The sequence below is a fragment of the Lactuca virosa genome, chromosome 9 (genome assembly GCF_052849685.1).
Source record: "Lactuca virosa cultivar CGN04683 chromosome 9, Lactuca_virosa_CGN04683_v6, whole genome shotgun sequence".
NCBI lineage: Eukaryota > Viridiplantae > Streptophyta > Magnoliopsida > Asterales > Asteraceae > Lactuca > Lactuca virosa.
The window spans coordinates 129782464-129854552 of record NC_136434.1 but is presented as its reverse complement, the minus strand read 5'-3'; the positions used below and the strand labels follow the sequence as shown (position 1 = coordinate 129854552).

The 72089-nt window shown below is 38.1% G+C and overlaps 3 protein-coding genes across 3 annotated transcripts; all 3 read left to right on the top strand.

The window, feature by feature from the left end:
• The first annotated feature begins 26991 nt into the window (after window positions 1-26991).
• LOC145136442 (large ribosomal subunit protein uL10x-like) lies at window positions 26992-28831 on the top strand. The gene is made up of 4 exons (XM_079070556.1): window positions 26992-27444; window positions 27762-27929; window positions 28023-28415; window positions 28514-28831. Exons 1-4 carry the CDS (start codon window positions 27190-27192, stop codon window positions 28661-28663), a joined length of 966 nt encoding a protein of 321 aa, XP_078926682.1. The 5' UTR covers window positions 26992-27189; the 3' UTR covers window positions 28664-28831.
• A 6500-nt stretch (window positions 28832-35331) lies between these two features.
• LOC145139790 (small ribosomal subunit protein eS27y-like) lies at window positions 35332-36782 on the top strand. The gene is made up of 4 exons (XM_079073492.1): window positions 35332-35349; window positions 36215-36316; window positions 36481-36509; window positions 36623-36782. The coding sequence occupies exons 1-4, from the start codon at window positions 35332-35334 to the stop codon at window positions 36780-36782; spliced, it is 309 nt and encodes a 102-aa protein (XP_078929618.1).
• Window positions 36783-37453: 671 nt separating this feature from the next.
• Window positions 37454-38943, top strand: LOC145137389 (aquaporin PIP1-2-like). The gene is made up of 4 exons (XM_079071517.1): window positions 37454-37798; window positions 37893-38191; window positions 38283-38423; window positions 38608-38943. Exons 1-4 carry the CDS (start codon window positions 37468-37470, stop codon window positions 38713-38715), a joined length of 879 nt encoding a protein of 292 aa, XP_078927643.1. The 5' UTR covers window positions 37454-37467; the 3' UTR covers window positions 38716-38943.
• The last annotated feature ends 33146 nt before the right edge of the window (window positions 38944-72089 follow it).

Sequence of the window (72089 nt, the reverse complement as noted above, 5' to 3'; positions counted from 1 at the left end):
TAGTATCTTTTGATCACAAAATTAATTCCAAATTAATTATTGATCAATACTAATTAAATAATATGATTTCATATTAATATATTAGAACTTATAATATATTAATATAAATCATAAATAACCTTTTCTCACTTGTCTATCCAATTGTTCTGATACCATGCAACCCAAATGGACCATGCTACTCTCGGGTCGAGTACATACCAATAATAGTTATGGGCTTAGACATTTAATCCAACAATATCATCATCAACAGGTATACTCCAGTGTGAACCCATATTGACTACAACACGCATTGAATCCAAATACCCCAGAGAAAGGTCATCGTCTGGCTTGCGTGTCAATGTCCTAGTCAATCGTGGTGTAATAAGACCATATGATCTTGCCAGGCGAGTAATAAAATGGCCCCCATTAATAGGGCTACCAGCTCGGGAAATGTCTGGCTTGCTACCCAAGTAGCTAGCCAAATGATACAGGATGTTGCAAAAGACTTCCGGTGTAACTATGCTCCACAAGAAAAATAAGTTCAAACTTGTAACCTTATTCCCATGTCTCTTGTGGTTGATGGAAAAAGTAATCAACCGGTGAAGAAGTCGATGGATCGGGGAGCGAATATGACTTTCTTGCGAAACACCCGAATGAAACGCCCCGTTAGCAATTGTCCCCCAAAAATCATACCAGTGACACCCAGCAAGTATTCTCGAACAACGGATCTCAAGAAAAGTTCAAGGGCTGGCGAGCGTGTCTCATTTTCCTCATATATCCCCATTCTCCATGAAAATTATGTGAGGCTGCACTCCCTAAATTCGCCACCGAGGCGAAAAACCAAAGCCCATGAATACAAAGGATCAATAATGACATCTTTAAATTAAACTGAGGCGAAAAACTCCATACACAATTTTTGGAAAACCGGCTCGCTAATGGCAAATAAAATTTTCCACCGTTACAGGTGAAAGCAAAACCATCCATAGAAAAAGTCTTCGCTAAATACGAAGCCATTCTTTCCATTAGCCCAACTTCTCCCAAATGCACCCAATCAATTCTTGGGGATATGGCAAACTCTCTATTATGAAGCCATCCCAACTTGTTTGTGAAGTTGGTAACCATATTCTCGGGCATGTCAACGAGAATTTGATACAATGGGTGGTGGGTAGAAACATGTCCTTGAAACTGCTCGTTTGACCTTCTTGAAGCAATTTCCTGTAAAAACCAATATACAAGAAACTACCAACAAGATACACAAAACATTAGACATATTATTAAAACAGAAACTCAAAATACCCAGGACTCACGTCGTGAGCCTGAAGCTCACGTCGTGAGTTCGTAACTGTCAGTTCAATCGGCCATGGAAGGAAGTGAAATTGGACTCAATACATGGTTGGGGTTTAGTAACAACTCGATTCTAAGTATATTTAGGTAACATGCAGTAAGGAAATCACATTATTAGGGCATTAATTTCGATATTTGGACATAGCATAAACCCTAACTCTAAAATTGAAGAAACTATCAAGAATTAAAGGAAGAAAACTTACCAATCATGAAGAATGAACACAAACAAGCGACAAGAGAGGAAAATCTCGGAAAAAATCAAAGCGGGGGCTTGTCTTACTTCTGTTTGTGTGCGAAAATGTTAGTAGTAAGTGGTCCGGGAATGAGGTCACAAAACGGGTCCCTCCCGTATTAACTTAAAGCTCACGTCGTGAGCTATGGGGATCACGTTGTGAGTGCGTTACTGGGCCAAAAATACGGGCTAAATTAAAAGTACCACGAGGTGGGCTTTTGACCCACGACGTGTTGTTGAGGTTTTTATATAAAAAGTCCATTTTACTAAAAAAAACGTTGATTAATTTTACCACTCAATATTAGGAACCCCACACTTGATTTTTACCATTTTCTGAAATAATTAAATGACTTGATGATTAATTATCCTAAAAATCAACTAAAAATTCAAAAATTAAAAATGCAATACTCTTAAGGATCATCATAACACCCTAACAATTCTCTCGGTAGTACGTGCCCATACAACCTTCCACACCTACCCATATTTGTCTCAAGGATCATCATAACACCCTAACAATACTCTCAAGCATAGATATACACTCAATCCTCACTCCCTAGAGGAAGACTAATCATCTCACAACTGGCCGGCTGACCCCACATAACTCATCCTACCACCAACTGCCACACGACCCTCCATTGGTGCTAGATAGCTATTGCAAGAATGCTATTACATACCACATGACTTAAATAACCTTAGGCTAAGGATCCAATCCCGCAACGGTTGGACTCAAACAAGAGTTGCGCAGCAGGACCAAATCCTCTATCCTAAGACCCTTTAACCCATGTAGTATGTGACTTAACGCATTCATACAATAACTAGTTCACACACGAAAGAGTCACACAACAATCAATAAGATACTCTACACAAGAAAAGGCATCAAATATCAGGCAATTCTATCATACGATTTCTGAGGATCCATATCCTATCACTAGCATGTTGTTCTAACATATCCCAATATCAAATAACAGTATGGTATTTTGGGGTCTACTTACTGGCTTCGACTGATCATACACATCGCATCCTCCTTGTTTATTTTGAAAACTGTTTTAAAAAAAATTATTTAAAAATCTTTTCCTTAGTTTGAGACTGGATTCACACGAGTGTTCCTCCAATTCACTCAAACCAAGGCTCGGATACCAACTTTGTAACGACCATAAAATTTCACAAAATTTTTAAACTTTTTAAACATACTTAAAACCACCATTGTTTACAAATTGTTTTCAAAATAAGTTTAACATCAAAGATATCCCAAAATCGTGAAATAAGCACACGAGGAAGCGCACGATCACGCATTCGCCTTCCCGCGATCCTTTGAAGTACCTGAAACAAAATCCAAAATCGTAAGACCAAAGCTTAGTAAGTTTCCCCCAAAATACCAGTACACATACAAAACCAAAACAATACAAAACAACATGCATATAGAGCCTTCAGGCTGACTGGAACGCCCCACTGGCCTTCAGTCTAGCTGGTACGCTCTTCGGGCCTTTAGTCTGGCTGGTATGCCACCTTCGGCCTTCAGTCTATCCGGGACGCCCTGGGTCTGTTGGCCTTTAGCACAGAGCAGGACCGCCTCAACCCAACCACACATAACATAACAACATATATCATATCAAATACTAGCTAGCATGCACAGACAATCAAGCAGATCTAACAGATCACTAAGCATATCACTACTCAGTAAATCAGAATACATATCTAAGAGATCCCTACACATAGCATCAGACAATAACAATGTAACAATCCAAATAGGCCGGCCTTGGTGCCTTTGACCCAACAAGTATAGTGAGGAAAACTCACCTCACAAGCAGCACTGACTGATAAAATTCAACTCTCAAATCTCAGCTCCTGACTCAAATGCCTACAACCACCATGTGACCATTTCCATCAAAACTCTGAAATACCCAAAATGCTCTCAAAAGTCAAACTTGGTCAACCATGGTCAAAGTCAAAGTCAACAGTCAAGGTCAACAGTCCACGTTGACCCGACTCGTCGAATACCTCTACCAACTCGTCGAGTTCTTACGGTATTCAGAGAATCAGGAAAACCCTAGCAAACTCGCCGAGTTGGCTGGAAAACTCATCGAGTTTTACCCTCTTAACACAACCAGTCCTTTTTCATCAAGTCCAACGCTTTAAGATGTAGATCTAGTACCCAAGAGCTGGAAAGTCGCGTAAAGTTGCCAACTTTACGTTCATGCATGCCCCAAAGAGGCTCTAACTCTTAAGCAAAGCTTAATAAGGGATCTTAAGCATGAAAGAGTCCTAAAACTCAATGAAGTTTGCAACTTTAAGCCAAAAGTGGCCATCAAACGTCCAGATCTATAGTGATAACTCCATGAAATGTTCAACCCCATGAACAATCCAAAAATGAGTCAAATATGACAATAAACTTCCAATGAAGAGATCTAAGCAATATATGAACAAGTTTTCGACTTTTTACCTCAAAAGAGTAGCAAAACTTAAGGAGATTCTGGATCTATAGCTTTCCCTTCAAGCTAGGCACCACCAACTTCAAGCTCTTTCAAAATGAGACCAAAAGAAGCAACTTTTAAGCTCACACACTCAAATTGGGGTAAGATGCACAAATTCTAGGGTTTCAGGACAGAGGAGGCGATTAGGGAGGCCATCAATGGGACTTAAGGCCTTTAAATAGGGTGCAACACCCAAAATATTAGGGTTTCATATTCAGCCACCAACTCGTCGAGTTTTCCTATCCAACTCGTCGAGTCGGTCCAGAAAGATTTGCGGCCCAAAACTTTCAACACGTCGAGTTGAGGCCATCAACTCAACGAGTTCCAAGAAAAAATTGCTTTTTTAATAAAAATTCTCATACCTGGGAATCGGGATGTTACAATGCTGTTGAATTTTGGACTTTGTCAAAGTTGTTGATTGTTACCCAAATATTTTTAATGCATATAATATTTTGTTAACCATTTTTGTCACTGTTGCATCTACAAAGAGAAGTTTTTTAAAGTTGAAGTTTTGAAGAATTATCTAAGATCGTCGATGTCGCAATAAAGGTTAAACGGTTTGACAATATAATGTATAGAGAAAGATATGTTATATAAAATTGATCTTGATAGTATTATTAATGATCTTGCATCTAAAAATTGTAACGACCCAAAAATCATGACAAATTTTTTTTTTCATGTTTTTAGGTTAATAAATCGTTAATACATATCTTTCATGTAAAACCAAGGTAAATAAGTTCTAACAAAACATCATTAGACCAGAGTAATTCACAGAATGCGGAAACATGTGGTGTGTGCACTGCAATCATCCGGAGCCCTTCCATTTGAAAAACGAAGTACCTGAAACATAAACTGAAAACCATAACCAAAAAGCTTAGTGAGTTCCCCAAAATACCATACAACATACAACCACAGATTATCATACAACATACATATAGTTGCCATTGGCGCCCCCATGGTCTTTATCTGGAATGCCATCCCCCCCCCCACCCATGGTCTTTACCTGGAATGTCATGGGCTCCCCCCATGGTCCAACATTCGAGTGCCCTGCAACCCCCGGGGTCTTCCATGCAAATATAACAGAGACAACTAGCATATCACATAACACGTAATGGGCCGACATTGGTGCCTTCGACCCATGGATATAGTGAGAAAACTCACCTCAACCGCTACACGAATAATTCTACACTGTTGCTGATGCTGCGAACCGGCTCCTGAGCTGAGCCAAACAATCCAACACCATAATGAATAACTAAACAAGGCTAAACCCTAACACAAGGCCCAAAGATGGCCCAACTAACCAGGCCCACTAATGGCCTAAACCCATTGGGCCCACCAAGGCGCAAAACCAAAAGATCCACAAAGGCCCACTAATGGCCTTGTTTTCCAAATTTGGCCCAACCCCCATATGGGCCTTATCCTAAAGCCCAATAATTTCCTTAGTCCCAAAAAGTTGATCTCAGATGGCCCAAAAGGCCCAAAGCAACAAGGTGTCCCAAAGATATGAAGCCCAAAGCACCACAAGCCTAAGCCCAACTGAACGTCGTACGCTGGGCGTACATGGTGAAAACAGATCGCGACCAAAACAAGGTACGTTGGGCGTACCATTAGTTACGCGGGACGTAACCAAGATTTTTCCAAAACTCAAACCACGACTTAATCCTCTAAGTCCTTGCACCCAAACCGCAGAATACCTCCAATCTAAGCTCTTAATGCACAAATTCGACACCTTTATGCATTTGCATGACTTAATGGGACATAACTATCATCTTAATCCATTAAGACCCATTCTAATCCAACTAGAACATGCATGGACCATTATTAAACATCAAGCAAGCATTTTTATGAACTAACAACATCAAAAGAGGCAGGATCTATCACTCCAAGCTCTTGGAGTGTCTCAAACTCACAAAAGAAACTTAATACACCATAAAAACCCTTAATCTTTCCCTAAACTCAAACTAGCATAAAAAGAAGTCAAGATAATAACTTTTTACCTCCTGGAGCTTCCCAAGAGTGTGAAGATTTTGGATCTATAACCCCAAGGCTACACTAAGCTTGATCACCAAGATCCACTTCCTTGAAATAACACTAAGGACCTTCAAAATCACCTCCAAGCTCAAGAATGTACCACCAAGGGGATTAAGGTTCGAAATGAGGCTAAAAAACAATGGAGGCTGAGAAATGAAAGAGCCTTGAGCTCATAAAGATGTTTAAATAGTGCCCAAACCCTAAAAATTAGGGTTCGGCACTCTGCTCATTACGCTGGGCATACCCCAGAATACGTTGGGCGTACACACCCAGGCATGTGCCCTCCTACCATGCATGCATGGGACTGTTTTTCCACTCTTTCCCATTAAGGGCCATTATTGCCAATAATCCAAATTGTCATAACTTCCTCATCTTAGGTTCGTTTCCAACAAACCCTATATCCAGGGAAAGGTGGCGAGAAGCCCTACGCTTCTAACGACACACCATAGCCTTAAAACTCCCCAAACAAAACCCAAAATCCATAAAATACCGAGTCATCAAATTACAATTATACCCTTGACCTCCGAAGGCACCATTGAACACTTGGATCACTTACACCATAACACCCACATCCGAAAAAGGGCCAAATTATTTCTTCCTCAAGGTCCTAAGCCGCATGAAAACTAATGATTGGGCCACAGTCCCGAATAAGGAAGCAAATCCGGAATCGAGTGTTACAACTCTCCCCCACTTAAATTAGATTTTGTCCTCGAAATCGCTCCTTACTATCATTCAGATCATACCAACAACCCGAGGAACGCAACCGAAAAATTATGCGCATGAAACGACCTTCCCAAGACAACCGAACCCAAACAAAATCTCCCAACCCGAAGAAGAATAGACCCTTAGCCCCTGCAGAAAACAACTTTTACCTTTCTGAAACCTGAAATCTATATCGGTTTGACTCCCCGACAGACCGCTCACGCTGATTCATTACCATGCCAATTTCTCATCGAATAACAGACTAAACAAAACACTTCCAACCCTGATTATCTTGATTCGACCAAAGGAAACAAATTCACTAACCATAAACAGCTACAGAACACTTATACTTAACAAAAGGCTCAGATAATCCTTCGAGCAGAAGATTCATCCCTGCAACGGTTAGACTCATACGAGAGCTGCGCAACAAGGTCAAATCACTTACTCTGTGATTATTTAATCCAAAATGCAAGTGACTTTGCATTTCCCGAACAACAAGGTATGCTACACACACGAATTCCCAAATCACTAATACTGCCCGAAACATCACGCTACCTCCTAGCTGTTTTCCAAAAGCAACGGAGACGTCCATGGCCCCAACTTGTCTACCAACTATCTGAAATACCAGATTCCTGCCCGGAGACTGGGTCAAAAGACACCCACACAGTCGCCCTATGCGAATTTTGAACGAAATCCTCAACTAGTAATAAATACCCGAACCATATCACCAACAAATCCACTACTAAAAGAGTGATTCATGACCAATGGTAGTATCATATCATACCCGGTCTCCAACGACCTACCATTTCCTGATTCCAAACATGCTGCGGCTCTCCCACATATAGAACCATCCCAAGACACAACACACTGGCTTGCTCTATCATCAAAACCAAATCCATTCATTACCCTTGAACCATGAGATCGATGGCCCTTGCATATAGATACCCCAATACTTATTACACTGAAACGAAAATCCTTCACACAACATTCACGATACTCGACTCGAGATCTTACCCAAAAACCAACTCGATACACAACTCATAACCCGAGATCCATAATCTGCACTTGCATTTCACACCAAAACCTTCTGATTCCCTATGACCCTTCACTTGACCAATATAAATTGTCCCAAACCAACTCTGAGACTACCAGTCTCGCACCTGCTCCAACCACCAGGTTCCCGAGATTCCAAACAACAAGGAGACCCAGCCAATAAACCCTTGTGTGCCACACACTGACCACCCACTTGATCCTGCAACTCAAGATCCAAGACCTTGACCCAACGGTCTCTACCAGATCCAACCTTGTGTTTCCATAAACACACGGGGACTCACCCATGCCCCCACCCATCTAGGGCTACTCAGGCCCGAATCCGCCTCGGGCCCCAATGACCCTCAATCTTAAACATAAAATACTCCTCGACAATTTTGGCCGGCGTGCCCAAGGCACGAACTGATTTCCCTTTTTGCACTCATGACCACCTCCAACGATAATCTGACACACCCCCAAACCAGAATGGTGGAAACGTCTAGGGGCAGATGACTTCATGTACAGTATCATAACAATTGAATAATAGCAATCACATCATCACAACCATTGTATTGAATAATTAATAAGTTTACATTGTATTGAAGAATAATGTTTACATGATATCAAATGCATATGATAAAATAAATAACGTGATGCGACGACGTCCCATTCACCAAAAACTCTTGTGGTTACATGTTTACTGTTTCCCTGAGAATACAACCGATTTTGAAAAGTGTCAACAATTAAGTTTGTGAGTTCATAAGCGTTTTGTATGAGAAAGATTTGTAACTGTTTTGTGTAAAAATGATAGTGTATACTACCAGAAAATCCAATATTTTTTTTACAATGAATTGTAAGTCTAAAGACAAATATGTAAGTAATGTTGTACTGGAAAGTAGTATTAGTAAGTTCTATCTTTATATAAAACTACTTGAATGTATGTTAAGCGCATTGTAAGTCTTAACCCAAGACTAAAATGTAAGTAATACGGTACTGGAAAAATATATTTAGAAAGATTTATCATTTTATGAATCTATTTGAGTGTACGCTAGCCCATAAACCCAATGTTTTGTCAATACTCTAATGTGGGTTATTATAACCATACTAATGCGACTAGTTGCCTAAACGACGTTCTTCAGGCGTCGGAACTGTTTACGATATTTGTCACCCCAGACCATCCGGTCTAACTGTAGCTAATAGTTTACATGCGGGGTTGTCAATCCCATATAGATATATACACAAGTGTCACGCTCTCCTTCCAATAGACTCTGGTTATAATGCAGGTCTTAGTTGTGTACTCTGGTAGGTACGGTGAAGCCAAAAGTCTCACAAGTCTGTATCAACTAGTTTACGTCTATTGTACTGAAAATTCGTTTTCTTGTAAACAAAAGTATTATTCTTCCATAATGGATACATAGTATGAAAATAGTTATACCTTTAAACAATTATATGTTTCTTCTTAAATGATAGTGTAGTTTTGTGACTCCCCAACTATACCAATTATAGTTTATCATGTTTGTTTGTCAAGAACATTTATATAATCATATATATATATATATATATATATATATATATATATATATATATATATATATATATATATATATATATATATATAGTAATTATCTTGTCTAGTTTCAAAAAATAAGGTCAAACATTATATTTTTGGGTTGTAACCCACAAAATAATGAGATAACTAGTATGTACTTCTTTTTATTAGAAAAACTATATTTTTGGTAAAAAGCTTCAAAAAACCTTATAGTTTTGCAAATCATAATTTTTCTCATGATTTTTATAACATCGATTATATTTGTTTTGTTAGTTGGATGTCAGACCATGTGGGGGAGCCCATGACATGATGGTATAAGACCTTGGGGGAGCCCACAACATCCTTATATGTTTATGTATGTGTTATATAGTATGATAGATACTTCTATGATATATGATATGATAATTGATTATGTATGTTATTGCATGGAAGACCCCGGGAGGAGCCCGTGGCAGTTGGATGTCAGACCATGTGGGGGAGCCCATGGCATTTCGTAGGTAAAGACCATGGGGGGAGCCCATGGCATAAAGGTATAAGACCCTGGGGGGAGCCCACGACATCCTTATATGTTAGTATGCATGAATTATGTGGTATATGTGGCTTTTATAGATAATATGATATGTGTTATGTGGATTGTGTGTGGGGTATGCTCTGGGGACTTACTAAGCATTAGCTTACAGTTTGTGGATTTGTTTCAGGTACATCTGAGCCCAAGGGCAAGGGCAAGGCTTGATGGCATAGCGTGCACTCTCACTCGGGCATTTTTTGGGACACCCTGATATTTTGGAAATAAAGTTGTATTTGACATGGTTTTGAAAACAATTGTAACTAGTTTTTGTGGATGATGACAATGTGTTTTGGATAATTAAAAATGAAAAAATTCTTTTGAAAATTGGGTCGTTACAAGTTGGTATCAGAGCCTTGGTTTGAGGGATTCGGGCACACTCTCGGGTGTGTCAGGACTCAAACTAAGGAAATGGAAAAATTGTTTTCAAAAAATAAAAGTTAAAAACTTTTAAGGAATGGAAAAGAGGAGAGTGCAACGCGCGTGATCAGCCGAGCCAAGTAAGTAGTTCCCCAATATGTTAGCCATGTTATACTGATATTTGAGCTGTGATAATCGTATGGAACTTGCTATGTGTATGCTTTTAAAATTGTATATAGTTAGGAGCTTATAGCCTTAGAATGATTGATTTAGCCTTATTTCCTGTTCCTTATCTGGTTGTGGTCCTAGGGTAGAATCTCTTATTCAAAAGTCTATTTGATTCTTTTCTGTGTATAATTTGCATGCATAAAGGCAACCTGTTATGAATGGTCTGATTGATATGGGTAGAGCAAATCTTAGGACAGCCTAGGATTTGGGTTATGCGATGGTTTGTAGTATATGATTTATTTTGGGACGAATTGGAGTTATCAGGTAGAGCTTTGGGGAAAGGTACAGGTAGGTGTGGAAGGTAGTATTGGGCTCGTACTACTGAAAGCACAGGACCTGTACCCGAACTAATGCTAGATCTGACAGCTCTAAGGAGGACCGGTGTGGGAAGATCCCCTTTATAGATGTCTTGATTATTATGGTTTATGACATTTCAGTTCAACATGGTGGTGACACGATTTGGGACAGGGGGTCAGGATCAGGATCAGGATCAGGATCAGGATCCGGATCGGGCAACGGTACACAGCCCATTGATGAGAGGCTGCACGAGATCATTGCAGCCGAGGTGACGAGGGGCATCCTTGATGCTACCCCAGTGATCTTTGGGATGGTCAAGGAGGGGATGATGGAGATCATGGAGGAAGGCTCAGGTCATTCAGGGCCGAGATTGTTGCGGGCCAGATCGGGGCCCGAACTCCCTCGTTTCGAGAGTTCAAGGCATGTGGAGCGCCAAAGTTTTTCGGGGTCAGGGACCCCATTGTTAGCCGACGCTGGGTGGCGGACATTGAGAACGCCCAGCGCACGAGTTCTTGCCTTGATGCGGCGAAGGTGGGTTTTGCTTCCTTTATGTTGAGGGACAGAGCCCGGGATTGGTGGGGAGAGGTGACCAGCCAGGTGGGAGCAGCCGGTGTGGCTGAGATGACATGGGTTGAGTTTGTTCGGCGATTTGACTTGGAGTTTTCACCGACTATTGAGGTGCAACGGATGGTGAGGGAGTTCCAGGAGCTCCAGCAGGCCACCGAGATTATGCCGGAGATCACCGCCAAGTTTCGAGAGCGAGCATTCTTGATCCCACAGTATGCTACCGATGAGGACATGCGGAGGACGTGATATCATTCCATGCTGAGGGATGATATTCGGGAGTTTGTGAGCTTTATAGGGTGCAAAACCCTGAATGAGATGGTAGAGAAGGCACGAGAGAGGGAGATTGAGTTGGACTTCCGCACCAAGCGGAAGCCGGAGCAGGCACAGGCAGCGGTGGGTCAGGCTAAAAAGCCTAAGACCTCAGACACTTCCAGCAGAGGCCAGCAGGGCCGGGGTTGGTGTGCCAAGTGCGGTAAATCGCACGGTGGGGCTTTTCGTACAACAATCTCAAGGTGTTACGTGTGTGGCCAACAGGGCCACTTGAGCAGGGATTACCCCAAGAAGGGCTTGATATGTTTCCACTGCAACCAGAATGGCCATAAAAAGGCCGATTGCCCGAGGTTGCAGGGAGGGGGGAGCAGTGGCAGCGCCTGCGCCCGCCACGATGAGGATTATGGATGGCCGCCCTGTTAAGGCGGATGCTCCAGCGGTGAAGAGGCACACATTTCAGCTGACTACCGAGGAGGCTCGGGCAACGCCAGACGTTGTGGCTGGTACGTGTTTATTCTTCTCCACTCTCTGTTTATTTGTATTGCTTATATGTACATTGTGCTTATGTATAGGGACCTTTTTGGTCAATGGTATGTCGACTCATGTTTTGTTCGATTCGGGAGCTACCCGATCATTCGTGTTTCTTGTGCTTAGCAAGAAGTTTCGAGATGCGCCGGGAACTTTGGATACCCTGCTTGAGGTAGAGATTGCTGACGATCGCACATTGAGTGCTGCGAGGGTGTATCAGGACTGTGTCCTGAATGTGTTTGGAGAGAGGTTTCCCGTTGACTTGGTCCCGATACCGTTGCGAGGGTTGAAGGTGATTGTCGGGATGGACTGTTTGGGGGCCAATGGGCCCATGATTGATTGTGACCGCTAGTTGGTGAGGGTTCGAACCCCAAGTGGGGGAGAACTGGTTATACATGGTGAGATTGCCTTGCAGGGGCCAACTCTCTGTTCGGCTGCGAGGGCAAGGAGATTTCTGCGGCAGGGATGTACGGGATTTCTGGCTTATATCTCGGAAACGAGGGTTGAGACCACGACAGATGTGGGCAGTGTGCCGGTTGTACAGGAATTTCGGGATGTTTTTCCCGAAGAATTACCAGGAGTGCCTCCGGAGAGGCAGGTAGATTTTCGCATTGATTTGGTGCCAGGTGCCACTCCAACAGCAAAGGTACCATACCGGCTAGCACCGCCCGAGATGCAGGAGTTATCTACGCAGCTTCAGGAGCTGCTAGACCGAGGGTTCATCCGTCCGAGCAGTTCCTCGTGGGGAGCTCCGATCTTGTTTGTGAAAAAGAAGGATGGATCGCACAGGATGTGCATTGATTATCGAGAGCTGAACAAACTGACGGTGAAAAATCGTTATCCGTTACCGAGGATCGATGATTTGTTCGATCAGCTGTAGGGTGCGTCTTGGTTTTCCAAGATTGATCTTCGGTCGGGATACCATCAGATGAGGATTCAGGATGAGGACATACCGAAGACAGCTTTTGGGACTCGGTATGGGCATTATGAGTTTGTGGTGATGCCATTTGGGCTCACCAATGCCCCAGCAGCGTTCATGGATCTCATGAACAGGGTGTGTAGACCGCTGCCAGATCAGTCGGTGATCATTTTTATTGATGATATCCTGGTCTACTCTAAGACCAAGGAGCAACACGAGGAGCATATGAGGGAGGTATTGGAGACCCTGAGGGCAGAGAAGTTGTATGCCAAGTTCTCCAAGTGTGATTTTTGGTTGCGGGAGGTACAATTTTTGGGGCACATCATCAACCAGGAGGGAATTTTGGTTGATCCAGCTAAGGTTAAGGCAGTAATGTAGTGGGAAGTACCGAGGAATGCTTCTGGGATCTGTAGCTTCTTGGGTCTAGCGGGCTATTATCGGAGATTCATCCAGGATTTCTCCAAGATTTTTGTGCCCTTGACCCGCTTGACCAAGAATAATGTGACATTTCGTTGGGGTACGAATCAACAGTTGGTTCTTGAGACCCTGAGACGGAGGTTATGCGAGGCTCGGATTCTAGTGCTACCCGAGGGGTTAGATGATTTGGTGGTTTACTGTGACACATCGATTTCAGGGTTAGGTGCGAACTAATGCAAAGGGGGCATGTGATAGCTTACGCCTCGAGGCAGTTGAAGCCTCATGAGGCGGATTACCCCACTCACGACCTGAAATTAGGGGCAGTGGTGTTTGCCCTCAAGATGTGGAGGCATTACTTGTATGGAGTGAGGTGCACCATCTATACTGATCACAAGAGTTTGAAGTATTTGATGGACCAACAGAACCTCAACATACGACAGAGGAGGTGGTTAGATGTGCTGAAGGACTATGATTGTGAGATCTTATACCATCCCGGGAAGGTCAACGTGGTGGTCGATGCTTTGAGCCGCAAGGCGGCAGTTTCCCCGATTGGGAACGTTTGTTTGAGGATGACCGTGATCTCTCCATTGTTGGATATGATCAAGGAGGCTCAGGTCGAGGGGGTGAAGAAGGATAACTGGAAGATAGAGCAGATTTGGGGGCAGTATCCTTTGTTTGTTAAGGATAGTCATGGTCTTTTGACACAGTGTGGCCGAGTATGGGTACTGGTGACCGGAGGAGTGAGACAGAAGATATTGGAGGAGGCGCACAAGTCCAAATTCTCTATACATCCAAGGGCTACGAAAATGTATAGAGACTTGAGATTGAGTTATTGGTGGCCCTGCATGAAGCGGAAGATCGCTTGGTTTGTGGAGCGGTGCTTGACCTGCAGGAAGGTCAAGGTCGAGCATCAGCGGCCTCATGGCAAGGTTCAGCCACTACCCATTCCCATGTGGAAGTGGGAAGAGATCACTATGGACTTCATCACGAAGTTACCGATGACGGAGAGGGATGTGGATGCCATATGGGTGATCGTGGATAGACTGACGAAGAGTGCCCACTTCATTCCGATTTCTGAGAGTATATCCGCTGAGAAGTTGGCGGATATTTATGTGCGAGAGGTGGTGGCTAGACACGGGTTGCCAGTGTTGGTAGTCTCTGACAGGGATGTTCGGTTTACATCTAGCTTTTGGAAGAAGTTCCACGAGGAACTGGGCACTCAGCTGCATTTTAGTACGGCGTACCACCCCCATACAGATGGCCAGGGTGAGAGGACGATCCAGACACTCAAGGATATGCTACAAGCATGTGTGTTGGATTTTGGAGGGAGTTGGGATACATACCTCCCATTGGCAGAGTTTTCGTACAATAACAGTTACCATGCCAGTATCGACCGACCTCCATTCGAGATGTTGTATGGTAGGAGACGTTGGACCCCAGTTTGTTGGGACGAGGTTGGACACCGGGTCATGGGGAGCACTGAGGTAGTGCTCAAGACTACTGGGCTGATTCAGCAGGTACGCGACCGGTTACGGGTCGCACAGAGCCGTCAGAAAAGTTATGTTGACCGGCGGCGATCGGATATTGAGTTCCAGGTGGGGGATTTCGTGTTACTGAAGATGTCGCCCTGAAAAGGGGTCATCAGGTTTCGAAAGAGGGGCAAGCTAGTGTTGGATTAATGTCTAAGTCCATAACTATAATTGGTAAGACTTGACCCGACCCGGCATGGTCCATTTGGGTTGCATGACATCATGCATTTGGATAGACTATAATGAGAGAAATAACACTTAAGGTTGGTTAATATATTATAAGTTCTAATATATTAATAAGGTTATTTAATTAGTATTGATCAAGAATTAATTTGGAATTAATTAAGTGATCAAAAGGAGACTAATTAAATATATGGGTTGATTGTGTAAATCATTCATTCTTATATATGTGGGCTTGTGATCCAAGATTCCTTATGTTGGACTAAGTCCATGGGGTGACCCATGGATACTCCATGGAGGTTAAAATCCATGGAGCATAAGGAATGGGTAAAGTTATGAGTTTCATGGTGTAACCCTAATAGCCACCATATACAAGAATCCCATGGCTCAAGAAATCGTGCACTAATGTGTGAGTGTGAGGGCTAGACGATTTCAAGGAGTGTTCAAGTTTCTCTCAAGTTATTCCAAGTGTATTTGGTGTTGTGTGAACCATTTGAGGTGTCACACTTGGGGCACTAGGCACTCAAGCTTCATGAAGACATTCTACATCAAAGAGGTATGTATTCTATATTGTTATATTTATTATTTTGTATGCTAGATTAGGATAATACCTTGGATGTTCATAATTGTATGTATAATAGAGAAAACATAGATCCAAGGTATTTAGGGTTGCATGTACACTTAGGAGTGTTAGAATGCTCAAAACCCAACAATGGTATCAGAGCCTAGGCTTGTTTTCTTGTTATACTTGCAAAAGTAGCTGAAAAATCGAGTTGGATGCATATATTCGATTGTTTTGGCTGGAATTGGACTAGGAACATTACCCTAAGATGTTTTTGGACTTATAAACTTGTTTTTGATGTGGTAATGTTCATGCTAATCCAATTTCTAAGATAATTGTCATAATTTCAAGATTTGTATTAGTTTGTATGTTCATGCTAATTTCTTGAAGATTAATGATTTGAATTATCTTGTTCTTATGAGGTTCTTAGATTAATAGAAAAGTTGTGTGAAATAGTTGTTTTCAATCCATTTTAATCTAAGAGTTGATTCCAAAGTGTGTTTTTGTAACTTGTCCTCAAGTTATATGAAAAGTCACATTTAAGAATCATAAAACTCATAAAAGTTGGCAAAGGTTACAAAATGAAGAGTCTAGTTCTAATTAAATGGTTTTATGACTACATAACTTGTCCTCAAGTTATGGAGGTTCAAGAGTCTCTTCATTAAATTAAAAAAAAAAGTGTAACCTTAATTAGTTCCATAAGTTACAATAAAAAAAAAGTTATTTTTTTTATTAATTAGTTTAAAGTCTTCCATAACTTGTCCTCAAGTTATGGAACTTGAAGAGTTTTTTTTTTTAATTAAAACTACTTTAAACTCATAAGTTATGAAATTAATTAGTTTTGAATAGTTTCAAAACTTGCCCTCAAGTTTTGGAATTTGAAAAGTTTTCACTTATGAATACTTTAATTCCAAGTTAGCCCTTAGAATTTTAAAAGTTAAAATTCAACCCTTATACTTTATAATATTATAAGTTAATAATATTTATATATATGTATAAGACTAAAGTCAGTCTTACCGTTAGTAGGCCTCATTCACGAAGCCGGTCTATAAGGGGGTATAAGGTTACTGCCTATAAAATGGCAGTTTAATGGGTGTCCACTCTCACCCACCGCTTCCTTGACTGGTGGAGGGTCGTTAGCGGAACGGGTAGGACAAGGACTATAATTCTCCTTTCATTAAAAGTATTAATGATAAATACTAAGTAACTAAACTCTTATTAATACCCAATCTTAGTTACTTAGGAAAATGTGAATTTGGTGCTAACCCATGAAATTACACTTTGCACTTTGCTTAAGTCGTTAGTGGAGCGTGTGTGGTTAACCGGCACACTAACCTGGACTTAACAAGGTCGGCAAAGGGTAACTTAATATTTATCATAGTATCGGTGGAGCGTGTGTGGTTAACCGGCACACTGATTAAGGGGTAAATATTAAGGGTACCAAGTATATTTGCATGGTTATTCACACCTTGTTTTGTGATCCTCGGCATCCCAGTCACAAAACCTGAAGGGCACACTCGAGATTGAAACATGCCTTTGAACAGTTCAATGAATCTCAAAGATCTAGGACTTTCAAATCCAATTAAAACCTAATAAATTATTTCGTTTTTCATGGTGGAAATTGGTGAATCGTCATTCACCTACCTTCAAATATTTTATAGCTTGGATTACGGCATCCCTCTTCTAAGTTATAAAATAGTTTGTTGGGTCCTAGCCTTAATATTTCATATTGGGTGTCATATTAAGGACTTTAAATCAAGCCCTATTGGCAAGCTTTCCTAAATGAAGATGATGTCCCATGGATATCATACTTCTTTCAGCTCCTCCAATTATTCTCCCTAACCCACAAGTTCCTAAAAAGTTTAAGGTCACTCAAGCCCTATTGGCAAGACAAGGTCTAGGTGTGATCACATCTTGGAGATGTAGTCACATATTGACAAGCTGGGAGAGTTGGGTGTCAAAGTCCTGAGAAAGTTGGTGGCTCAACTACTTTCTAAGTCACATAGTGAGTTCTTTTGGGAATCCTATGAAACGGACTAAGACAAGACCCTTAATGATCTTATCTATTTGCTAAGATCAACTTCCTAAAACGCTATGGACATTGACAATGATGACATTGGATATCCAGTAAAGCTCTCTCTTCCCAATGGAAAGGGATCGGCCATAGTCAACTCGGTTGACCCAATGGTAAAGAGAGAGGCGAAGTCTGAGATAGTCCCATTATCAAGGGTCCATAGGTAACTATTGCCAAAGGAAGGGGCATTGGTTACGAAGCTTCCAAATTTACCTAAGGATGTTAAAGTCAATAAGTTTGGCTCTACTTCAGGTAAAGTCCATTGTCTAACTCTATTAAGTACATGCTGATTCTGATCGCGAAGATGGATTTCAATCGCATGGTTCGGTGATCAGAATTTTGGGCTATCACTTAAGAGTTATGATATTTATATTGCTTAGGAATAGATAACAACAAGGTTTTCATATGGATTGTAAGGATAAGTTTTTCCGCAAAGTTTTAAAATAAAAGAAAAAGGTTTTGATTTTATTTATCCTTACAATGGCATTTGTGAAAAGTTGTTGCTTATAAGATTCCATTGATAGCAATATTGGAAAAATGGATTTGATTCTTTCGGTTGTGGTAGTGTCTAATATTACCAAATAAAGAAAGATTCTCATCACCCAAGGTTCAATTGGACCGAAACTTGGAATCATGCAAGTTGTATAGTATGATGAATGAGAACTTTCAGCTTGGAAAATTAAGACTAATTCCTTATGTGAATAAGGAAAGGACTAAGGGATCGAGTACACATTCTTGTGCACTGGTCAAGTCCACCACAAAAGATCAAGAAGACTATTCTTCATGATTTACTTAAGTTCAGTAAATATGGTTATACTTATAAGTTTAAGTATAAGTCTGTAGCATTGGAGAAGTTTCAATGTGAGACAGAACGAATAAGAAGAATCAAAGTATGGCAGAAAGATAAAAGTTTCTCAAATCTGAAAAGATGGGAGAGTACTTTAGTATCATGTTTATGATCATCTTAATGATTAAGATACCATATCACAATTGGTCCTCTAAAGTCATCTTAGTGCATTCTTATGACTAAGAAGAGGAGTCATGAATTGTTGAAATGGTTAAATCAAAAAGATGAGTCATACTTCGTTCCAAAACAATTCTTAGAGTCATACTCCAAGATTGTAACTTGAGTGACATATCTTAAAGAGGGTTTGTTAACACTAGTCAAATGTAAGAGTAAAAGGTTATCTACTCTTGTACATTTGAAATTGGTAAGTTGTGATGTTTTGGATAAAACAGAGACCAACTTAGGCCAATTGTGTAAAGTGTTAGTCTTGATAAAGAATCCGCACTATCTCTTGAATATTTGAGAAGGGAGTCTTATATGTCAAGAGGACAGTGAGAGTCTTAAAGCTCTTGAAAGTTTCAAGACTTAATCAAGAATAAAACCTAAAGTCCTTCACTAGCACACGACTTGAGGTTTATAACCTATCGTGTTGAAATTTTTGTGCCTATTCAAGTTGGCTTTGCATAGGAGTTCTGAGAGTTCTCAATTGGTTGCACAATTACTTGGAAGCAATGGCAGACACCTGAGCTGCCAAATGGCAAGAATTTAAGATTGCACAAGTTTAATCAATATGAGTTTGGATTTGTCACTAACCTTGTCTTGTGATTATGGTTTTGACAAATTCACATGGATAAGAACACATACACTATTAAATCTAAGTGTCATAAGGTTTCTCTCCGATTCATGAAAATGATGGTGAGGAAACACTTTCACTAAGTAGATTTTAGCTAGATAGCAATTGTGATATTTGCATTCTCAAAGTCGTTAGTGGAGCGTGTGTGGTTTACCGGCACACTAACATGGACTTGTGAGAAGTGGCAAAGGTCTAAACAATTGAGACTATGATTACGACATCCCTTTTCATAGTTCTAAAATTGTTTAGACACACATGTGAGCTATCTAAGAGAGGTGTATGATTTTGATAAAGTTTTATCAAAACAATCTAGTATCAGAAATCTGAACTTTGGTAAGAAAGTCAACTGATTTCTGAGTACATGTCAAAGCTAGTGGGAGCATAAGTGTTATGCTAATAATCATCATGTTAGTGGGAGCATGATAATTATGACAAAGGTTGCAAGTTAGCAATGTTAATTATAGAAAACAAAAGTTTCAATTCGTGAGGTTGCAGGGGTTGAAAAAGTTGTTTTGCTATAATTAAGGGAGAGGAAATTATACTTCATTTCAATTCTAAAAGCTTAGATTGAGATTTTAATCGTATTTAATGAAGGATATATATATATGAATTTCATGTTGGAATGGCTCAACATAAGGAAATTCTATATATGGGTCCATTATTTGCGTTCTAAAATTCGATTATGATTACGGCATCCCTTTTCATAATCTGAATTTTGAGAACTTGGCAAATTGAAATGGAAATATTATAGAAAAAGACTGGTTTAGTCTTTATGTGAGACATCATGAATCGTGTCCCATATGCTTCGGATATAGGATCGATTACATGTGTTATATTCATCCTTTCTAAAATTTTCCAAATGCCTGGGGCATTATGAAGGGATATGACTCAAATGATTAAGCAATTGTCGAGGACAATCTAAGGTTTACCAAAGATTGGTTGCTCAAGGACAGTTGGAAGTATAATGTTAATTCTGGAAGGACCATATTGACATAATCTGTAAGGAGGCAACTCTTGTTCAGAAGTGATAGTCAAAATGGAATATGGAAATGTTTCAAAGTTAGAAATTATTCAATCTGTGTAAGATTAGGAAACTTAATGAAAGAAGGATGTTTCCAAGGAGCTGATCTCCTTTGGAATGCTCTGTAATGATTGTTGTCAAGTCTTTATGACTTCGTGCATAATCATTAAGAGGATCAATGCATATAAGTTTAGAATCTAACAGATTTCAGTAAATGGCATGAATTTGGAATTCTTGCATTTGCAGTAAGGATTTGGGACTGTGAAAAGAGGATCATTGGAGTGATGTTCAATTGATCTATTTTACAAAGTAAAGATCATAGACAAACATAGTATGCATACTTGGTGTATGGCATGACTAGTGTTTAGAAAACATAGTGTATATGCTTGGAGCATGGGACAACTATTGTTATAAATTCAAGTATAAAGTTGATAAAACCGAAACAATGAATAATGAGTAATCAGTATGGTGATAAATAAAAGTGTTTATTTATATTCATAGGGTTTGATACCATATTTGATTCATTTATTCTTGTGTTTCACTTTGCATGTTTTGACTTCCAGAATAACTAAGTCGCTCTTCCTGAATGATTAAGTTATTCAAACCATCCACAGTCGGTCATATGTTGGAAGTAGATATGAATCAAGACTGTCATGGGTTGGTTTGTAGAGGTCCAAGTTGGTGGACAAAGTGGTGCTACAACACTCATGAGTGCTCATAAGTTCTGAGTATTGGATTCAACCCGCGCTCATTTGAATCACTTCATGGATTTTATCACAAGTGATCATGAGATGATAATATCTTATATTCTTCAAACCTAGAGATATGAGTTGTTACTATGAGTTGGTTATACATTGATTGCACGAAAACGCATTGGTAACTCGATGTTATAAAACGTGCCTTTGTGTATGATTCAACAAGTAGTAGAACAAGCCATATGAGTCGAAGTTTATCCATTCCTTTTACCTTCGGGATAAAAGTGATATCTGTGGGCCCCTCGATGATTTAAAGATGATACATGTGAGTGCTTGGCCAAGCCAGGACTGATTTGATTTGTTCAATCAGTCAGTCATCATGAATCGGAAATCGGGAAACAACAAATGGACAGAGAGAATGATTGATAATCCATGTCTCAGTCCATATGATATCTAGAAGGGAGGAATATATGATCCCTTATCTAATGGACAAGTCATTGACAAAGGTCAGAGTTCATCGACAAGGTCAGAGTTCGACAGAAGCTTTTGAGAGCTACGATTGCTGATCGGTTCCTGAAGTCATACGCAATAATAGTTTTAGACTTATCCAAGTGGGAGACTGTTGGATTAATGTCTAAGTCCATAACTATAATTGGTAAGACTTGACCCGACCCGGCATGGTCCATTTGGGTTGCATGACATCGTGCATTTGGATAGAATATAATGAGAGAAATAACACTTAAGGTTGGTTAATATATTATAAGTTCTAATATATTAATAAGGTTATTTAATTAGTATTGATCAAGAATTAATTTGGAATTAATTAAGTGATCAAAAGGAGACTAATTAAATATATGGGTTGATTGTGTAAATCATTCATTCTTATATATGTGGGCTTGTGATCCAAGATTCCTTATGTTGGACTAAGTCCATGGGGTGACCCATGGATACTTCATGGAGGTTAAAATCCATGGAGCATAAGGAATGGGTAAAGTTATGAGTTACATGGTGTAACCCTAATAGCCACCATATACAAGAATCCCATGGCTCAAGAAATCGTGCACTAATGTGTGAGTGTGAGGGCTAGACGATTTCAAGGAGTGTTCAAGTTTCTCTCAAGTTATTCCAGGTGTATTTGGTGTTGTGTGAACCATTTGAGGTGTCACACTTGGGGCACTAGGCACTCAAGCTTCATGAAGACATTCTACATCAAAGAGGTATGTATTCTATACTGTTATATTTATTATTTTGTATGCTAGATTAGGATAATACCTTGGATGTTCATAATTGTATGTATAATAGAGAAAACATAGATCCAAGGTATTTAGGGTTGCATGTACACTTAGGAGTGTTAGAATGCTCAAAACCCAACAACTAGGACCCCGATATATAGGCCCGTTCAGGATTACGACCCGAGTAGGCAAGGTGGCATATCGCTTGGATCTGCCGGATGAGCTTAGCCAGATTTACAACACCTTCCATGTGTCACAACTTCGGAAGTGTGTCACTGACGAGTCCGCAATCGTTTCTCTGGACGACATTCAGGTGGACGAGAGCCTAAATTATATTGAGAGGCCTATCACAATATTGGATAGGAGGACCAAGGGTCTTCAGAACAAGGAAGTGAAGCTTGTAAAGGTGCAATGACAACACCGAAGGGGATCCGAATGGACATAGGATCCGGAGGAGGAGATGCGGGAGCATTACCCCGATCTGTTTGCATCTACGGACTTCGAGGACGAAGTCTAGTTCAAGTAGGGGAGAGTTGTAACACTCCAAACCAGGTATTTCCTTTGAATCCCTTGAAAATTAAAACGTTGCATAAGAAGTCCCTTAAGTACGCTGGGTGTACTACGTATTGATGATCGCGGAGGAGCAGCACGTACGCTGGGTGTACCAAAAGTACGTTGAGCGTACGTGACGGATGTCCAAACCCTAATTTCCGGACTTGAGACCTATATAAGCACCCTTATCTTATTTGAGCCTCACCCTAATCAGCCTCTTTCACTTTCAAACGTCTCTGAAAACCCTAATACCATTTGAGAGTGTGTTTTAAGCTTAAGGAGTGCATTTGCTGCCATTTTAGTGTCCATTCAAGAAGGAAAAGTTGTAAAGCAAGCTCGAAGTGGCATTGGGCTTCAAGAATCTACATCTAGTTCACCTTGAGGAGCTTCTGGAGGTATAAGCTTTGATCTTTCCATCTTATTCATTAGATCTAGCTAGGGTTTTCTAGTTTTGTCCCTTTTGTTAGTTTTGGATCTCCTCTTGTGAGTTGAGCAACTCCAGAGGCTAGAAAGGTTAGATCTGAGGTCCTTTGGTCCATTCATAGCATAAGAATGAAGTCTTGATGGGTGGTTTGTCCTTATGCATGGATTAAGACCATTGGAAAGGTCTTAACGGGTTGTTGGGAACATATGGGACATGCAAAGGCATAAAGTTGCCAACTTTATGCCCTAGGACGTCTTAATGAGCTTAGATCTGACTATTGGACGTGAGGAAATCGAGTATTAAGCACTTAATGGAAGAAGTGCTTAATCTGTTAGTACGTTGGGCGTACCAGGGTGGTACGCTAAGCGTACGCACAACAGTTGGACTTGGATTTGTTTTGGGCCTTTGGGCTTTTGGGCCTCAATTAGTCATTGGGCCTGGTCATGTTTTGGGGTTAGTGGGCCAGTTTATCTGTCTTGGGCCATGGATGTTATGGTTGGGCCTTATTGGGCTATGAGGCCCATTAATGATAATCAGACATGGACTTTGGTCCCAATAACAAAGAAAGACTTTTGGGCCATTGAGAGAGGATTTGGAGCTTGGACTCTTCAATTGGATTGTGTTCAGTCCTAACCTTGAGTAATGTTATTATTATTCAGCACGGGTGGTTACAGACAGTTAGGAGAGCAGCTTTCGGATTCTTCGGACAGAGGTGAGTCTTCTCACCATACTAATGAGTCTAAGGCACCAAGGCCGACCCATTTTATGTTATGTGGTATACTAGCTGTAATAGAGATATGTGGTATAATAGTTAGCTTTATGCTAAGTGGTATGCTAGTGATTATATGATATTTGCATGGAAGATCCCGGGGGGAGCCCGTAGCAGTTGGATGTCAGACCATGTGGGGGAGCCCATGACATTCCTAGGTAAAGACCATGTGGGGAGCCCATAGAATGATGTTATAAGATTTTGGGGGAGCCCACGACATCCTTATATGTTTATGTATGTGTTATGTAGTATGATAGATACTTCTGTGATATATGATATGATAATTGATTATGTATGTTATTGCATGGAAGACCCAGGGGGAGCCCGTGGCAGTTGGATGTCAGATCATGTAGGGGAGCCCATATCATTCCTAGGTATAGACCATGGGGGGAGCCCATGACATGAAGGTATAAGACCCTGGGGGAGCCCACGACATCCTTATATGTTAATATGCATGGCTTATGTGGTATATGTAGCTTTTATAGCTAATATGATATGTGTTATGTGGATTGTGTGTGGAGTATGCTCTGGGGGACTCACTAAGCATTATCTTACAGTTTGTGGATTTGTTTCAGGTACATATGAGCCCAAGGGCAAGGGCAAGGTTTGATGGCGCGACGTGCACTCTCACTCGGGCATTTTATGGGACACCCTGATATTTTGGAAATAAAGTTGTATTTGACATGGTTTTGAAAACAATTGTAACTGGTTTTTTGTGGATGATGACAATGTGTTTTGGATAATTAAAAATGAAAATTTTCTTTTGAAAATTGGGTCGTTACATATGCATTTACATGACTAAATGGGACCCAACTACCATCTTAATCCATTAAGACCCATTTTAATCCAACTAGAACATGCATGGACCATTCTTAAACATCAAGCAAGCATTTTTATGAACTAACAACATCAGAAGAGGCAAAATCTATCACTCCAAGCTCCTGGAGTGGCTCAAACTCACAAGGAGAACATAATACACCATAAAAACCATTAATCTTGCCCTAAACTCAAACTAGCATAAAAAGAAGTCAAGATAAGAAGTTTTTACCTCCTAGAGCTTCCCAAGAGTGTGAAGATTCTGGATCTATAACCCCAAGGCTACACCAAGCTTGATCACCAATATCCACTTCCTTGAAATAACACTAAGAACCTTCAAAATCACCTCCAAGCTCAAGAATCTACCACCAAGGGGATTAGGGTTCGAAATGAGGCTCAAAGACAATAGAGGCTGAGAAATGAAAGAGCCTTGAGCTCATAAAGATGTTTAAATAGTGCCCAAACCCTAAAAATCAGGTTTTGGCACTTTGCTCATTACGTTGGGCGTACCCCATCTTACGCTAGGCATACACACCCAGGCACATGCCTCCTACCATGCACGCATGGGACTGTTTTGCCACTATTTCCCATTAAGGGCCATTATTGCCAATAATCCAAATTGCCATAACTTCCTCATCTTAGGTCTGTTTCCAACGAACCTTATATCAAAGGAAAGGTGGTGAGAAGCCATACGCTTCTAACGATACATCAAATTACCCTTGACCTCCGAAGGCACCATTGAACACTTGGATCACTTAAACCATAACACCCACATCCAAAAAGGTTCAAATTCTTTCTTCCCCAAGGCCCTAAGCCTCATGACAACTGATGACTGGGCCACAACCCCGAAGAAGGAAGCAAATCCGGAACCGAGTGTTACAAAAATGCTAGGAAAATTATTTTTCTTTAAATTGGTTGTTTTTGTAATGTTGTGGCCATATTTGTGTTTTTTTAATGCTAATAGTGAATTTTGTGAGTTTATAACGATGGGTCTATTTCGAATGATTTTTTTTATATTCACGACTTTGGGAGTCAATTTTTTCTTTCACACTGGACCACTATATCTTTGGACCAGCCATATACATAAATTTATACAAAAATGTGAGTTGACTTGAAAATGTACTTTGGACCAACCATCATAATTCATACAATATTAATTTCTATATAACCTAATTGACGTACTCTCATCAAAATTTATTTTCTATTGGTATTAAAATATTTTATTTTTTGTTTTATAAAATATCATAATATTTATTTTGGAATTGTTATAAATTAATTTCGCATATTGAAATTCCCAATATGTTCACGTATGCCCACTAGAGAGAGACTATTTCACATGAGAATTATGGTGAATTCAATCTTATGCCATATATGTTCATGTACAGTTGAGACTAATGAGCATATTTTTGCAGGTTGTACCGAGCTGATTGAGATTTGGGTGCATATTGCTATTTGGTGGGGTATTCAGATTCCGGATCAAATTTCTGTTCACTTCTTATTACGTGATCAAACCCTGTTACGTTGAGAGGTGTACAATGTAAGACCTTTGATGCAGTGAATATGACTTCCTTTTGGTTCCTTTGAAATCTCCACAATTCCTCGATTTTTGGAACGAATATCCCTAGGAAATTATTTCTTTTTGATGATATTGTTTATAGAACATTTCTTTTTTTTGGATTTTTAATGTGTAGAAAAGCCAAGATTAGTTGGAGTTCTTGATTTCATAACTCTACTTCCGCTCCAATTTTAGTGTAATGTGTCTTTTCTAGCTTCTTTGTTTTTTATAATATCTCAGCCCTTTTTTTTTTACTTATATTAAAAAACAATAAAATTAATATTTTTTTAGTAAAACCCTAAAATCATGTACTAGATATATCTCATTTCATCTGTGTTTTAATTCAGCCCACATGTGATTTCATGGCCTGTATCTTCTACAGCCCATTAGGCAAATTAGGTTTTCAGTTGTGGTTTTGTATAAAAACAGAACCCAAGAGCATCGCCCATTCTTCATAGCAAACTAGGTTTTACATAGCTCATCTTCTCCCCTCCCCTACCACAAACTGAATAGAAGAGGTTAAAGAGACGGCGCCGCCGCTGTCCGCCTTGGCTTAGCACCATCACCGCTCTGTCTTGGCCCTCGGTTTTGTAAACCACTATCATCTCTTCCATTCATTTAGGGTTTAGTTTCTTTCTTCAGTTTCAGTAAAATGGGCAAAGTTTCAAAAGCCGATAAGAAGATTGCTTACGATCAGAAGCTCTGCCAGCTTCTTGATGACTACACTCAAGTCCTTGTTTCTGCCGCCGATAATGTCGGTTCCAAGCAACTTCAGAACATTCGTCATGGTCTTCGAGGGGATTCTGTTATCCTGATGGGGAAGAATACTATGATGAAGCGTTCAATCAGGATGCATTCCGAGAAAACCGGAAACAAGGCCTACCTCAATCTCATCCCTCTCCTTATTGTAAGTTGAACCTCACTTGTCTCGATTTCTACTTCTGTATTGTTAATTGTGATTAAACTATCTGTTTAGTTAACAAATTCTGTAAATAAAACCTAGTTAGATCTGTTTCAGTACTGATTAATTTCTGTAACAGACGATTGTATATTTCTCGAAATTGTGCTTCCGATTTACAGGATTAATGAACGTTCTTCTCCCAAAATAATCCGTTTCTATAAGCTTATGGTGTCCATTGCTCCAATCGATATCAATTGTTCTTTGAATTTAGGGAGATGTTATCGATTGACTTGTAACTTATATCTTCGTATTCTCAATGTTAGGGAAATGTTGGTCTGATCTTCACAAAAGGTGACTTGAAGGAAGTCAGTGAAGAGGTTGCGAAGTACAAGGTCGGAGCTCCTGCTCGTGTTGGACTGGTGGCTCCGGTGGATGTGGTTGTTCCACCCGGCAACACTGGTCTCGATCCATCTCAGACCTCTTTCTTCCAGGTTACAACACATCACAAACCCCTTCAGTTATCATCATCATCGTTTCATCTTCAAAATGTTGTTTCTAACTTCAAACCTTAACAACACCTGTAGGTTCTTAACATTCCGACTAAGATTAACAAGGGTACTGTTGAAATCATCACCCCTGTTGAGCTCATCAAGAAGGGAGACAAGGTCGGATCTTCTGAAGCTGCACTTCTAGCCAAACTTGGCATCAGGCCTTTCTCATATGGTCTTGTTGTTCTTACTGTTTACGACAATGGATCTGTATTCAGTCCTGAGGTTCTTGATTTGACTGAAGAAGATTTGATTGAAAAGTTTGCTCTTGGTGTCTCCATGGTTACTTCTCTTGCTTTGGCCATCCACTATCCCACCATTGCTGCAGCTCCTCACATGCTCATCAATGGCTACAAGAATGCTTTGTCTATTGCTGTTGCAACTGACTACACTTTCCCACTTGCTGATAAAGTGAAAGAGTATCTTGCTGTATGTTTATGATTCCTGATTCTTGTCTTCTTTGTTCTCTTTAAATTTTGATATTTTTATAGTTTTTTTGATTGAATTTTGTTTGGGAAATGATGTAGGATCCGAGCAAGTTTGCTGCTGCTGCTCCAGTTGCTGTGGCTGCTTCTGGTGGTGGTGCTCCGGCGGCTGCTGCTGCTCCGGTGGAAGAGAAGAAGGAAGAGGAGGCAGAGGTTAGTGATGATGACATGGGATTTGGATTGTTTGATTAGATGATTGATGTTTGGGTGTTGAAACTTTATGGTGCTTTCTTTCTTTTTGGTAATGTTTTGGATGTTTGGTGCTATGGACAATAGTTTATGTTTTTTATTTGGTATGGTTTTGTAATGGAGTTGGCTGACTGATATTTTTATTTTTAGCGATTTTGTTTTATGTTTAAATGATAGTTTTTAATCTTTTTATGTTAAGTTTAATTTGAGTATTATCACATTGAGAAAATTTAACAAACACTTGGTTTGCAATTCAATGTGTGAAAACATAAACTTTCATTGTTTTACAAAAATTTATTGCTCTTATTTTCAACTAAAGGACTGATCGAAAATACCCACAAGTTCAATCATCCTTCTACCTCTAATGTTCCATTTAGAGAATGGAAGATGTCTTACGGGTTGAAATAAAGTTGTAAAATTGCTAAGCAGATTTCCAAAGTTCGTTTATGAAGTCGTGAGATCAACAAAAAAGAATATGATACTGAAAACAAAAAAATAGACAAAACGTATAAAGCTAAACTCAAGAAAATTGAAAAGGGAATAATTGAGTCCCAAAATTTCTTTTCTGATAAGAGGATGTGATAATGGTTGAAATGAAAGAGATGAATGAGAAACCACATACAAAAGCGTGATCACTAATGATAGGTTTGCATGACATGGTCAAAGAAGCTTCACGCATACTGTTATGGTAAAATTAAATCCAATCAAGTTAGTCAATTTTAAATAAAAAAATTAAAATATTTTCTTTGACATCTATTCGGAGTACAATCCGGATTGTTTATCTTATTTCAGATTGTTTTTCGTATTCCATAACGTTTTTCGCTTTCTAGAATTTGAAGAACAGTCCAGAATTGTTTGAATACATGTTTAAGGCAACACACAAGACCATATTACTAGTTCATTAAGTTGTCAAAGCTTAACTAATGAAAAATAAGTAGCTTTCTAATGTTTAAGATTTTAAATAAAGTCCAATCCCAAACTTGTTCTTCGCATTTCAGATTTTATTTCAATATTTCGGACTTCAAAATTTAACTTCTAACCCACTAAAAATATACACGAACAAGTTTTCATTATGAGAGATTCCATAGTTCTTTTAAATATATGGGCCACTCAGGTGTTTTGGTAACCATTTTCTTAATAGGCCGGACTCCGTTTCGTAACGACCGGTTCTAGAATTGTGGGTCATTTTACCAATTAACTTAGTTATTTTCATAGATTAAATATAATAAAAAATATCGTTAATTTAATAATATATCCCTTAAATTAAATTCAATAAACACGATCAAAGAGCCTTTATAACCACTCAACAGCACATTGGTATTTATTTACATATCAATCATTTATTCATTTTAAAAATCCAACTATTTTTGGTAACATAGTTAATTGTAATTAATTATAGAGTAAATTACATGAATGGTACCTATGGTTTGGGGTAATTTGCATGTTTGGTCCCTAACTTATTTTTTTAACTAGGAAGGTTCTTATTGTTTTTTTTGTTGCGCGCTTGGTCCATATCTTACCTAAAAAGACTATTTTGCCATTTATCTATTTAAATAAACACACCCTCAACATCATTTCCACCTTACCTTATCTTACCTTACCTATCCCACTTTATTTAAATAAATTAAAAAATCAATGGCAAAATAGTCTTTTTAAGTAAGACAGAGACCAAATGTGCAATAAAAATAAACTGTAGGAACCTTCCGAGTTAAAAAATAAGTTAGGGACTAAACATGAAAACTATAGAGCCTTCCGAAAATACCTCTTTAAAATTAATCCTTTATTTTATTTTATTTTATTTTATTTCAAGATTATTTTTCTATATTATCTTCCAAAATTATTTTTATTTATAAATTTATTATGTTATAATCGCACATTCATCTAGAACAATATAATTTAATGGATATGTTAAGGGTGATGATTATTCCACATCATTTTTTCATCTATCCATCGCGTTTTATAGTGAATTTGCATATTTGTCCCTCATTTAAATAGATAGTACTCCATTATTATATTGGGAAAATGACACAAATCCTTAAGAACTTTTTAAGGTTTACTTGTTGATTTCCTAAATTATTCTTGTGGCTTTACGAGGGAATTAAGTAGCGGAAAACCTGTCCTTTTAGTCCCTTCACCTGTTTTCCCGGTTTTATTGACACATTGACAAAACATATGGCTTTATGATATGCTGTGATGCTGGGGATCAATATTAGGAAGCAAAAGTCAAAGAAATCACGATACCTTCTTCCTCACGCAGTCAAACTGGTGAATTAAAGCCTCCACCATCTCCGACGAAGAGAAACAGTTCTTCACGATCTTCATCTTCATCAAACGATCTTGAATCGACAACCTTTGCCGTAATACCCTAACGGCTGCTACCATCTCGTCGGGATTTTCCTCCTCCAGATCGTCAAACCCGTACAGCGGCGGTGCAGGCGCGTCGTCTGGGCACTTCCGGATCTTCATCTTCATCAAACAGTACTTTCTTTTTGTAGCAAAATCCTTGTTTCTATGTTACTTGCAGTTCTGGGAGTAAAATTATAAGAAGAGGAGCCATTGAAGTCAAATTTATGGGTGTTGATTTGAGAATCAATCCATATACTAGTGTTGTGTGTGCTTTTCGGTTTTGTATTGATATTTGATGAGTCGTGTGCAGTGTGATTTTTAATTTATTGTTTTTCTATCAAATTTATGGCTTATGATTTTTTGTGGGATTTAACTCCCAACTGAAAAACCATTTTACTTTGAACAAGCTTAAGGTAAGTATTAACAGTTGAGCTATGGTTCATTTGTTGTGGATTTAACCGAGTTTTTTTTTTGTAAAACTAGGTTGGTTTTCAAAAGCTATTGTAGAAATAGGTTAGTTTTAGAATGTATCGTAGAAATAGGCTGGTTTGAATAAGGGCCCACCATTCCAATCTATTCTTTCCGAAAAATAAATGTATATTTTCATTTTTAACCCTTCAACTTTAATCTTTTTTTTATTTATATTTTTTACAATTGAATAATCCATTTTTTACCCTTGTTAAATATTATACATAGATTACTTTATTCTATAATATATGATTATATCTTATGTATTATTATTTACAAATTATACCTTTAAATAGAGTTTATAAAGACCTTCAAATAGATACCAATATTGAATATATTACAACAGTACGAAATTACAAGAACAATTAAAAACGATATTACAATACGAATTAAGCGTAAAATTACAATACAAGTTATACAGTAACTTAATCATTAATTGAAAATGTTATAAAGTTCACGTCGCATTGAATCTTGGCTGGGAATTTGGACAATTTCTTCTATTATGACCAGTTTGGTGACATAGTCTACATTTGCGAGGTTCGTCGGGATGACGAATGTCCATCTCGTTATGAAATCGATTTGCACGCCTCCGGCCTCTATGCACAGAAAGTTTTGAGTTATCTGCTTTAATCTTCCAATCCGACTCTAACCAATAATCAACATGAGAAAGTGGGACAACATAAGTTAAAGAGAGGAAGAATAGCTGTTGACTCGAGTTTGACTTCTGTTAACTCGGCGAGTCGGGTCAAACATGGACTGTTGACTCGAGTTTGACTTCTGTTGACTTTGGGGCTTTGATCAACATAAGTAGTAGAGACCACAGAGGGGTAAAATGGTCTTTTATCCACTTCAAAAAGTTAAAGAGAGGAAGAATAGCCTTCGGTCATTAGAGTTGTGATTAGAGTATCACTTAGAGATATTCATCCCTTGTGTTAGGTGGAGGCTAGTTCGAGATCCGGGAGCGGGGTCTTTACTTGCTGCTGTCGAGGTGAGTATTCTCACTATACATTATCTAGAGTGGTATCTACATGTAGACCGGATGGTCTTGTGTGCTATGTGTATGTATGAGATTATGTGTATTGTGATATATGTATGCTATGTGTTGTATAGACCGGACCGGAGGGTCCAACGATATAGACCGGACTGAAGGGTCCAACGATAGAGACCGGACCGAAGGGTCCAACGATACAGACCGGACCGAAGGGTCCAACGAGCTATGACCGGACCAGAGGGTCCAACGAGCTACGAGACTAGAGGGTTCCGCTGAGACACATCGACCGGAGGGTCGCACTGTAGCCTCGAGTGGCGTATGTGTTGTATGTGGTATTTTGGGGAACTCACTAAGCTTCGTGCTTACCGTGTTATGTGTTATGTGTTTCAGGTTGTTCTCAGGAATCGCGGGAAGGCACCGACTTGATTGTACACACCAGAGAAAGAGTTATGTTTTGAGGATCCTGGATTTTTAATGGAGTTGTGTTTTGTAATTTGAATAAACGAGATTTCCATACAATTTGTTATGAAAAGTATGCGATTTTAAAATGAAAAATCTGTTTGAAAAATTACAGTGTTACAAATATTTTTTATTTCATTCATATACATAACAAACTTTCTTCTTTGTGTGGTGCTACCAATAGACCAACAAAGCTTTTTAAGGCGCACATTCTTGTACCTTTGCATGAAATTACTTCTAATGTGTCGAAGACAAAAGCGATGGTATGCTAATGGCTCTTGCCATTCTGATAGATTTTCCATTGCATGAATTATTCCTTTGTGCCTGTCTGAAACAACACACCATCATCATCAGAATCTTCCCCAACACATAATGACTCGCTACTAGTATCTTCACTATATAATGAGTTGGCTTCATCACAATCTTCCTCAAATGTACCACAATCAGGCGAAGGAAATGGTACATTTGATGGAGTGGGCTCCAACACCTCAAAATTTTGAAGGAGATCTACAAAACTAGTACTTGTAGGCGACATTATTTTTTCAACTTCAATTAAAACTTGACCCCAATAATTTGCAACATTCTCAGCCAAATAATACATTACGTCTAGACTTGAATCACTTATGACCCGTGAAATAGTGGATTGCCCTCCAAATTGATAGCATAATGAGATATTCAACTTATGTGATGTTTTTTCAACTCCAACATGTGCATAACATAAATCTTTAAATTCTTCATACTCTATTTTGTGCCTAACAATATTTGAAGTAGAGAAAGTTGAATGGTCTCCCTTTATGATACCATTCTCATATTTAATATTACCACCCCAATATAAATTAATCATAAACGGACGATCTAGAGTCATAATGATATATACCAAAATCTAACTGCAAAATAAATCAAAATTTAAAAAAGAGATTAATGAGTATGCTACATATGATAATTACTATTATTAAATATATGACATAAAGCCAATAATATGTACCTTGTTATGGATGAATGAATGTTAAAGAAAAAGAAGAAGGAAAGATTTAAGTTCAAGAATTGTAAGAGAAATTCATTAGCTAGGTTGGAAGAGATGAAAAAATATCGATTATAAGAAAGAGAATTTATAATACAAAAAAAGTGAGATGATTTGACGATTCCCTCAATTACTTCTACTGAGTTTTCATCAACAGTTACATTTGAGTGTGCAGAAGAGTTTTGCTTTTGCAGTTGAGTAAAGACAAATAACATAATTATAGAGTTTTCACAAATAGTGACAACTCATGCTATACAATTTAGGCATTGTGGACTAAGATTTTCTCACATTTACAAATAAACGATAATAAAATATATCATTACGAATATTATGATTTAGTGTTTAATTTAAATTCTAATTTAATGTATATTTTGAATGTAATATCGTTTATAGTTGATCTTTTAATTTTCCGACGAAATATATTTAATATTAATATCTATTTGAAGATATTTGTATTATTCATTTAATGGTATAACTACTTAAGAATAATACATAAATTATAATTATATATTTTATAATAATTATTTATGTATAATATATAATGAATGTAAAAATTTGAATTAATCAATGAAAGATATAAATAATAGAAAAGCAATGAAAGTTAAGGGGGTTACTTGAAAAAATATATATATATATATCATTGTCGGAATGAACGACAAATAGTGGGCCCAACTAAAAAAAAAAAGTCTATTTCTACAATACATTCTAAAACTAACCTATTTCTACAATACTTTTTGAAAACTAACTTATTTTTACAAAAAACTCGGATTTAACCCCCAAAATACTACCCGTAAATACACTTTAAGCTATTTGAAAAAAGGCGGGGAATGAAGATTTCCTTGATACGGTCCCCAAATAATCAATTTACGCCTTAATTTGAGCGCACATAGATCCTTTGATTACGGATTGACGAAAATCTAGTTCTTCGAAATAACTTATAAAATCCAAATCTTTATTATTAAATTTTTTATCAATATTAGAATTAGAATTATTTAAATTAGATTGCTTCAAAGTTTCTAAAATTCGTGTCGAACGATTTAAAAAATCTATATGCTTATATTTTGTTGTTCGAAGCTGGTACCCCAGCCTTTGTATTATGCCTTGTTCTTTACGTCGTTTTTTTTTAAAATTTTAGTGTAACTCGTTTATCAATTTGTATGACCATCGAGGGGTTTTTTTTACCGATTTCGTTTATTCCACTAGAGTTTTTTTTGATCTCTAAGTTTAGCTATAATTGTGGTCCATAAAAAAATGAACCGATTATTTAAATCAATTTGGGCTTGGATTTTTTCTTCGAGGATGGAGTTAGGGTGCATTTTGAATAAGAGGATTTAATTGTGAAAAAACTGATGAGTTTGTTAAGTTTGTGGGGAGAATCAAGAAACAATGGAAAGTGATTGTGGGGTTGGAGATCAATGAAGGACTAACAATAAACACAAAGTAATTACATGAATCTCAGTCCTAAGAAAATTCGCTGGCATAATTTTGTTTGTAAGCAAATGGGACAATTACATTTCTACTGTTTGATTATTATCACCTAAAAGCTTTTTATTGAATCTTATGGAAAAAAAAACAAAGAATAGTTTATACTTTGGTTCCGTATACTTTATTAGAGATTATGTGACGAAAACTTATATGATTTGTTAAGGATATGTTTTCTTTTAATTATCTCATTGTTAACTAATGTTTGACTTGGATGACACATGTCATCATTTAATTGGGTAGGAAGATTTGTAGGATAAAAAATAGGAGGATATTTAATTTCTCTTTCAGTTTCAATAACAGGCTATTAAATATAGCAAATGTCTAAGCAGCCCATCTTGAAGAAATCATACTCCGTGGAGATTATCTTGGGATCTTTTTGGAAACAAATCCCTTTAAATTTGCAGTGCCTAAAGAGGAAGAAGGAAAAATAAGGAAACAAATCAATGTCAAAACTGAATAATTAATCAAAATACACTATCTATTTAAATTTAGGGGTATATGTGTCCATTAACTATAAAATGTTGACTTTACGAAACAACAATTTACCCTAATCAGTTAAAATATGGGATTTGATTCATAGCCCAATATATATACACGTTGGAGTCGAAGCTGCGGTTAATACCTGCTAGGGTTTAGTGAGACGACTTCAACTTTACGAAACAACAACATCAAGAGATTCAAGATATATATGGTGAGTTATTTTTTAAATGAAACTTCGAGTTTTGGATTATTATGTTTAATCTAATTGAAGAAGCATGATGCATCGATCTTAAATTCTTAATAGGGTTCATCAAACGATGTTGATTTGCTGAATCCACCAGCTGAGTTGGAAAAGATGAAGCATAAGCTGAAGCGTATTGTCCAATCACCCAATTCTTTCTTCATGGTAGTATATATATTTAATATTCTCCCTCTCTTTTTCTGTTTGAAGAATCGTCTCAAGCTCTAATAATATATTTGTGATGTTTTGATTATGTTTTTTTAGTATATTAACCTACGTATATAGTTAATTAACCAAAAGAGTTATGTCATAATGGTGCATGCATGCAGGACGTTAAGTGCCAAGGCTGTTTTAGCTTGTGAGTAGTCAATTCCTATCATATGTGTACTTTTGGATTTACTTTTTTTATTTATCACATAATGATTGAATTCATGTTTTTTTTTCTGAATTTATTTATTGGTTTAATTACAGAACAACTGTGTTTAGCCATTCACAAACAGTTGTGGTGTGTAAAAACTGCCAATCCGTGATATGCCAGCCCACTGGTGGTCGTGCAAGACTCGTTGAAGGATGCTTTTTTCGAAGGAAGCCAAATGATGGGATATGGTTGTTTTACCAATTTCTTGATTGATTGCAAACCATAATTAAGTAATATTTTTTATGTTAGTTTTACTTTATGGATGATAATTAACATGCATCTAGTCTCTGATGGAAATTGTTGGGTTGTTTTTTCTGGATCTTAATTTTTTTTTATCTTATTAAGGATTATATATAATCATATGCTATGCTTTCAATATATCTTTAATTTAGCAATGCTATTTTACTCGATCCCATGATTACATTTTATTTGCTTTCGATGTTTGTGGGATTGCCTTCATCTCCAAGGACCTACTTTTTTATAATAAAAATAGTAATTTGAAATTTCAACACAATATTCAAATTATTTTATCAGAAAATATATTTCAAAAATCTCAAAATTCGAATTTGATGGTCATTTGTGTTTTTTTTTTTTTTTTTTTTTTTTGGAAAATGTAGTTATTATATGATATTGATTTAGCATATACTGTATTTTCGAGTAAATATCACTTAAAATAATCCTATATATTGAAAACATAATAATAATAAAGTTATTTTCATGGTGTATGCCTGTGTTTGCAAAAATTGATATGAAGGATGCCTGAATTCCGTTAAAATGTAGAGGACGTTGATAAACAATATGCTTCCATTTTTAACCACCATTCGCTTCCATTACAATTACAAATACCACAGACATTTTTACAGAAAGAAATTAACACACACACACACACAGAAATCAAATGGAAAGAAGGGAAGATGGCGTTCATTTGGGAACCCACAGATTCAGGGACAGACGCCCACTCGGCACGGCGGCTCGAATTTATGACAAAGATTACAAAGAGCCGGAGGCCGTTCCGTTCTTCGAGGCGGCGGAGCTCTGCTGCTGGTCATTCTACAGAGCTGCCATAGCCGAATTCGTTGCCACTTTTCTATTTCTATACATCTCCCTCATGACAGTCATCCAAGTCTCCAAATCCCAAAACAAATGCTCCTCCGTCGGCGTCCAAGGAATCGCCTGGGCCTTCGGTGGCATGATTTTCGCTCTTGTCTATTGCACCTCCGGCATCTCAGGTCAGGTGCCCTAATTTCTGCAATTAATTTCTCATAATCGGTGTGTTTCAGATTGTCAAAACATTTAATTTATAACGATTTGGGTCTCTAACAGGAGGTCATATTAATCCGTCGGTGACATTTGGGTTGTTTCTGGGTAGAAAACTGTCGTTTCCGAGGGCGTTGTTGTACATGGTGATGCAATGCGCCGGTGCAATTTGTGGCGCCGGAGTTGTAAAGGGGTTTGAAGGAGAGAAAGTATTTGAGCTACACGGCGGTGGCGCCAACGTGGTTTCTGAAGGATACGGCAAAATCGACGGCCTTGGGGCGGAAATCGTCGGAACATTCATCCTTGTGTACACCGTCTTCTCCGCCACCGACGCCAAGTTCAGTGCTCGCGATTCCCGCGTCCCTGTACGTATTCATAAGACTGATTAATGTAATTTTATCGATTAATTTGTTGGAAAGAGACAAGATCATAATTTTGTGTGGTTTGATTCGGCAGATTTTGGCGCCGTTGCCAATTGGGTTTGCGGTGTTTTTGGTTCATTTGGCCACCATTCCGATCACCGGCACTGGGATTAATCCGGCGAGGAGTCTGGGAGCTGCCCTCATCTATAACAAGGAGCAAGCATGGAATGAACATGTTAGTCTAGTCCACTATATATATTTTCTATCTTTTAATACAATTATTATATATTTTGATATTTTAATAAAATGTTTGATGATTTAATAAACCTCATTTTGTATAATATATATTGTAATTTCTTTTTTGTCATTTCTTGATTAATGATAAAATAGTAATAATTAATGAGTATATTTTTAAACAGTGGATATTCTGGGCGGGACCAATGTCGGGGGCAACATTAGCGGCAGCCTACCACCAACTAATCATCAGAGCGTTTCCTTTCAAAGGAAGACCATCTTTGCCCCAGTAACTTTCACTTTTAGTCTAAAATACCCCCTTACCAAAATAAAGTTAATGGTTTGATCCATTCATGAACAAATGTATCCATTCAGGTGTTTGAAAAGGCGTCCATTCCCTAAAGGGTTAAGGGTTTAAGTCCCTTTATGGACAAATTGTGTAGTTAGAAGTATAATTTAGAGGATGTATTTTAGCTCTTCTAAAAAGAAGACATGTAAATACAACGAATGCATAAATCATTCTAACCACCATACATTTTGTATAATATCATTTTTGTTATCAGCTTTACGATGCATATACTTATCGTAAAATGGTGTAACGCGCGTTATATTATGTTAACATTTTGGGTAACAGATCTCAATATGAACACAAACATCCAAACCTTATGTTTGAGTTTCCAAGCAGCCTACAGCCTTTATATCAACATGAAAAACCCATATATACATATGTATTTTGTTATATATATATATATATATATATATATATATATATATATATATATATATATATATATTTGGCTATCTTTTTAGACTCCTAAACAAACTACAAAACTTTATCACTATTCACCAACAAAATCTACCATCTAAGTTCGACTAGTTATAACTGATTTTCAGATCATACAGACCAACCATTTTGAAATCCAAGCAGCTATAGACCTGATTATGTGTAACTCGACCCGATGGATCAGGAATGCCTGGCGGGCTACCAAGAGGGGCACCACTCACCACCAAAGGGAACGAAGAATCGAACCCACGCCAATCCAGGGAAGATCCTCCAAATATGTTCAGCCAATAATCAAACTCTTGACCTCATCCACTGAGGCCTATAACCCAGGATGCATCACAACCAGCTAGGCTGGTGATCACTTGGAGTAAAAAAATTGTTATGGATTTAATTAATCAATAACTTTTTTTATTAAAGGAATTTTTAGAAAAAAAAAACAAATTTTTTTGAACTAGCAAAGAGATAGAAAGAGAATTACAAAGAGTGCAATGAGTTTTTTTTAAGTCTATCTATTTTACATTTAGAATTCTTATATTTTTTTTATTAAAGAGATTTTTAGAAAAAAAGAACAACTTTTTTTTTGAAGCAGCCAACCATATATATGTTGGATTAGGTGTCTAAGCCCATAACTATAATTGGTATGTACTTGAATTGATAGCAGCACAGTCCTTTTGGGTTGCCCTCAACCTAGCAACTGGACAAGGAAATTATGAAAGGAGAGATATTAATTTATAAGATTAATAAATTAATATATATATAATTGATTTATTAATATGTTAAAGGATTAATATATTAATTAGAAATCATTATGTTTAATTAATTGTTAGCTAGAAATTAATCAGAATTGATTTTGGGGTTAAAAGAATTAATTATAAAGTGCAGGGACTAGTTTGCAATTAATTGATAGTTGAATGGAAGGATCCAGAACTCCCTTGGAAGGGGGTGGACGAAAACCCTAGGGGAAACCCTAGAGAATTCGTCCAAGGGGTCCAAGATAAGGCCTTGGGTCTTGCTTAGGCCCTAAGCAAAGGATAACTAGGGTTTTCCCTAAACCCTAGTTACCTCAACTATTTAAGGAGCCTCCTGGCTCACATTTTAGGGTACTCATTCTTTGGAAGAATACCTTGGCCGAAATTGCATACTCCCTCCCCTCTCTCTTCTTCTACTTTCCTTCTTGCTAGTCATTGGGTGTGATTCCATTAGAGGCATTACACTTGTGGTGCTAAAGCTTCCAAGAAGATCAAGATCAAGATCAAGGGAATATCAATTGTTTGCTATAACAATTGAAAGGTATGTAAACCCTAAACCCTAGTTTGTTAATTTCGAAATTAGCCTCTCTCCTCTAGGGTTCTTGTTTTGCAATTCAAAGTTGTATGTTCAATAGTTAAAACATAGATCCAAAGTAGGTTGCATGTGAACTTAGGAATTGCTTTTCTAGTTTATTTGTTGTACCTAAATCCCATCAGTGGTATCAGAGCCATTGTTGTTTTAAATTGAATTGCTACAATTGTTGAATTGCAAATTAGGGTTTATAGCTATTAAACCCTAAAGGCCAAATTTTCGATTTCTAGGGTTTTGGATCAAAGGGTTTTTTCGAAAACCCTAGCCTCCAAAGAACCCTAATCGAAATTAGGGTTAGGGTTTTGAAAACCCTAGCCTCCTCCCTTGTAAATTTCGAAATTTGCTTAGAAGTTTTAGGGTTTCTTGTTTTGGATAATTGTTACTTAATTAGATTAATTGGATAATTATCCTTACCCTATTTTTCGAAATTTAGAGGGATAAGGATTAGGATTAAATTAATTGATTAATTAATTAGATAATCCTTACAAGATTTAATAGTTTGATTAATAGTTAATTAAAAGATAAATATTAAATCTAGTTAATTGGTTTATTTAAATTTAAATTTAATAGCTTAAATTTCGAAATTTATAAACCCTTGAAGTTTTAAAATGTTTTAAAACACACCTTATATATATATTATAATTAAAAGTTTAATATTATATATGTATAAGAATATGGTCAGTCAAATCGCTAGTATGCCTCATTCACGAAGCTAATCTATAAGGGGGGTATAAGGAAACTGCCTATAAAATGGTAGTTGAATGGGTGTCCACTCTCACCCACCGCTTCCTTGATTAGTGGAGGGTCGTTAGCAGAACGGATTTGATAGGACAACTACTTCTCATTAAAAGTATAATGATATTAAAGAAAGTACTAGAACATAATTTACAAAATCCCAACTCTAGTTACTTTAGGAAAAATGTGAAAAGTATGCTAATCCATGAAATTGCACATTGTGATTTATTGGTTGTTAGTGGAGCGTGTGTGGTTAACCAGCACACTAGAAGGCACCAATAAAGAGTAGTAATGGGTATCTCATAATTGTCATTTTGATGGAGCGTGTGTGGTTTACCAGCACATCAATAGTTAATGATAAAGACAATGAGGTTACCAAGCACATTTGCATGGTTATTCACATCTTGTTTGTGATCCTCGGCATCCCAGTCACAAATAGAAGAGCATAATCTGAGATCAAAACATGCCATTGAATAGTTTCAATGTATCTCAAAAGAATTAGGAATTTCACTTCGTTTGTTTCGTCTAATGGTGGAATTGGTGAATCGTCATTCACCTACCTTTATGAAATTTTCACTTGGATCTCGGCATCCCATTTCTAAGTTGTGAATCTTCATAGTTGGATCCTAACCTTGATATTATATCTTTGGGTTATTTTATTAAGGTATCTTGAAATCTAACTAAAACTTTCTTTCTTTTCAGATGTCTACTCCTGGAAACACTTCTGCTTCGTCCTCCTCCAACCAAAACTTCTCTTTGCTCAATATCTGCTCCAAAGTCGTTATGGATGGCTCAAACTATAACGATTGGATGCGCAACATCAAGATGGCTCTTCGTTTCGAGAACAAAGAATATGTTCTTGAAAAGGAGCTCAAAGAGCTTGATGAGAATGAAGCTACTCCTGAAGATCTTGCTGCCTACAAGAAACATTACGATGATGCTACCAAAGTGGCATGAATCATGGTGGCAACTATGTCCCCAGAACTGCAGAGGTACTATGAGGACTACTGGCCTTTCGAGATGAACAAGGACCTTATGGAAAAGTACCATAAGCGAGCTCGTCAAGAAAAGTTCGAAGTAGTCAAGTCACTCATGGCTTGCAAGATGAAAGATGGGGAGTCGGTTGTGTCACATGTGCAAAGAATGCAACGCTACATAGAGCGTTTGGTCAAGCTCAATATTCACTTTGATGAGGAATTGGCCATTGACATGGTCCTGAACTCACTTCCTGAATGTTATGGTCAGTTTATTCTAACTTACCATTTGAACAATACTGAGCAGACCTTGGCCCAATTGCACAACTTGTTGCAGACAGCTGAGGCAGGGATGAAGGGTAAAAGTATACCCTCCACACCTACGAGTGCCCCTGTTTTGGCTATTGGACAGGGAAAGGGGAAAAAGAGGAAAGGTCCTCCCAAGCAAAACTGGAAGAGCAAGGCTCAAGCTGGGTCATCTAGTAATGGCCCAAAGGCTAAGCCCAATGGTTCCACTCGCCATGTTTCTGATCCAAAAGAGGCAGTTTGCTTTTACTGCAACCAAAAGGGGCATTGGAAGAGATCTTGCCCACAATATATGCAAGATATCAAGGATGGCAAAGTGAAGCCATCTTCGGCAGGTATTTACACTATTTATGCTAATAACTCATTATCTTCTCGTTCATGGGTCCTTGATACAGGATGTGGTTTTCATATCTGTTCTGATTTGCAGGGTCTAAAGGAAAGTGAGGAGATAGAGCGAGGAAGGATAAACCTGATCATGGGAAACAGAAAGTCTTCACCAGTAACCAAGATCGGAGTTTATCAGCTTCTGCTTAGTAATGATGTTAGATTAGATTTAATAAATTGTTGCTATTCGTCTGAGATGACGAGAAACATTATTTCATTTCATGCATTGTTCAGACAAGGTTTTACATATTCTTTTAATGATTTGAATGGTTCAATTTATGTTTATAAGAATGGTGTTTTTATGTTTGAAGCTTTGCCTTGTAATGGTGCGTATGAAACAGTGACTTGTGTTGATAGCCTAGGAAATAGTGTACTTAATATTGACTTGTCTAATAGTGTAGACAAGGCATGCTTGTGACATTGTCGTCTTGGACACATTAACAAGAAACGCATAGCCCAACTCCAAAAGGATGGAGTGTTGGAATCATTTGACCTAAAGTCAGATGATATGTGTGAATCTTGTCTTTTGGGAAAGATGAAAAAATCACCATTCACAGGGTCTTGTGAAAGAGGTGAAGGTCTGTTGGATCTCATACACACAGATGTGTGTGGGCCCTTCAGATCAACTATCTGAAAGAATGTGGGATAGTCTCACAATTGACTCCTCCTAGGACACCACAGTTAAATGGTGTAGCTGAGAGGCGCAATCGAACCTTGTTAGACATGGTTCGTTCTATGATGAGTCGGGCTTCGCTTCCTATTCACTTCTGGGGGTATGCCTTAGAGACAGCCGCCCACATCCTCAATCTTGTCCCTACAAAGAAGGTTGCCAAAACACCTCACGAAATGTGGACAGGGAAAGTTCCCTCGTTAGCACATATTAAAGTCTGGGGTTGTGAAGCTTTCGTAAGACGAGAGACTCACGACAAGCTAGCAGCTAGAAGTGAGAAATGTGTTTTCATTGGTTACCCAAAGCAGTCTTTTCGATATTTGTTCTACAGGCCTAGTGAGAACGTGGTCTTTGTAGCACGAAGAGGAGTCTTTCTTGACACAAATGATCGACTCGCTCCCGAGTTTGAGTCCAGATTTACCCGAAGGCGCATCCGAATCCCTCAAACCAAGGCTCTGATACCAACTTGTAACACCGTGATTTTTCAAACTAAAAATTTCATTTAAACTCATATAAATTCTCATGTCACCTTCTATTAAAATCTCATTTGCTCTTTAAGTTACAAACATAACTCCATATTCAATTAAATAATACTCCAGGATCCTCAAAACATAACTCTTTCTCTGGTGTGTACAATCGAGCCGGTGCCGTCCTGTGATCCTGAGAAAAACCTGCAACACATATCACATAACACTGTAAGCACGAAGCTTAGTGAGTTCCCCAAAATACCACTCTAACACATATTAGCCACTCGAGGCTATAACTCTGTGGGCCCTCTTGCCCTAACTCTGTGGACCCTCTGGTCCTAACTCTGTGGACCCTCTGGTCCTAACTCTGTGGACCCTCGGGTCCTAACTCTGTAGACCTTCCGGTCCTAACACTATAAACTCAGAACATGCACAACATAAATCACATAGAAATATAGCAGTGCAACATATAACATACATAACATACAAGATACTCTGTCACATAACTCTGGTTACCTACTCAAGGTAAAGTATAGTGAGAAGACTCACCTCGGGTAACTCGGTAAAGCTCGAACTCTGTAAAATCTGGTCTAGCCCCCGCCTAATCATATGAAATATACACTCTAAATCAATACATCTCTCAAGGCTAGACTATTCCTCCTCTTAGTACTCTCAGAAGGGTAAAAGACCATTTTACCCCTCTCATGGCTCAAAGGCCCTAAAGTTGACCAAACCCTAAAAGTCAACAAAAGTCAACCCTCCGGGTTACGCTGCGCGTACCAAACACATACGCTGGGCGTACCCGGCGTCCTCACAGAAACGGGGTGCGCGACCCCTTACGCTGCGCGTACTGAGATTACGCCCCGCGTAACTCTCAGTTTCAGTCCCTTAGCTCTTGAGGTCTTAATCAGTTAAGACTCTCGTCCAACTTTTAGATCTGACCGTTTCTAAGCCTCTTAATCCATAAAGTCGATAACTTTAAGCCTTTGCATGGCTGAACAAGTCACTAACACCCAAAATATACCACTTCTAGCCCTAGAAAGCTCAAAACTCTAGCATGTCCTCATATCAACGACCAAGATAGAAACTTTATGGATCTAAAACATAAATATCACTGAAAGGGGACAGATCTTGGACCATGGAGCACCTTACACTCATAAAGTCTCCACCTTTGGGACTTTTAACCCTAGAAATGGCCCATGCAACAACAAACCAAAAGAAGAGGAAAGCTTTGAACTTTATACCTCTAAAAGCAGCTCCTTCCTCTGTAGATCTCAGATCCAAACTTGCACTTCAAGCTCTAGCCTCCACAAGCTCCTCTCCTTCTTCTTCACTAACACCCCAAGGCACTTTTAGCTCCAAAATCACACATACTCACTAAGGACGATGGGAAGTTCTCTCTTAGGGTTTTACTCACTGCTAGGGAGGCTGAGAAATGAGCCTTAGCATCCAATATATAGGGCACAAGTCTGAAATTAGGGTTTGCACCTGGACACATTACGCCCAGCGTAACCCTGGGTACGCCCAGCGTACTCAGGCGAGTCCGCGTCCAAAATAAGCGCATGAGTACGCGCAACGTACTCTTGAGTACGCCCATCGTACTCATTTGCTACCAATTCTCTTACGGGCTAAACTTGACACTTTGAATAAAAAGAAGGGTTAAGCAGTTGTACCTGAATTTCGGGATGTTACAATTCTCCCCCACTAGAACCAGACTTCGCCCTCGAAGTCTCATGCTGTAAACAACTCCGGGTGCTGCTCTCGCACCTCTGACTCTAGCTCCCAAGTCAGCTCGGACCCTCTCCGATGTTGCCACTGGATCTGAACCAGAGGCACCTCCTTGTTCCTCAGAACCTTGATCTTCCGAACCATAATCGCGACTGGCCTTTCGGCATAATTCAGGCTCGCATCCACCTGAATATCCTCCAGTGGTACCACTGCCGACTCGTCGGCTATACACTTCCTCAACTGGGATACGTGGAAGGTATCGTGAATCCGGATCAGCTCCGCAGGTAGCTCCAATCGATATTCTACCCTGCCTAGTCTTGTAATCACCCTAAACGGACCAATATACCGAGGCCCCAACTTACCCCTCTTCCTGAATCGGATCACTCCCTTCCAAGGAGATACCTTCAGGAGTACTAAATCACCAACTTGAAACTCGAGCTCCGAGCGACGCCTGTCCGCATAACTCTTCTGGCGACTCTGAGCGGTCAACAACCTCAGTCTGACCTGCTGAATATGCTCAGTCGTCTGAAGTACTATCTCTGTACTAACCATCACATGCTGCCCGACCTCACCCCAGCAAATGGGAGTCCGACACCTCCTCCCATACAACAGCTCAAAGGGTGGCATACCAATTCTCGGATGATGGCTGTTGTTATAGGAAAACTCAGCCAAGGGTAAATACGTGTCCCAACTGGAGATTGACTCAACCCCGACCACTATTATCTAATGCTCATCGTTGGACCCTTCGGTCCGGTCTATATCGTTGGACCCTCCGGTCCGGTCTATTCAACACACCACCAGGACTCAACTCAACTCAAGAGCTTAGTCCGACCCGTAGTTGGAATCGCTCGTTCCAATGACCTATTCAACTCATAGCTTGTGACCCGCAGCCCATGCGTACTTCACTTATCCAATCCCTTCGGATTGGATGTCCACACTTACTCAGAATATAATGATTCCCAATCATTGAGGAGACCCCGGTCTCACCCCTGGTCCGACCACCAGGCTCCCAAAGCTCATGCGTAGGGCTTTTCAAGCCTAAAACCCTCCGGTTCTCATACTTTGATCAAGAAGGCTTCCTCATAACAACTTCTCGCTAACTAGTGCGTATTACGGCTCCCCATAACATCACCACAACCTCCCACTGACTAGTGAGTACTACGGCTCCCCGTAGCATCACAATGCCCTGTTCTGACGAGTGAGTACTATGGCTCCCCATAGCATCACAACGCCCTCTCTCTGACTGGTGAGTACTACGGCTCCCCATAGCATCACAACACCCTCTCTCTGACTAGTGAGTACTACGGCTCCCTATAGCATCACAACAACCTCTGAGTACTACGGCTTCCCGTAGTATCACAACACTCTCTCTCTGACTGGTGAGTACTACAGCTCCCCGTAGCATCACAACAACCTCTGAGTATTACGGCTTCCCGTAGTATCACAACACTCTCTCTCTGACGGGTGAGTACTACGGCTCCCCGTAGCATCACAACACTCTCTCTCTGACTGGTGAGTACTACGGCTCCCCGTAGCATCACAACACCCTTCCCCAGCAGCTCCTGAAGCTGCGAGGATAACTACTGCGTCTCTGGCGGCGCAAGGTGATAAGGCGCCTTGGCGATAGGCGCTGCCCCCGGAACCAACTCGATGCGGAACTCTACTTGCCTCTCGGAAGGACACCCGACAACTCCTCGGGAAAACATCCGGGAACTCACGCACTATCGGAACGTCATCCATCGAATTTGGCCTCCCAGCGGCCTCTTGTGTGTCCATCACATAGGTCACATACCCGCTGCAGCCTTGCTGCAATCTCTGTCTCGCTCTGGCGGCTGAACAAAACGCAGATCCACATCGGGTACCCTTGCCGTACTCCGTAAGTACTCCCCCACTGGGGTCTCGTATCGTCACCCACTGTCGCTCGCAGTCTATGACAGCCCCTAATCGGCTCAACCAATCCATGCCCCTCATAACTCATACGTCCACCATCGCTATCAGGACCAGATCTATCGGGAACTCAACACCGAAGATCTCGAGTATACATCCCCGAATCACCTCCGTAGCATACTCCGCTCGCTCGTCAGCTATGGAAACTCGTAGAGGTCGACTCAACGCCTCTCGTCGGCTACTGATGTGTCGACCAAACACTATTGACACAAATGATCGACTCGCTCCCGAGTCAAATATCACCTAAGCAAGTACATAACCCACAGAAAAGTACCAGTCCCAACATCGGGCGATGCACGGACCTCCTCCGCTGTCAACTGGAAGGCTCTCCCGCGAGCCTTCGGTGCCTCGACATTCGCTGGCCGAACCTCAGTAACTCTAGCAGCAGGTGCGGATTTCTCGAATAAGATACTCGGTTCTTCACCGCTTAGGGTTCGAACCATCACCAATTAGTGCACCAACACTCTATCCCACAGACTGTCTCCACCAGTAACATTTCACCTAATTCTGCAAGGTGCTACGCAACGCTTGATGATCTCTCTGACAAGGATTTAACAACTCCAAATACCAGGATCTCATATGCAACCTTCAGAACTTACCATCGTGACTGCCTCTAGTCATTCGGGATCTCACACTATACCCTCACCGGACCTCCCAACAGTCCAGTGTTATCACTAACCCTGGATCTGGAAATAATGAACCATCATACTCCTCATCCTTGACTCCTTGCCCAACGTTCCAACATGCCCCTTATCATAAGAGCAGAAACCACATTTCCACTCCTTATACCTCTCAAGAACAATAGGAGTCACTGCCCTGATATACCCCTCTTGATCACCCAACACTGCAGCTAACACCTGCCCTATTATACTCAAATAGGGTGTATCCTGATCCTTGACCGTTTCAGTCTCGACTGTCAGCCTGCTCAAGCTATACCATTCCATTGCGACAGACCCGCTGCCGGATACTCTGATTGAAAAGTCACCATCAGTGTGATTCCACAGGGTTCACCCCAACTCAGAAACCGAAATCTCAATACCCCTTACGTCTCCCACAAAAACAGAAATGGCACCACTCAGGTCACGGAAAGTGACATATATACTATCTTCCGGCTCTCCAGCTCAGACCGTACCCCTCCATATCGCATCGTCCCTACTCATCTCTGAGTCTTGCGACTCCACTGGCATATCACCAACAATCCCTTGGAGCTAACTCGGTTTCCCTATCAAGGGATGCTCCACTAAAACTCGTTCTCCCTGGCCTTCTGGGCCCATACTCATTCACATCCGACCTTGGTCTAGATAATCGCTGCGGAATAACCGGCAAGGCCAGAAGCACTGACCGCCACATTTCATGGTACTCGAACCATGTCCTCTCTGCTCAACCCGCCTCAAATCATGGTACTCGAACCACGAAATCACCTCTCGAACTGCCACCAATCATGGTACTCGATCCATGACATCACCTCTCGATCTGTTACCAATCATGGTACTCGAACCATGACATCACCTCTCGATCTGTTATCAATCATGGTACTCGAACCATGACATCACCTCTCGATCTGTCGCCAATCATGGTACTCGAACCATGACATCATCTCTCAATCTGCCATCAATCATGGTACTCGAACCATGACATCACTCCTCAATCTGGTCCGATGTATGGTAATCGAACCATAACATCACTCCTCAATCTGCTCCGATGTATGGTACTCGAACCATAACATTACTCCTCAATCTGCTCCGATGTATGGTAATCGAACCATAACATCACTCCTCAATCTGCTCCGATGTATGGTACTCGAACCATAACATCACTCCTCAATCTGCTCCGATGTATGGTAATCGAACCATAACATCACTCCTCAATCTGCTCCGATGTATGGTAATCGAACCATAACATCACTCCTCAATCTGCTCCGATGTATGGTACTCGAACCATAACATCACTCCTTAATCTGCTCCGATGTATGGTACTCGAACCATAACATCACTCCTCAATCTGCTCCGATGTATGGTAATCGAACCATAACATCACTCCTCAATCTGCTCCGATGTATGGTACTCGAACCATAACATCACTCCTCAATCTGCTCCGATGTATGGTAATCGAACCATAACATCACTCCTCAATCTGCTCCGATGTATGGTACTCGAACCATAACATCACTCCTCAATCTGCTACTTAGAACCTTCAGAATACTCCCTGTATCGAGTATGGGTCCTCTGATTTCGGTAGTACGGGCCCATACTACCTGCCACATCTACCCATACTTTCCACACGGACCATCCTAGAGTTCCTAAGTAGCTACTCAACCTTATCGTTCACCAATTCCGTCGCACGTGCTCGCTCCTCAGCGAAATACTCTACCCTGCCAGCGCACTCATCTGACTAAGGTTTCTCCCTAGGCTCTTCCTAGATTCCCAATCTTCTCCGCCATCAGCTGCTGAAGAACTCCTAATGATGCCAGCCATCTACCTCCTGAATATCGTCATATTCACTCAGTAGCTGGCTCCCATCATCGAGGGTCCCACAAAGCACAAAGCAAGCAGCATTCGGGCATCGACTAATACATAGAACTCACTCTAGGTGATAACTCCACTTGATCTGCTCATTCTCATAGATATCACCGAACTCTGCAACTCTACCCCTCACGGGTTCTAACTATTCTCTCGATAAGCTCCACAATAATCATCTAGGCATCTCTCCTAGATTACTCCTCTACTCGAATCCCTCTCTACTTGGGATTCCTGCTGGATACTCTTACTCAACATATACTCGAAAGCACAACTCGGATAACCACAATCCTAGGCTAAGGCATCACAAATCAGGCCACTCTAGTCCTAAAATATGAAATACCTAGCCTATCTCTAGCATACATAATATCTCATAAACATTTCATAACACAAAGTAAGGGTATTTTGGGAAATCACCGTTCGGGCTCTGGCTGATTGTACACACTGATCTTTCTCGTTTTCTCTTTGAAACTCTTATTCACTTTAGAAAAATCATTTCTTCGAAATTTTTTCTCAAATCCTCAGTTTGAGTCCAGATTTACCCGAAGGCGCATCCGAATCCCTCAAACCAAGGCTCTGATACCAACTTGTAACACCGTGATTTTTCAAACTAAAAATTTCATTTAAACTCATATAAATTCTCATGTCACCTTCTATTAAAATCTCATTTGCTCTTTAAGTTACAAACATAACTCCATATTCAATTAAATAATACTCCAGGATCCTCAAAACATAACTCTTTCTCTGGTGTGTACAATCGAGCCGGTGCCGTCCTGTGATCCTGAGAAAAACCTGCAACACATATCACATAACACTGTAAGCACGAAGCTTAGTGAGTTCCCCAAAATACCACTCTAACACATATTAGCCACTCGAGGCTATAACTCTGTGGGCCCTCTTGCCCTAACTCTGTGGACCCTCTGGTCTTAACTCTGTGGACCCTCTGGTCCTAACTCTGTGGACCCTCGGGTCCTAACTCTGTAGACCTTCCGGTCCTAACACTATAAACTCAGAACATGCACAACATAAATCACATAGAAATATAGCAGTGCAACATATAACATACATAACATACAAGATACTCTGTCACATAACTCTGGTTACCTACTCAAGGTAAAGTATAGTGAGAAGACTCACCTCGGGTAACTCGGTAAAGCTCGAACTCTGTAAAATCTGGTCTAGCCCCCGCCTAATCATATGAAATATACACTCTAAATCAATACACCTCTCAAGGCTAGACTATTCCTCCTCTTAGTACTCTCAGAAGGGTAAAAGACCATTTTACCCCTCCCGTGGCTCAAAGGCCCTAAAGTTGACCAAACCCTAAAAGTCAACAAAAGTCAACCCTCCGGGTTACGCTGCGCGTACCAAACACGTACGCTGGGCGTACCCGGCGTCCTCACAGAAACGGGGTGCGCGACCCCTTACGCTGCGCATACTGAGATTACGCCCCGCGTAACTCTCAGTTTCAGTCCCTTAGCTCTTGAGGTCTTAATCAGTTAAGACTCTCGTCCAACTTTTAGATCTGACCGTTTCTAAGCCTCTTAATCCATAAAGTCGATAACTTTAAGCCTTTGCATGGCTGAACAAGTCACTAACACCCAAAATATACCACTTCTAGCCCTAGAAAGCTCAAAACTCTAGCATGTCCTCATATCAACGACCAAGATAGAAACTTTATGGATCTAAAACATAAATATCACTGAAAGGGGACAGATCTTGGACCATGGAGCACCTTACACTCATAAAGTCTCCACCTTTGGGACTTTTAACCCTAGAAATGGCCCATGCAACAACAAACCAAAAGAAGAGGAAAGCTTTGAACTTTATACCTCTAAAAGCAGCTCCTTCCTCTGTAGATCTCAGATCCAAACTTGCACTTCAAGCTCTAGCCTCCACAAGCTCCTCTCCTTCTTCTTCACTAACACCCCAAGGCACTTTTAGCTCCAAAATCACACATACTCACTAAGGACGATGGGAAGTTCTCTCTTAGGGTTTTACTCACTGCTAGGGAGGCTGAGAAATGAGCCTTAGCATCCAATATATAGGGCACAAGTATGAGATTAGGGTTTGCACCTGGACACATTACGCCCAGCGTAACCCTGGGTACGCCCAGCGTACTCAGGCGAGTCTGCGTCCAAAATAAGCGCATGAGTACGCGCAACGTACTCTTGAGTATGCCCATCGTACTCATTTGCTACCAATTCTCTTACGGGCTAAACTTGACACTTTGAATAAAAAGAAGGGTTAAGCAGTTGTACCTGAATTTTGGGATGTTACAGTGGCAGTGATACTTTGAGAGTAGATGGTTACAGTGATGCCAGCTTTCAGAAGGATAGAGATAACTTCCGTTCTCAATCAGGCTGGGTATTTTTACTGAATGGAGGAGCAGTTACTTGGAAAAGTTCCAAGCAAGATACGGTGGCTGATTCTACTTGTGAATCAGAGTACATAGCAGCAAGTGAAGCGTCGAAAGAAGCAGCTTGGTTGAGGAACTTCATCGGAGATCTCGGAGTTGTTCCAACCATCCAAGAGCCTATGGAACTGTTCTGCGATAATGAAGGAGCGGTTGCCTTGACAAAGGAACCGAGAGATCATGGTAAGACCAGACATATCGACAGAAAGTACCATTTCATCAGACATAGAGTAGAAGAAGGCCATCTTATAGTAAAGAGGGTGTCATCTGAAGATAACCCAGCAGATCCTCTCACAAAGGGTCTGAGTAGGGCTAAGCATATTCAGCATGATCGGAGCATAGGACTGAAAGATGATATTAGTTTTAGTAGTTAGATTAGTTTTTGAAACTTGTAACAAAGTAAATGTAATTGACTTTTGGTGATTAAATAATAAAGTATTATTTATAAGTTTGGCTACTACCTTTTGTCAATTGTTTATTATTGTGTTTCATTTTTGCATGTTTTACTTCCTGAATAATGAGATTATTCAAACTCCACAGTCGCTCGTACTCTTGGAAGTAAGTAGTGAATTAAGGCTGTCATGAATTGGATTGCAGATTGTCTAAGGATAGACATGGCAATAGAATTGTTGCAACGTTCATGAGTACTCAGAAATTGAGATTTGAGTATTAGATAACCCTCGCTCAGAGTATTACTTCATGGAATTCATCACGAGTAATACTGAGACGATAATATCTTGTAATCTTGAAACGAAGATATATGAGTTGTGATTTACAAGTCGGTCATACATTGGTGATACGAAAACGCATCAGTAACTTGGTGTTATAAAACGTATTGTCATGCATAATTTGATGAGTAAAAGATACAAGCATATAAGTCAACGTTTATTCGTTCCTTTTGCCCTAACAGGAAAAGCGATATCTGTGGGCCCCTCGATGATTTGGTGTTGACTTATGTGCTGGGCCCAGCCAGGACTAAATTGATGTGTTCGATTAGAAGTCCTACATCATCACAAATCAGGAATCGGGAAACATAGATTCTGGACAAACAGATTGATTACATTCCATGTCTTTTGTCTGGGGATATCAAGCAGAACGAAGGGTTATATGATCACTTATCTTAGGACACGTAACTGACTGGGTCAGAGTTCGGCAGCAACTTTTTGGAAGCTACAATTTGCTGGTCAAATTTAGAAGGCATACTAGCAATTATAGTTACAGACTTATCCAAGTGGAAGACTGTTGGATTAGGTGTCTAAGCCCATAACTATAATTGGTATGTACTTGAATTGATAGCAGCACAGTCCTTTTGGGTTGCCCTCAACCTAGCAACTGGACAATGAAATTATGAAAGGAGAGATATTAATTTATAAGATTAATAAATTAATATATATATATATATATATATATATAATTGATTTATTAATATGTTAATGGATTAATATATTAATTAGAAATCATTATGTTTAATTAATTGTTAGCCAGAAATTAATCAGAATTGATTTTGGGGTTAAAAGAATTAATTATAAAGTGCAGGGACTAGTTTGCAATTAACTGATAGTTGAATGGAAGGATCCAGAACTCCCTTGGAAGGGGGTGGACGAAAACCCTAAGGGAAACCCTAGAGAATTCGTCCAAGGGGTCCAAGATAAGGCCTTGGGTCTTGCTTAGGCCCTAAGCAAAGGATAACTAGGGTTTTCCCTAAACCCTAGTTCCCTCAACTATTTAAGGAGCCTCCTGGCTCACATTTTAGGGTACTCATTCTTTGGAAGAATACCTTGGCCGAAATTGCATACTCCCTCCCCTCTCTCTTCTTCTACTTTCCTTCTTGCTAGTCATTGGATGTGATTCCATTAGAGGCATTACACTTGTGGTGCTAAAGCTTCCAAGAAGATCAAGATCAAGATCAAGGGAATATCAATTGTTTGCTATAACAATTGAAAGGTATGTAAACCCTAAACCCTAGTTTGTTAATTTCGAAATTAGCCTCTCTCCTCTAGGGTTCTTGTTTTGCAATTCAAAGTTGTATGTTCAATAGTTAAAACATAGATCCAAAGTAGGTTGCATGTGAACTTAGGAATTGTTTTTCTAGTTTATTTGTTGTACCTAAATCCCATCAATATATAATAAAAAGAGAAAACGAACTAGCATAAAGTCGATCAACCCAAACATTTAAGCAATGGATCCTACTTGAGAAAGAGAGATATCTAACCATTTGAGAATTGCATTCCAAGTTCGCACAACTACCTCACATTTAAGAAACAAATGTTCTTAATTTTCAACATCCAATTCTGAGAGATTGAGGAAACCACTAGCCCTAATTTTGAGAGATTGAGGAAAGTGAGAATTTTATCTCAAAAAACCCGCCAAATCAAGATATTGATTTTCCTAGGAACAAAAGCATTCCATCTAGTCACCATACCCGAATTTGGAAGAATAATGTCATCAATCCATCTTCAAGTAGCACTCACTGTAAAGGCACCATCATCACCAATCGTCCACACACATTTATCACTTTTATTATTGAGTGTCACCCCCTATAAACAATCAAGTCACCTCGTATACTGGAGCATTTCAATACCACCTTTTAACAGACGTCTCCAATTCCAATACATAACTCCATCTTTCATACGTTTTTCAATAGTACAATCTTTTTCAAGATCTACTTGAAGAACTCTAGGAAAGTGTTTGTCTAAAGTATTATCACCCATGCAAGTTTGCTTCTAAAATAAAGTATTCCTTCTGTATCCCACAATCCTCTGGAGCTGTGTTCACCACCACACATTTTCCATCAAGCTGAAAACATGAAGTAAGAATTCCAGCCCATGGATCGCCACCATGCCAAGTACATTTAGATTGACCAAAACCTCCACTTTCACCATATAATTGCTTAATGACTTGAACCCAAAGAGCATTTTGTTCCGTATAAAACCGCCATCGCCATTTCGGAAGAAAAGAAAAATTTATGGAAACCAAGCTTCCATGTGAGCATACTCCTTAACTTCTTCAAAATCAACAGAAACCCCATAAAGATTCGACTTGTGCATATTAATCTTTTGCCCTGAAACTAAGTAAAAGCAATGTAGAATTCTAATAATATTGCTAATATTAGATTTTACCCAATCATCAAGAAAGATAGCGTCATCAACATAAAAAAGATGAGATAACCGAATGCTACCATTTCCGACCTTTGCACCAGAAAATAATTCAGCTTCCTTTGCATCCTCAATCGCGACATGAAGGCCTTCCATCACAAGAATGAAAAAAAAAAAAGACAACGGGTCTCCTTGGCGAAGGCTTCTATGCAATTGAAACTCTTCAGTAGGGCATCAATTAACAAGAATAGAAGCTCTAGACGACACTAAGCAAGCTCTAATCCATGCACAACATTTTCCCCAAAATTCATAAAACGTAACATCGTATCAAGATATGACCAGCTGACCGAATCATAAGCTTTTTCAAAATCTATTTTCAGAAGCATCAATTTTTTCTTTTTCTTCTTATACCAATCTATCATCTCATTCACCATCAAAGGGCCGTCCAGAATTTGACGATGTTTTATAAACGCCGATTGCTCACAGTTAACCACCTGATTAATAACTTTTGACAATCTCTAAGCCAAAATCTTTGCAAAAATCTTGTACTTGATACCGATAAGACTAATAGGACGGAAATCATTTAAGACAACCGAGCTATTATTCTTAGGAATTAAGGTAATAAAGGAGGAGTTATACCCTGACAGAATTCTCTCTTTCACCATAAAGTCCTCCACAAAAGCATAAATATCTTCCTTTTACAAATCCCAATATCAATATCTCCTTATAAATGCGAAAGTAAACATGTCAGGACCCGAAGCCTTCTCACCACCACAAGACCAAATTGCATTCTTTATTTCCTCCGACGTGACCTTTTCCGAGAGCTACATCATTCGGCAAATATCGAATTTTTGGGCTTCTGTTGGCAATCTTGATAGAATTGAATTTCTTAAACTTCTCTTTATAAAAATAATAAAAAAAGCATTCTTAACTCTATTTGGTTATCCATCCAGAAACCATCCACTTTTAACCATGGATATCCATTTGACGTCTTTTACTATTAATAATACGGTGAAAGAACTTTGTATTTTCATCACCTTCAATGCACCATTTGATCTTCGTTCTTGTGAAAGATGAGCCACCTCTTTTTTTCCAATGCCGACAATTGGGTCTTAATGCCAGCCCTTTCATCTCTATCTTCCAACGAAGCTATCCCCATATCTATCTTCACTTCGACATCCTGTAGTCCTTTCATCGTTGGTTTTGACAGACCTCGTTTAAATCTTGGTTTGAACGCATGCCCACTTTTATGCTCGGTTAACACGGAATTTGAGCAGCTCTACTTCAAAGGGCAGTTAAATAATTAAGAAATTCTAGACTTGTGCTTGGACAACAATTTTTATTTATTTATTTATTTATTTTTATATTTATTTTTGTATTTTGTACCATATGACTCATCTCCTTTCATCCGCGTCAACAAATTCATCCAGTAGAGGTGCACTAGGATCAGTTTTTCTGGTCCAACCCATTTATACTGTGACTGATCTCTTGCATTTTTTTAAGGAAACGGGGTTTACGACCGAGTTGATAGATGGGTTACAAGAAACCAATTGACTCGAAAACTAGCCGTCTTTTAAATTAGTTTTTAAACTAACGACTGGAATATTGTTTTTCACTTGTGGCCATCTAGTTGCGTATAAATAGGTTTGGTTTAAAAAAAAAACCTAAAAAAACGCTCTCTAATTTCTAGTTCTCACCAAAATCACACATTTTGGCTTCACTTTTCGTCATCTTGGCTCTCGTATTTATTGTTCTTGGCTTTCATATTAGTATTTGGGGATATTGACAAGAAAATCTTTAAAATTTTTGAGTTTTAACGATTTTACATTTTTTCACCAGTTTCCTGTTTCTTTAAAATGAAACTCACGCAACACCCTTAAGTTTGCAATGATTTTTGGATTTTACCCTACATACATTTTTTTTTCTAGTTTTAACCCATAATTTTATACAACTTGTTAATTTTACTCATTTTATTTATCCTTTTCGCTGTTCATGTTGATCGGGCATTTTTTGATGACGTTGAATGTCACGTCAACATCTTATAAAAAATATAAATAATGGTGAGAAAGAGACTTGAACTCTTGACCTCTTAAACGTAATACATATGACTGATAAACTTTCAACCAAATTAAACTCTTGAAGTGTAGGAGATCATGGTCAAAATAAATTGTATGTATGATGCATCCATACAAGTCAATTCAGATGGCTGTTACACCTTCAACCAAATCAAAATGCTCAAAGCTATCGTCATTGTTTATTCCTTTTGACATCAAACTCAAGGGAGAAAGAGAAAAGGCCAAAAGTTAGTGTGAAATAGATGAGATTAGAGTTTGACAATTGTTTCTTATTTCCTTAATGACCCTAATATCTTCTTTAAATACATTCACTATTGGATAAGGCTTCCAAAGTCTTTTAAAGTCAATCCAATAATTCAAACCCATCAGCCAAATATGACATTAAATAAAACTCTTTTACTTAATATTAAATAAAATCTTTACTCATGTATTAGGAATGACAATAGGTGTCACGTTGTTCTAGATGATCTTAGTATACATATTTTTTTTTATCGGTTGTTATTTCAAGAAGCAAATTATAAATTTTCAATAAAAGATTGAATCTCATTTGACATTTATAAGTGTTAAGAAAAATGAACATGATTTTAGATATTTTTTTGGAGTGTAAGACACGTGCCTTACCCTAAATTAGCATTAAATTACATACCGTAGATAGAATCTACTTTGATTATGATTTCATACTTTTCAAGTGTTTGATCTGGTTAAAGGTCTAGCAACCATTTGATTGCGTTTGACCTCCTTATCACCATTCTTTCCATTTTCTTTCATAAGACGATGACGTGACATGTTATATCAACAAAATAATGCCCAATCAACATGCGTCCAAGGAAAAAAAGTAAAAACGAGTAAAATTAACAATGTACAAAACTTACGGGGTAAAACTGAAAAAAAATGCACTTCGGGTAAACCATAAAAACTTTGCAAACATAAGGGTTTTTATTGCGAGTATCACTTTTAGAAAAATGGGAAACCTGTGAAAAAAAAGGTAAAGAGCAAAACTATAAGTTGAATGAAAAATATAAGGTAAAATCAAGAAAATAAGAAAAATGTCAAAACTCAAAAAACTTAAGGGTTTTGTTTGTAATATAATATCCCTTAGTATTTGCATCTCATTGACGTTTACCTTTTATATATTAGCGTATTCTCACTTTGTTGGGAAGTCTAGGGTTTGTTGTGGAGATCTGGATACCAACTTGGATCGTGATATCACTTTCCGAACTAATATTTCTACCCTATGCCTGGGTTACAAGAAATTCAGCCTAGGATAATCCAAGTGGACACTTACGTTTCTAGGCACAGAAAACGTAAGCCAATATGCTAAAGGGTTCTGTGAATGTGTGATGAAAAACGAGAGCTAAAGAACGTCGCCATTTCTGGAAAGGAAGAGTTGTTTATATATTAAAAACGATTAGGGTTTCATTAGGGTTGGGCCGTCATTAGTTGCTTTCGAAACAAGTAATATTAATCCGGATTAGGGTTACCAAAACTAATGAGTTTCGTTAGTTTTACCATAATCACCCTCAAGAAATTGAGTTTTCCATTATGTTCCCACATGCAAAATTCGGTGAGCTTTGGACCCCAGCCAGGGGATCTGCCCCTTGGACCCCGCTAGGGGCGCTGCCCCTAGACCCCGCCAAAGGGGCGCTGCCCCCGGACCCCCGACTAGTCGTCGAACCGACTTCTGATTCGATCTTATACATGCGTGCACTCCGCACAATCCCGTACATATATTAGAGTACAAATCATGAAGCCCCTTAGCTCACATGTTAGTTCCAGTTACTTAAAATGACATGGTGACACTAAAATCACTAACAATCCTCCCCCATTTTAGTGAAACCCTTGAACAAACATAACCTTATCAACAACAAACCAAACTAGTACATAATGAAAATATCGAAACGATTGAATTTCCACTTAGTATCATACACTTACAAATACTCGAGAATCAGGGTGTTCTAAGAATTGAACCCATCAACCCATTTGAATACCAGAAAGTAAAATACATACTAGTTTATTGAATTTCTAGCATAATACAACTTGACACTGTTATAAAGCCGTGTGTCCCTATCCTCTCATGATCGTATCAAGGTCAAGTCCACAACCTCTTGAAATGCGGCTACACTTCACAATCACGTAGGTAACTCCTTTCCATGTATCTGCACATACATTTATCAAAGGAATTATTAAGAAGTTAAACTTCAACCTGGCTAACTTGCAGAACCGAACACATACTTGGGATGAATACTTCATGTGTTCCAATCTATAAGTATGAGCTTTCCACATTGAATTCAACTCCTAACATTATATTAGGAGGGAATTGGGTGTCTCATCATTATAGAATTAAATGGACTTTAATCCCATCCCGATTACAGACTTGTGCACTAAGTCTCTTGTCAGACCTTTAGTCAAGTGATCTGCCAAATTTTGTTGCGATTTCACAAACTCAACTGAAATCACACCATTCATGATTAGTTCTCTAATCATACTATGTCTAACACCTAGGTGTCTAGACTTGCCATTATAAACCTGGCTATATGCCTTAGCCAAAGCGGCAGCACTATCACAAAGGATAGAAATAGGTGTTATCGGTTTAGACCACAAAGGAATCTCATAGACCAAATTCCTTAGCTACTCTGCTTCTTTACCAGCAGCTGCTAACGCAACAAACTCAGATTCCATTGTCGAGTTTGTAATGCAAGATTGCTTCTTGGAAGCCCAAGAAATGGCACCTCCCCCAAGCAAGAATACCCAACCAGAAGTTGAGGAATGGTCCTCCATGTTGGTAATCCAACTTGCATCTGAATGACCTTCTAAAACCGAAGGACTCCCCAAGTAACTCAAACCATAATTCATGGTTCCCTTAAGATACTTAAACACTCTATTAACTGCTTGCCAATGTTGAGCACTAGGATTGCTAGTGTACCTGCTCAACTTACCCACAGCAAACGCCATATCAGGTCTGGTACTTGTCATGTCATACATCAAGCTACCAATAGCCTTAGAGTATTCCAACTGTGAAATGGGAATACCATTATTTGGCATTAATTTCACACTTGGGTCTATAGGAGTACTCACAGGAGAACACTCGATAAAATTAAACCGCTTGAGAATTTTCTCAATATAATGACTTTGAGTCATTACCAATCCATTGTTCATCCTCTTAATTCTTATTCCAAGAATTACATCAGCCTCTCCTAAATCTTTCATGGAAAACTTGGATGACAACAATTTCTTTGTTTCATCCACTTGATTTTGGTCGGTACCAAAAATCAACATGTCATCTACATATAAGCAAATGATCACTCCAGCTCTAGTAGCATCATCAAATCTACTATAAACACATTTGTCACATTGGTTTGTTTTGAAACCAAAAGATAAAATCACCTCATCAAATTTTTGATGCCATTGTTTAGGCGCTTGTTTCAGCCCATACAAAGATTTGACAAGTTTACAAACCATATGCTCTTTACCGGGCATAATGAAACCTTCTGGTTGTTTCATGTAAACTTCCTCGTCAAGATCACCATTTAAAAAGGCTGTTTCCACATCCATTTGATGAATAACCAGATTGTGGATACTTGCCAAGGCAACCAACAATCTAATAGTAGAAATACATGTAACTGGAGCATACGTATCAAAATAGTCAATACCGGCTTTTTGTCTAAAACCTTGAATGACTAACCTGGCTTTGAATTTGTCAATAGTCCCATTAACATTCATTTTCTTTTTGAAAATCCATTTGCAACCAAGAGGTTTAGAACCCGGAGGCAAATCAGACAACACCCATGTATTGTTCTCAAGAATTGATGACATTTCATCATCAATTGCTTCCTTCCAAAAGGCACTATCACGAGACTCCATGGCCTCTTGATAAGTCTTAGGATCATCTTCAATACTATAGCAATAAGAGTATTCAAGATTAATTTCATCCCTTGATCCTTCTACCAAATACAGTTGGAAGTCGGATCTGAAATTTTTCGCAACTTGACCTCTTTTGCTTCTACGAATATCTTGTGGTTCTTGCATGATACCACCATCTTGACTTTCTGAATTTTGCTCTTTATTAGCATCAAAAGTCAGATCCTTAGGCCTTTGAATCTATGAAAACCTCATCTCATCAAAAATTGCGTCCCGCGATTCGATAACAGTGTTAATTGAAACCGAATCATTAGGTTCTATTACATAAAACCTATATGCCTTGGAATGTTCAGCATATCCAATGAATATGCAATCAATTCCACGTTCTCCCAAAATTTTCTTTTTGGGCTCGTTAAGTTTTACAACTGCCCGACATCCCCAAACCCGAAAATAACTCAAATTCGGCTTTTTCTTGAACCAAAGTTCATATGGGACTGTTTTGTTCCTTTTATTTGGAACCCTATTTAACAAATAGCAGGCCGTTAACATGGCCTCTCCCCAGAATCCTTCACTCAATCCCGAGTAAGACAGCATCGAGTTTACCATTTCCTTTAAAACTCGATTTTTGCGTTCAACAATGCCATTCTGTTGAGGCGTGTAAGGTGTCGTGGTCTCATGAATGATACCCACTGATTGGAAGTATATGGGATCCATATATTCACCTCCCCTATCAGTCTTGAGACATTTAACCGGAATGCCCAATTGCAATTCCACCTCGGTTTTGTATATTTTGAATTTATCTAAGGCTTCATCCTTAGAGTGCAACAAATACACATAGCAAAACCGAGTGCAGTCATCAATAAAAGTGACTACATACTTTTTATTCCCTAAAGAAGGAGTGGAATGAAATCACACAGGTCACTGTGTACAAGTTCCAAAACAGCTGAATTTCTAGTGACACTAGGAAAGGGCTGTTTTGTCACTTTTGTAAGCATGCATGTTTTACATTTATCAGATGTCATATCAAAGGCTGGAATTAATCCATCTTTTGACATCTCATGCATCCTTCTAAAGTTGACATGACCTAATCTTACATGCCAAAGCATAGATTTATCAACATTAGAAGCAGAAGATACAAATGCAGAATTCTGAACAGGTAATAATTTGTTAACAATATTCAAACGAAACATTCTATTATTTAAATTGTGACAACCATCAAATTTCGGTCAAGTCAAAGTCAAACAAAGTCAACAAGTTAAACCGGTCAACTCCATTAACCCTTGTATGTTAGGGTTTACGTTATGTAATCACTGTACAATTCGCTATTTTAATGAGAAAACATCATTTTGAAAGTTCATGTGTTTGATATTCCTTAGCCTTAACAGTGCTAAACAACGAACCAAAGCGATAAAACACTATTGCACAATCATCGGGATTGTGTAGGACACTAAATCATGGCTTTACGGGGTCTATGGAATTTGCGTTGCGAAGCCGGACACTCAAAAAGATCACAAAGGAAACCTCTCTCAATCTCATTCAAACCCTACTCAAGATTACTTGACGCTAATAGGATCAAAACTCATACACTACGATATAAATTGACGTTAATAGCAACATAGTATAGTACAACGTTATAACTATAATCAAATTAAATTATGATACCATATTAAAATCAAATCAAAGTATAATGCTCTAATTAAATTTAAAAGAATCAAACTTGAATGTTATAATTAAACTTCAAATCAAAGTAGATTGTTATAATCAAATAATAACTCATCTTTTATAAAACTTCATTTTTATAAACTTTACATTAAATTTTATAAAACTCTATTTTTATAAACTTTACATTAAATTTTATAAAACTCTTATATTAATTATGTAAAAGATGCTTGTGTTAGTGGGAAATTATGAAGACCACCAAAAGCAAAAAGATTATTCTCATGGTCTCCCACTCACACCTCCCATCCACTTTCCTTTCATTTTTCTCCCAACACATTATTCTCTTCACCACTTAAACATTGTCTATTCTTTCTCTCACTCTCAATCTCGAAATTCATCCAAGAAATACTCATATTCCAGCCAAGAACAATCTATTATACTCAAATCTTCATCCCTCTTGAAGCATTCATCAAGGTATGTTGTTAAAAGTTTCAAATTCATACAAGAAACAAATTAAATCCACCAAAATATCTAAAACTCATTTTATGCATAAACCTGATTTTTCTCAGAATCCCATCAATAAAATAAGAAGTTCTGGAAATTTTCAGAAAATAACTTATTTTTATTGAATTACTATAATTATTGCAATAAAGTAGGGCAATAATTCACATAAAATACTTTTTGCATTCAATAAATTCTGAGAAAATTCTGGGATGACCAATATATTGATTAAACATAATTTATGAAGTTTCATGCATTTATATTACTGTTTACTATTATTTATGATTTTATTGATTAATTAATAATGAAATATATAAAAAATACTTCCCATAGTCACAAATATCTGAAACTTATACACTGAGCTCTACATCATGTTATAAAACTATGGTTAATTTTACAGATTTTTTGAGAATCATTTACTATTTTTCCCGAATTTTGTGTTGTTTAATCATTAAAATATTAAATAAATACTAAAACAGTTCAGAAAAATATACAAATTTTACAGTAATTAATATTGTATGCAATAATGATTTCCTAATAATTTCATAATTTTTCAATACTGTTTACTATTTAAAACTATTTTCCTAAGTATTTAGGCATGTAAAAATGCATTTTAATGATTATTTCATATAAATAATTGTTAAAATCTGTAAATACTTATAATTGGGCAAGTTATTATTTTAATAAGAAATTATTAAAATCTGGCCTAAATTGAAAATATAAATTAATTATGCAAAGTAAGTAATTCAATTTAAAATTCATTTAACAAATAAATACCTTAATATTATAATCAAAATGAATTATTGTTAATTCATCTAATATAAGAATATGTGTCTAATTATTTGTATTAATACTCCATTCTCGTTTAGCAGTTCCTAAACCAAAACTATTAATTATATTAGGTTCTACGCCATTTTGACCCGAATCGTCTATCGTACGACACACGCATTTCGTTTTGGGACTAATCTGAGTAATCTACCCCATATTTTATAATTTTCAATACTTTTGGGGTGTATCATGTGTTTCTAATATGTTCCAACTTCATTTTATTGTTTTATCACAATTGAGACATTGTTGAGACATTTATACGTGAGTCATTAATTGTATAACTATTGTTTGTTTACGCTACATGTACTTGTAGTGCATTATCATTTTTAGTCTAATCTCCATGACTATGCCCGTATTCTTGAGGTACGTTATGGACAATAATAGCACTATTGGGTTGACCACCCCGCCTTGGGACGCTAAGATGATTGATCGCACGTGGTTGAGTGTGTATGATGATTAGATGCTCCATCCTATATATATATATATATATATATATATATATATACATATGTATATATAGGGTGAGGACTTATTGTTGTTGTTATCATTTGTTAATCAATTTTTGATTTATAAACCGTTATCTCAAATACAATTGTTTGTCGACTTCAAAAGAAAACAAATTTCAAATTATAAATGTTTCAACTTCACAATTTTCTCTACTAAAATTAGATTACTCACCAACTCTCGTAGTTGACCTGTTTTTACCCATGATGCAGATTTGAAGAATGAAGTTGATGAAAAATAGGTTGTGCCTTAGAAATCCACAAGACTATTTAAATTTGATGTAATAAATGTTGTTCATATTTGGATTTGTATTTGTATGTTGTGGATCTTGTTTGCATACTTAGTACTTAATTGAATCTAATCATATTATAACATAGTTGTCATGAGACTTTGAACAATATATCACGCCTCGATCGATTCCGACAAGGATCGGGGTGTGACAGATTGGTATCAGAGCCCTTGACTATAGGGAATTAGGTTAATTGCCTTGACCTAGTCTATAGCCTCTAGGGTCCTCTCGTATGCTAGTTTATAAAATGCACACACAACTGCATGCAATTCGCACTTAGAAAATCCTAGGAATACCTTTGTGTGTTAATTGCTCCCTTATGTGCATACGTATTACTCCTGACACTTATATGTGTGCATACACTTGTGAATATTCTCCACTTTCTCTGAAAATCGCACACATACTCAAGTTGTTTAACAAAATGTATATACATATATGTATTCCTTAGAGCTCATAGGAATTTCAAAGTCATCCACTCTAGTTGGGTAGGATCATAGTAATGGACGCGTAGTAACTGGAAGGGGGAGGTGCCGGTAGCCCGAAAGTCCTGACTAGGTAAGCATTCGTATACATCCCAATCAACCGAGGGACCAGTTTGCTTATCTGGGGACCAAAGGCGAGAGTTCCCAAACCTATAGGCCAAAGCGCGTCATTCACATTACTTTTGAGCCATCAAAATACCCGACCTTATCAAACGTATCCGAAAGGATACACTCCAAAATGGCCAACTCATTGGACAATTAAGTTCCCTAATGGGCCTAGAAGTGGGAAAGAAATGTGAAAACTTAGTTTTGTGGGGGCCACGCAAGTGCTACATGTTTCACATTTAGTAACCATGGAAAGCCCAAAAGGTGCCCAACACTCCTAACCATGGCCCAACAAGTGTTTTACAATTATTTTACCCAACAATGTCTAAAAAAAAAACTTTATTTCCCTAATCAATTTACAAATAACTCACAAGTCCATATGCGTGTTTCTCATAGTTGACATGTTCCTTGTTTGGTTGTGGACTTAGGGTAGACTCATTAGGATCAACAGTCTAATAAAATTTTAATTACACATAACTGGGGGCATGTCGAGTGAATCTTAGGAGTGGATCAGACATGGAACAAATCACAAGATTATAATCAAGTTATTCCTACTAAATTTATAAGTGTATTTATATAGACCTCTGGTATAGAGTCGTCAGCGTAGTCGTGTCGGCAATCTAGAATATAGCTAAATACATAATACAAACTATAATACCCAAATTATACAAAATTTTCTGCATAAAAAATCAATAGACAAACACAATGAAACTAAAAAGGGTATCAATCTATCAAGAGAAAAACACATACAATGTAGATTAAAATCCACTAATTATAACAAAATGGCTAAAAGAAAAGGTAAGGACTAAGGATTGTTAAGTCCTCTCTTCTTATAAATAGCTTTGAAGCAAGCTTGCCTAAGCTTCTTTGTTCTTTCTGTCAATTCCATACCTGACAATTTCTCCATCATCTTCTTGTGCCCTGCTAACGTCTCTACCTCCTCCTTTAATCCCAACTCCTAGTTTTTTTAGGTAGATGCAATATATTTTTCGTGTGAGTTCATAAAATTTACAATGAGTTAAGTTTATGTAAATATAAATCAGAAATCGTAGTAAAACAATTGATTCGATGTGGCATATGCCTAGGGCCTATGTTTATGTTATAAAGAAACTAATAATTAAAATTTTAGAAAATACCAAAACTACTTTGGTTACCAAGTGCATGCATACATGCATGAGTAATGTATAGAAGGTTATTATCGTAGTTTACCTTGGCATTTTGAATGAGGGATTGAAGGCTCTTAAGTTTTCTATGAGGCCATCTGTTTATGTTTAACTCTCTGCATCTTTTCTTCAACAATGTTAACCCTATCCCTAGTTCCTTTGCTGCCATGATTATCGGCATCTCAAAGTACTTCGCTATCTCTTCAAACTCCAATGGTCTCAATCTATTTGCCACCTTCCTGCCACCGTGATCAGTGGTGGCAGCACTAGAACTACCTGTAGCCTCACCACCTGATTTACAGTCTTCACTGAAACTAACCAATGGTAAATTACCATCCTCCCAACAATCCCATAAGCTTATGTCTTTAAGGGGATCCAAATCGTGAAACTCATTTCTAGAAATGATGTTTTGATCTTTGTTAAGTATTGTGGAAACGTTCTGATCGAGAACTTCATGCAATTTTTCCGACAACTCGTAATCATGATGGTCGAGCATGTCACCACTGCAAAAATCCAAAAAAAAAAAAAAAAACTCAAGATAATCAAATCCAACACGATGAAAGACTCTTTTTGATCACTACAAATCCAAACCATGTTTTGATCAATATAGACAAAATCACTTTTCTGTGCGAAAGATGGGGTAATGAGTGACGTTTATATATACCTGAAAAGATCTTGATGATCAAAGTACTGAAACCAATCGAGGTCATCTATGGGGTTTTGATGATCTGCAGGTGGATCCATTTGTGAGGGAGAAGTTAAAAGTTGCGGTAAGAATGTGATGATTTATATAAGTGAAGTGGGAGAAGTAATTAATAACAAATAAAGAGGAAATGAATATATATGGTCTTTGAACTGTAACCTTCTTCTTTAATTCACACACATATACGTATATGTTGCCGCAAATTATGACTTATGTGCCTCATGCATTTAATACATCACATGCCTACTGCATATTCTTGACTTTGAAGCTACGTACCAGTTTCAAATTTCCCCAGTAGCACACTTTTCATTAGAAAGTACTCCAAGTCTTCACACATGAACCAGTTAGAAAGTACTCCAAGTCTTCACACACGAACCAATTGGAAAGTACTCCAAGTCTTCACACATGCAAATTATGACTTGTGTGTCGCTATAGGTAACTAATAAAACTTTATTTTTTAACCCCTTAAATATCAGTACAAGCTTCTAACCTCGACGTTTAAATTCTAAATTTCATTTTATTACTAAAACTAGCATCGATTCAAGTATATAAACCATGAATCTTGAGAACACGGCAAAACCCAAATAAGTCTTATCATCTATGTAAAAAAAACTCAGGGTTTTTACTAGTAAATCTATCAGTGGCGGAGCATGAACAATTAACTTGGGGGGGGGGGGGGCGAAAATATTATAAACTGAAATTAAAATTAAAAAAAAAAACAGATTGTTTTCTACAAATAAACACCAAAAACACCTAGAAAAAGAATTACAACTCAGCCCGACAGCCTTTAATGTCTTTAAAAACAGATTATGAATGATATATTAGTAAGCACACAACAATTTCTCTTTCAATGTTTTCATCTTTCCCATGATTATATCTAGAAAAATCAAAATGAAGGAACAATTGATCTAATCAAAACAAAATCAAATTCAAAATTTGAACAATAACCAATAACTCATTTAACAATAACCAAATCAATCTTTGTTGTCACTTTTCAGTTTTGTTTGAAGCTGACAAGCTGTTAAGCATAACCAAATCAATAACCAAATCTATAAGTTCATAACTTATAAATCAAATTGGCAAATCGCCAAATCGCAAATGACAGCCAAATTAAAAGGAAACTCAGTAAGACAGTAGTAACGCATAAATAGGCAACAAATTGACAGAAAACAACAGCAGCAGTGCAATACGCCAACACCAACAATCAACAATCTTACAATCAGAAAAGAAAGAACATCTGAACAGGATTTGGGTCTCGGGATTACATACCTGATTTCTGTGAAGTGAGAATGGGGACTTGGGCACTTGGCGATGGCGATTGGCGAGAGTGAGACCAGGCGACTGACTTGGCGAGACAGCGACAAACGAACAGCAGGCGAGATAGGCAGCGAATTGGGAAAATGGGGATGAATCGATTTTGATTTCTTGATACCGCTTGGTCGCTTGGAGAATTGGGAGTATTGGACCATTCTGATTAGGAATCGGGAGGGGCCAAAGCCCAAGTTTGAAGATAGCAGGCCTATAAATATTTTATTTTGAACTACAATTCCTACTTCTAGCCCAATAATACTACGCCCCTGGAATCTATGAGGGCTAGTGTAAACATTATGGTCATATATCATTAAGATTCTATGGACTTAGAATGTGTGATTCCGCCTCATTCCCTGTTCCTTGTTTGGTTGTGGGCTTAAGGCGGGGTCACCCATCCAAAATGCCCTTGCAATCTTAATGATATACGACTAGTTTACGTCAATCGACTATAAAAGAACTTGTAGGACTTATAATGCAAATTTCGTCAAAATTTGTTGAAACATTCGTAATGATGGAACTCGCTAACTACGTTATAAAATATTCATAGTGGTAATACCAAGGATAAAACAGGGAGTATAAAAGCACACATAGAATACTCTATCATCCCAAAACAATAAACTCCTTTTAAATTGACTCAGTTCAAGTTACAATAAGAAATTTCCAAGGTCATCATGTGACATCAGGAGGGTTGTTCCTCACCATAATCAATTTCTTGTACTACGAAAAGTTTTCCACATCTTTTTCCAAACTCTTGAAGTCCCAATCAAAATGCAAATTTCGGGACGAAATTCCCTCTAACGGGGGGATGATGTGACAACCATCAAATTTCGGTCAAGTCAAAGTCACACAAAGTCAACAAGTTAAACTGGTCAACTCCATTAACCCTTGTATGTTAGGGTTTACGTTATGTAATCACTGTACAATTCGCTATTTTAATGAGAAAACATCATTTTGAAAGTTCATGTGTTTGATATTCCTTAGCCTTAACAGTGCTAAACAACGAACCAAAGCGATAAAACACTATTGCACAATCACCGGGATTGTGTAGGACACTAAATCATGGCTTTACGGGGTCTATGGAATTTGCGTTGCGAAGCCGGACACTCAAAAAGATCACAAAGGAAACCTCTCTCAATCTCATTCAAACCCTACTCAAGATTACTTGACGCTAATAGGATCAAAACTTATACACTACGATATAAATTGACGTTAATAGCAACATAGTATAGTACAACGTTATAACTATAATCAAATTAAATTATGATACCATATTAAAATCAAATCAAAGTATAATGCTCTAATTAAATTTAAAAGAATCAAACTTGAATGTTATAATTAAACTTCAAATCAAAGTAGATTGTTATAATCAAATAATAACTCATCTTTCATAAAACTTCATTTTTATAAACTTTACATTAAATTTTATAAAACTCTATTTTTATAAACTTTACATTAAATTTTATAAAACTCTTATATTAATTATGTAAAAGATGCTTGTGTTAGTGGGAAATTATGAAGACCACCAAAAGCAAAAAGATTATTCTCATGGTCTCCCACTCACACCTCCCATCCACTTTCCTTTCATTTTTCTCCCAACACATTATTCTCTTCACCACTTAAACATTGTCTATTCTTTCTCTCACTCTCAATCTCGAAATTCATCCAAGAAATACTCATATTCCAGCCAAGAACAATCTATTATACTCAAATCTTCATCCCTCTTGAAGCATTCATCAATGTATGTTGTTAAAAGTTTCAAATTCATACAAGAAACAAATTAAATCCACCAAAATATCTAAAAGTCATTTTATGCATAAACCTTATTTTTCTCAGAATCCCATCAATAAAATAAGAAGTTCTGGAAATTTTCAGAAAATAACTTATTTTTATTGAATTACTATAATTATTGCAATAAAGTAGGGCAATAATTCACATAAAATACTTTTTGCATTCAATAAATTCTGAGAAAATTCTGGGATGACCAATATATTGATTAAACATAATTTATGAAGTTTCATGCATTTATATTACTGTTTACTATTATTTATGATTTTATTGATTAATTAATAATGAAATATATAAAAAATACTTCCCATAGTCACAAATATCTGAAACTTATACACTGAGCTCTACATCATGTTATAAAACTATGGTTAATTTAACAGATTTTTTGAGAATCATTTACTATTTTTCCCGAATTTTGTGTTGTTTAATCATTAAAATATTAAATAAATACTAAAACAGTTCAGAAAAATATACAAATTTTACAGTAATTCATATTGTATGCAATAATGATTTCCTAATAATTTCATAATTTTTCAATACTGTTTACTATTTAAAACTATTTTCCTAAGTATTTAGGCATGTAAAAATGCATTTTAATGATTATTTCATATAAATAATTGTTAAAATCTGTAAATACTTATAATTGGGCAAGTTATTATTTTAATAAGAAATTATTAAAATCTGACCTAAATTGAAAATATAAATTAATTATGCAAAGTAAGTAATTCAATTTAAAATTCATTTAACAAATAAATACCTTAATATTATAATCAAAATGAATTATTGTTAATTCATCTAATATAAGAATATGTGTCTAATTATTTGTATTAATACTTCATTCTCGTTTAGCAGTTCCTAAACAAAACTATTAATTATATTAGGTTCTACGTCATTTTGACCCGAATCGTCTATCGTACGACACACGCATTTCGTTTTGGGACTAATGTGAGTAATCTACCCCATATTTTATAATTTTCAATACTTTTGGGGTGTATCATGTGGTTGTAATATGTTCCAACTTCATTTTATTGTTTTATCACA

What these genes read in the sequence shown, in the direction of transcription:
- LOC145136442 (XM_079070556.1), top strand. Translation starts at nt 27,190, where the DNA reads ATGGGCAAAGTTTCAAAAGCCGATAAGAAGATTGCTTACGATCAGAAG. An exon ending in ATCTCATCCCTCTCCTTATT is followed by an intron (nt 27,445 to 27,761) that starts GTAAGTTGAACC and finishes TCTCAATGTTAG; the next exon opens with GGAAATGTTGGTCTGATCTT. An exon ending in CTCAGACCTCTTTCTTCCAG is followed by an intron (nt 27,930 to 28,022) that starts GTTACAACACAT and finishes CAACACCTGTAG; the next exon opens with GTTCTTAACATTCCGACTAA.
- LOC145137389 (XM_079071517.1), top strand. Translation starts at nt 37,468, where the DNA reads ATGGAAAGAAGGGAAGATGGCGTTCATTTGGGAACCCACAGATTCAGG. An exon ending in CTCGCGATTCCCGCGTCCCT is followed by an intron (nt 38,192 to 38,282) that starts GTACGTATTCAT and finishes TTGATTCGGCAG; the next exon opens with ATTTTGGCGCCGTTGCCAAT. An exon ending in AGCAAGCATGGAATGAACAT is followed by an intron (nt 38,424 to 38,607) that starts GTTAGTCTAGTC and finishes ATTTTTAAACAG; the next exon opens with TGGATATTCTGGGCGGGACC.
- LOC145139790 (XM_079073492.1), top strand. An exon ending in CACCCAATTCTTTCTTCATG is followed by an intron (nt 36,317 to 36,480) that starts GTAGTATATATA and finishes GCATGCATGCAG; the next exon opens with GACGTTAAGTGCCAAGGCTG. An exon ending in TGCCAAGGCTGTTTTAGCTT is followed by an intron (nt 36,510 to 36,622) that starts GTGAGTAGTCAA and finishes GTTTAATTACAG; the next exon opens with AACAACTGTGTTTAGCCATT.